General features: G+C 41.1%; 1 protein-coding gene across 4 annotated transcripts; it reads left to right on the forward strand.

Moving 5' to 3' along the window:
* The first annotated feature begins 22,928 nt into the window (after positions 1-22,928).
* On the forward strand, positions 22,929-55,252 carry im:7151449 (complement decay-accelerating factor). 4 transcript variants are annotated; one of them, XM_034165835.1, is made up of 13 exons: positions 22,929-23,129; positions 34,010-34,195; positions 34,277-34,376; positions 34,507-34,577; positions 35,984-36,166; positions 36,262-36,441; positions 43,524-43,631; positions 45,483-45,560; positions 52,279-52,317; positions 52,403-52,444; positions 52,535-52,586; positions 54,654-54,730; positions 54,932-55,252. In XM_034165835.1, the coding sequence occupies exons 1-12, from the start codon at positions 23,048-23,050 to the stop codon at positions 54,709-54,711; spliced, it is 1,179 nt and encodes a 392-aa protein (XP_034021726.1). In that variant the 5' UTR covers positions 22,929-23,047; the 3' UTR covers positions 54,712-54,730; positions 54,932-55,252. The 4 variants fall into 4 exon arrangements, with proteins under 4 accessions (XP_034021726.1, XP_034021727.1, XP_034021728.1 ...); XM_034165836.1 differs by lacking the exon at positions 54,654-54,730; XM_034165837.1 differs by lacking the exon at positions 43,524-43,631.
* Positions 55,253-72,089: the final 16,837 nt, after the last annotated feature.

A 72,089-nucleotide genomic window follows, 5' to 3' on the forward strand; every position in this document is an offset into this window, starting at 1 on the left:
GGCCGACTAGCCAGGTGTGGCCGGGTCTGGGGTTCCGGGGTTGTGGGGAGGGTGCCTCCTGGGGTTTGATGGTACGGTCCTCTGGGGGGCGCCGTTTGCTCCATGTATACCTGGGGACCTTTGTGGGATTCCGGTTCTGGCTATTCCTCCTGGAACCGGCGGTAAAGGCCTTCTGGGGGGGGTTGGGCTCTGCAGGTCGTTCTGGGGGGGTTGTTTGTTATTTTTCTTTTATGCATTTATGTTAGTATTGTGTTTGTGGGGCTGTGTTGGGTTTTTGCGTTTGGGAGTTTTTCTTTTCTTCCCGGGGTTGGATGGGACGGTCCCCTGCGGAGGTTTTGGGTGGGTTTTATGTTTTTCTTGTGTGTTGGATTGTACTGGGGACTGTTTTGGGGTTTTTGTTGATGCCAGCCGGCCTTCCAGCTACGGTGCCCTGTCCTGCTGTCTGTGGTGGACCTTGGGAGCGTTGTGCTGTCTGCTTCCTGACGAGGACCCCGGAGGGAGGTGCTGTTCTCGGGCCTGGTCTGTACAGTCGCCGGGAGGCTTCCCGTTAAAGGGGGGGGGTACTGTTGTGTGTTGGGGGGGTGTGGCTGGACATTTTGGTGTTCTTTTCTTTTCTTTGCTCTCCAGGTGGTATGAAAACTGATTTGTCTGTGGAGAAGGTGCTGGCTGAAGAGTCCTTCACCCTCATCAACATTATGTGTAGCACCTGTGAATGGTGCTCACGTGCAGCCTTAAAGACTTTCAGCTGAAGCAGATAATGAGATGGCGTTCTGCATTTAAGCCATGTGTGATTCAAGCAGAATTGCCGGGAACTCAACCTTGTGATGTTCGTTTGTGAGACGCTGAGGACCGCGCCTGGGTTTGACACATCGTGCCTGTGAAGCAGGAAGGGTGAGGGACACATGCTGTCAGCACACATCAGAGGTGATTAATTGTTTGACTACTTGTTGATAGTAACTTGGTATTTTGTTACGCAGTATATTTGAATTGTGATGAGAATTGTGCAGCTCGCTTCTCACTGCTGTGGTGTGCGGACAACTGATCCTCCACCTGTTGTGAGAAGCTGCTCATTTACATCAAGCTTAAATACAGACCTGAATGTGTTGCTGATAGTGTGTGCCTTTTGAAGGATATTGCTTGTAACTGCTGACTTACCTCACCTCTTCTATCCTTCGCAGAGAGTCGGTTTGTCATGTCCACCTGGGGGGTGTTTGGCGGTAAAGTGAGTCCAGAAGCGCCGGGCTTCGATCCTTTTAGGCGCTGGAGAGCGTGCCAGCCTTCACTCCACCAGACTGACGCATCTTTTGTTTATACACTTTGTTTTGCACCAGAGGTGAAAGAAATAAATTGTTTTGTTATTGGAACCGCTTTCTGGTTATTTTAGCGCTGGGTTCCGTCAGACGCAGGTTCGCTCCTCAACCCGCGTCGACACATAACATATATATATATATATATATATATATATATATATATATATATAGGGTGTCCCACTCGGTTTGACCCTTAAATGCTACAGACTTAATCACTTATGTTTCTTTTTTACTTGCAGAGACCCTGAAGTTTATGTTGATGCCAAGTAAAACTCAGGAAAATGCCAAGATTAACCAAACTACAGCGAACAAAAATTGAGTTTTGGCACCAGACCAAGAGTGTCAAACAGGTGCAGCGACTTTATGCTAGACTGACAAAACAGGGCCAGTATTGACATTGGTATGAAAAACTTCAACCTTTCAGCTTTCTGTCCAGCCATAAATTTATTTCCTAGACATATGCTTTGACCATTTTCTTTGCTGATAAAATGTTGCATATTTTTTGGGACACCCGATGACGTTGATGATTTGGCCAAACTTTTTGCCTTATCCCTGTGACCTTGACTTTTAACCTATTCTTCTCAAAACCAGATCACTTTGTCCTTGGCTGACCTTCAATCGTTCTACCAAGTTTGGCCCAAATGGAACCAAAAATGTATATGTTCCCATAGATGAGCAGACAAGAACAAAAACAATACCCCCGCATGCGCTGTCACTGTGCGCGGGTGTAATAAGCATGTTGCCATGGTCGTCTTAACAGCGAACAATCTGGCCAGTACATCCTGGAAATACAAATTTGAGACCCCTATGCTTGAGGACGTGCAGTCAATCGGAGAACAATATGTGCAATATTTTCTTGAGTTGACTTAAGAATTTCCTGAACATCTGGATCAGATCAAGCAGTTTGAATTGTTTGGCCCCTGATGTTCTCTTTCAAGCTTTACTTTTGTCTGTTTGGTGTCTCGTCTCTGCATCATTATGTGGCCTTGCATCGCTTCATTAGCATCTCCATCCTCGTGGTGTGGTCATTATAGGGCCAGTAGATGTAAATGTTTGTACATTGTACAGCACCTTTATAAATACTTGCTGAGTGCTCTTTTGGGTGACATAAAAAATAGAGGTATATTGAATTGCTCCATTATTTTTTTAATATAAAAAAAAAGATATTTAATAATGGATTGAAAAAGGATAGGCTATGACCTTGACATGGTGTTATGTTCATGCACTGAAAAATAAAGTTTTACTGAAAATATCTTGTGGATCACTTGCACTGAGGTAAATTGCACGACTGAAACCGTGTAATTACCACCTCCACACACACGCACACACACACACACAGTCTCTCTCTCTCTGCTCCAGAGTTGTTGACAGATTAATCAGTTATCTTAAAGGATTTGCCCACTGCACTCCCACACCGCTGTCCTTCCAGGTAACAAAGTGGCATATGACACCATGACGCCGAGGCAGATTTCCAGTTGTCATGGTAGCCGACTGCTTCGACAACAGGCCGAGCAACTGCTTTTTCACTGAAGAGAGGAAGCAGCGTCTTAGCCTGTGCATCCGTCTCACTCATCCATATTCATAAAGAAAGAGTACAGCTGCAAACTTACTACATTTTCCCCATCGGCCACTTTATCAAACAATAGGTCAGTTAGACGTCTACTTTATTTTCAGTTAAAATGATCTAAAAACAATAGTTATGAAGGTAGATTTTTTTTTCTGCAATATGTCAGACTTTCAGTAGGTTAAAGGTTTACATACAGGTGATTGCCTTTCATTGGCATAATTTTGGGTCAACTGGAGAACATTTGTCTGTAGTTAGGGTCTGAACTGAAGAATAGTACAGACCTTTGATTAAGAGCAGGAGAAAAATTCTAAAAATTAAGGGAAGGCTTCTGGAGCAACATTTTGGATCTCAACTCACAAGTCTGATTCCGTCTTGATGTGATTCGTGGTACCACAATTACACAAAAACACAAGAACCTTGGGACAAGCGGGGGTGGTGGCCAAGCAGTTAAATGTACTTGTTCTCAGTGCAGAAAGTTCTTGGTTCCACCCCTGCCCATTCTCTATTCAATGTGGGGTTACATCATGAAGGGCATCCGGTGTAAATTGTGTGCCATATCAACATGCAGATCCACCTCAGATCTGCTGTGGTGACCCAGAGTGAAAACAAGGAAGAAGCCAAAGGGACTTACTTACTTACAAGAACCTTGGGACCATGGAAAAGTTACATCTTTGAGGAAGGAGGCTCAAATGAACAATTAGGCTTTACTTTTGTTCTACAGCTCCAACAGAACCTCAGGATCAAACTGAAGAAGTGATGGAGGCATCAGATAGAAATGCGACATCACCCGCCTTTAAGGGAGCGCTCCATCACCAAAGCAGCCATTACTCGGATTGGTGTACCAACTTACCAACCTACAGACCAGGATTCAAATGCAGATGTGAGCTTCAAGGCTACTTGTCTGTGTCCTTGGACAAAAGATATCTGCATCATCAAAGTCCAACTACAACCCCTGGCAAAAATTATGGAATCACCGGCCTCAGAGGATGTTCATTCAGTTGTTTAATTTTGTAGAAAAAAAGCAGATCACAGACATGAGACAAAACTAAAGTCATTTCAAATGGCAACTTTCTGGCTTTAAGAAACACTATAAGAAATCAGGAAAAATAATTGTGGCAGTCAGTAATGGTTACTTTTTTAGACCAAGCAGAGGGAAAAAAAATATGGAATCACTCAATTCTGAGGAAAAAATTATGGAATCATGAAAACAAAAGAACGCTCCAACACATCACTAGTATTTTGTTGCACCACCTCTGGCTTTTATAACAGCTTGCAGTCTCTGAGGCATGGACTTAATGAGTGACAAACAGTACTCTTCATCAATCTGGCTCCAACTTTCTCTGATTGCTGTTGCCAGATCAGCTTTGCAGGTTGGAGCCTTGTCATGGACCATTTTCTTCAACTTCCACCAAAGATTTTCAATTGGATTAAGATCCGGACTATTTGCAGGCCATGACATTGACCCTATGTCTTTTTGCAAGGAATGTTTTCACAGTTTTTGCTCTATGGCAAGATGCATTATCATCTTGAAAAATGATTTCATCATCCCCAAACATCCTTTCAATTGATGGGATAAGAAAAGTGTCCAAAATATCAACGTAAACTTGTGCATTTATTGATGATGTAATGACAGCCATCTCCCCAGTGCCTTTACCTGACATGCAGCCCCATATAATCAATGACTGTGGAAATTTACATGTTCTCCTCAGGCAGTCATCTTTATAAATCTCACTGGAACGGCACCAAACAAAAGTTCCAGCATCATCACCTTGTCCAATGCAGATTTGAGATTCATCACTGAATATGACTTTCATCCAGTCATCCACAGTCCACGATTGCTTTTCCTTAGCCCATTGTAACCTTGTTTTTTTCTATTTAGGTGTTAATGATGGCTTTCGTTTAGCTTTTCTGTATGTAAATCCCATTTCCTTTAGGCGGTTTCTTACAGTTCGGTCACAGACGTTGACTCCAGTTTCCTCCCATTCGTTCCTCATTTGTTTTGTTGTGCATTTTTCGATTTTTGAGACTTATTGCTTTAAGTTTTCTGTCTTGACGCTTTGACGTCTTCCTTGGTCTACCAGTATGTTTGCCTTTAACAACCTTCCCATGTTGTTTGTATTTGGTCCAGAGTTTAGACACAGCTGACTGTGAACAACCAACATCTTTTGCAACATTGCGTGATGATTTACCCTCTTTTAAGAGTTTGATAATCCTCTCCTTTGTTTCAATTGACATCTCTCGTGTTGGAGCCATGATTCATGTCAGACCACTTGGTGCAACAGCTCTCCAAGGTGTGATCACTCCTTTTTAGATGCAGACTAACGAGCAGATCTGATGTGATGCAGGTGTTAGTTTTGGGGATGAAAATTTACAGGGTGATTCCATAATTTTTTTCCTCAGAATTGAGTGATTCCATATTTTTTTCCCTCTGCTTGGTCTAAAAAAGTAACTGTTACTGACTGCCACAATTTTTTTTCCTGATTTCTTATAGTGTTTCTTAAAGCCAGAAAGTTGCCATTTGAAATGACTTTAATTTTGTGTCATATCTGTGATCTGCTTTTTTTCTACAAAATTAAACAACTGAATGAACATCCTCCGAGGCCGGTGATTCCATAATTATTGCCAGGGGTTGTATATGAAAGTGAGTACCAGACGTAACCAGCCATAGAATGGCATCTTATTTGTTTAAAGCTGTAGGCTCTAGTTTTGTGTCATGATATGGTACCCAGGAAAAAGTACCATCACGATGGGCTTCAAGGCTGACAAAGGACCCAGTTATTCTTCTAACGCCCATCGCCATGCGCTAAAAGGCTGCTGAGCAAAAATAAACCCATTAATTCCAAACAGATATTGTGAAAAGTCTTGGCTCTTGTCCTGGTGGAAACTTCAGTGTAGGTTTTTAAGTTGATCTTCAAGTAATAGTTATGGAGTGGATTCTCGAAGGAAGACGAGCTCACATTTCTATCTGATGTGTCTATAACTCCATCAGTTCCTTTAGTGTGATCCTGATGTGCTGGTGGACATTTCAAATAAATCCAGTGATGTAAGTCTGTGTGATCCCAAGTACAGAAGGTACTGGTTCTTCAAGACATGGTCAAGATGAGTACATTGTCCAAGCAGAGTTATGAGCCGGTCTGCTGCCTGTGGGTATGACGGTGCTCGATGTGGCTCCTGAGATCTGTGGGCCGCCGTCGCATGGGAAGAAAGCAATTTTTTCATCTCTGTCTTGCCTCAGTCTTGGAGCATCGGTTCTCCAAGACAGTGGATGGTGTTGTGAAGCATCCAGATTGGAATATTTTTGATGAAGCTTAACCACAAGCTTGTGCACAGATTTACACATAGAATGCAAGAAACATCTGCAAGTGGATGAATGTTTTCCATCCGGAGCACTGGTTGTTTTAACCGTCACCTGTTTCGTCACACCTGCCAAACGCACCTGTGGATGTCAACAGCTGATCAATTCCATGTGAAAGATTGTTTGGATCGCTTTATTGAAGTCGGAGCACATTATGTGACCTCTGACCCCGACACTTGTCCTGTGGAGGAGCAGCAGCTATTAAGTGAAGAAGTGTGATGATGAGATAATGGTGAGGAACAGAAATGGACGTGTGTCACAAACAAGTAGGAAATTAAAGTGGTTTGTGCTGTTAGCATGTAATTGCTCTGACTCACGTTTCTTCTTTAACTGCAAGTGCAATTATTTTGGTTTTCCATCATTCTGGACAGCAGAGAACATTGTAGAAATATGGGTATGAATTTATTTCACTTTTCAACTGATTTCTACAAACACTTTATGATTTTGACCCATGAGGGTCAAAATACAGAAACAAGGCACCACTTTTTTTGTGGCAATTTTATGGATGATACGGGAGGGGTGTTTTTTTTTCAACACTTGAATGGCAAACATCATCAGCATCGGCATTATGAAGCTGAAGAAACACAGCAGACCCCAACTTTGGAAGTTCTAAGAATAAAATGTTTTAAAAAAGAGAGAATAACACAGACCACCAGAGATCCTGTAGGGAATTCTGGATAAAATCAAGATGAATTTCCCACAAACATTTTGCTGGATAGCTGCTGGACAGGTAGGACAACACACACACTGCTCTGCTCTGTCAGTTGTCAATACTGTTGTGAGTTACAGTTACATTTTTACTTAATTTGCCAAAATGAGTCAGTGTTTTAGCCTTATTACGTACACTCAACAAAAATATAAACGCAACACTTTTGGTTTTGCTCTCATTTTGTATGAGATGAACTCAAAGATCTAAAACTTTTTTCACATACACAATATCACCATTTCCCTCAAATATTGTTCACAAACCAGTCTAAATCTGTGATAGTGAGCACTTCTCCTTTGCTGAGATAATCCATCCCACCTCACAGGTGTGCCATATCAAGATGCTGATTAGACACCATGATTAGTGCACAGGTGTGCCTTAGACTGCCCACAATAAAAGGCCACTCTGAAAGGTGCAGTTTTATCACACAGCACAATGCCACAGATGTCGCAAGATTTGAGGGAGCGTGCAGTTGGCATGCTGACAGCAGGAATGTCAACTAGAGCTGTTGCTCGTGTATTGAATGTTCATTTCTCTACCATAAGTCGTCTCCAAAGGCGTTTCAGAGAATTTGGCAGTACATCCAACCAACCTCACAACCACAGACCACGTGTAACCACACCAGCCCAGGACCTCCACATCCAGCATGTTCACCTCCAAGATCGTCTGAGACCAGCTACTCGGACAGCTGCTGAAACAATCGGTTTGCATAACCAAAGAATTTCTGCACAAACTGTCAGAAACCGTCTCAGGGAAGCTCATCTGCATGTTCGTCGTCCTCATCGGGGTCTCGACCTGACTCCAGTTCGTCGTCGTAACCGACTTGAGTGGGCAAATGCTCACATTCGCTGGTGTTTGGCACGTTGGAGAGGTGTTCTCTTCATGGATGAATCCCGGTTCACACTGTCCAGGGCAGATGGCAGACAGCGTGTGTGGCGTCGTGTGGGTGAGCGGTTTTCTGATGTCAATGTTGTGGATCGAGTGGCCCATGGTGGCGGTGGGGTTATGGTATGGGCAGGCGTCGGTTATGGATGAAGAACACAGGTGCATTTTATTGATGGCATTTTGAATGCACAGAGATACCGTGACGAGATCCTGAGGCCCATTGTTGTGCCATACATCCAAGAACATCACCTCATGTTGCAGCAGGATAATGCACGGCCCCATGTTGCAAGGATCTGTACACAATTCTTGGAAGCTGAAAATGTCCCAGTTCCTGCATGCCCGGCATACTCACCGGACATGTCACCCATTGAGCTTTTTTGAGATGCTCTGGACCGGCGTATACGACAGCGTGTACTAGTTCCTGCCAATATCCAGCAACTTCGCACAGCCATTGAAGAGGAGTGGACCAACATTCCACAGGCCACAATTGACAACCTGATCAACTCTATGTGAAGGAGATGTGTTGCACTGCATGAGGCAAATGGTGGTCACACCAGATACTGACTGGTATCCCCCCCCAATAAAACAAAACTGCACCTTTCAGAGTGGCCTTTTATTGTGGGCAGTCTAAGGCACACCTGTGCACTAATCATGGTGTCTAATCAGCATCTTGGTATGGCACACCTGTGAGGTGGGATGGATTATCTCAGCAAAGGAGAAGTGCTCACTATCACAGATTTAGACTGGTTTGTGAACAATATTTGAGGGAAATGGTGATATTGTGTATGTGAAAAAAATTTTAGATCTTTGAGTTCATCTCATACAAAATGGGAGCAAAACCAAAAGTGTTGCGTTTATATTTTTGTTGAGTGTAGATATGATTAGATGTATTTTTTACTAGTTACAATTTTGTAAATTTATTAAAAAACTAAGTAATCACGTAAGAATTCACACCCTTTGCTCAATACGTTGTTGATGCACCTTTGGCAGCAATTACAGCCTCAGGTCTTCTTGAATATGATGCCAGAAGCTTGGTGCACCTAGCTTTGGTCAGTTTGGTCCATTCCTCTTTGCAGCACCTCTCAAGCTCCATCAGGTTGGATGGGGAGCGTCGGTGCACAGAAATTTTCAGATCTCTCCAGAGATGTTCAATCAGATTCAGGTCTGGGCTCTGGCTGGGCCACTCAAGGACATTCACAGAGTTGTCCTGAAGCTACTCCTTTGATATCTTGGCTGTGTGCTTAGGGTCACTGTCCTGCTGAAAGATGAACCGTCACCCCAGTCTGAGGTCAAGAGCGCTCTGGAGCAGGTTTTCATCCAGGATGTCTCTGTACATTGCTGCACTCATCTTTCCCTCAATCCTGACTAGTCTCCCAGTTTCTGCTGCTGAAAAACATCCCCACAGCATGATGCTGCCACCACCATGCTTCACTGTAGGGATGGTACCTGATTTCCTCCAAACATGACACCTGGCATTCATGCCAAAGAGTTCAATCTTTGTCTCATCAGACCAGAGAATTTTGTTTCTCATGGTCTGAGAGTCCTTCAGGTGTCTTTTGGCAAACTCCATGACTCCCTGACTAAGACCCTTTTCCCCCAGGTCCACCAGGAAGAGTCCTAGTGGATCCAAACTTATTCCATTTACAGATGACTGTGCTCACTGGGACCCTCAAAGCAGCAGAAATGTTTCTGTACCCTTCCCCAGATTTGTGCCTCGAGACAATCCTGTCTCGGAGGTCTACAGACAATTCCTTTGACTTCATGCTTGGTTTGTGCTCTGACTGTCAACTGTGGGACCTTATTTGTAGACAGGTGTGTGTCTTTCCAAATAATGTCCATTCAGCTGAATTTACCTCAGGTGGACTCCGATTAAGCTGTAGAAACATCTCAAGGATGACCAGTGGAAACAGGATGCACCTGAGCTCAGTTTTGACATTCATGGCTGAGAATATTTATGTGCATGTGATTTCTTGGATTTTATTTATTTATTTTTTTTAATTGTAAAAATCAAAAAAAAAAAAAAACCTTTTTCACATTGTCATTATGGGGTATTGTGTAGAATTTTGAGGACAAAAATGAATTTCATCCATTTGTGAATAAGGCTGTAACATAACAAAATGTGGAAAAAGTGAAGCGCTGTAAATACTTTCTGAATGGACTATATATATATATATATATATATATATATATATATATATATATATATATATATACACACACACACGTGCTGGTCATATAATTAGAATATCATGAAAAAGTCTATTTATTTCAGTAATTCCATTCAAAAAGTGAAACTTATATTCATTCATTACATACAGACTGATATATTTCAAATGTTTATTTCTTTTAATTTTGATGATTATAACTGACAACTAACAAAAATTCCAAATTCAGTATCTCAGAAAATTATTTTATTACTTCAGACCAATACAAAAAAAAAGATTTTTAGAAATGTTGGTCAACTGAAAAGTATGAACATTAAAAAGTATGAGCATGTACAGCACTCAATATGTAGTTGGGGCTCCTTTTGCCTGAATGACTGCAGCACTGCAGCGTGGCATGGAGTCGATCAGTCTGTGGCACTGCTCAGGTGGTATGACAGTCCAGGTTGCTCTGATAGTGACCTTCAGCTCTTCTGCATTGTTGGGTCTGGTGTGTCTCATCTTCCTCTTCACAATACCCCATAGATTTTCTACGGGGTTAAGGTCAGGTGAGTTTGCTGGCCAGTTAAGAACAGGGATACCATGGTCCTTAAACCAGGTACTGGTAGCTTTGGCACTGTGTGCAGGTGCCAAATCCTGTTGGAAGATGAAATCTGCATCTCCATAAAGCTGGTCAGCAGCATGAAGCATGAAGTGCTCCACAACTTCCTGGTAGACGGCTGTGTTGACCTTGGACCTCAGAAAACACAGTGGACCAACACCAGCAGATGACATGACCCCAAACCATCACTGACTGTGGAACCTTTACACTGGATCTCAAGCAATGTGGATTCTGTGCCTCTGCTCTCTTCCTCCAGACTCTGGGACCTTGATTTCCAAAGGAAATGCAAAATTTAATCATCAGAGAACATAACTTTGGAGCACTCTGCAGCAGTCCAGTCCTTTTTGTCTTTAGCCCAGACAAGACGTCAAGTCAGCAGTCTGTCCCGTGATTGTGTCGCCTACAGAACTCGACTGAGAGACCAGTTAAAGGTCTCTGCAGGTGTTTGGAGTTAATTAGCTGATTAGAGTCTGACACCAGGTGTCTTTAATATTCAACCTTTTCACAATATTCTAATTTTCTGAGAAACTGAATTTGGGATTTTCATTAGCTGTCAGTTATAATCATCAAAATTAAAATAAATAAACACTTGAAATATATCAGTCTGTGTGGAATGAATGAATATAATATACAAGTTTTAATTACTGAATGGAATTACTGAAATCAACTTTTTTCATGATATTCTAATTATATGACGAGCACGTGTATATATAACCCCAATTCCAATGACGTTGGGACGTTGTGTGAAATGTAAATAACAGAATACAATGATTTGCACATCCTCTTCAACCTATATTCAATTGAATACACCACAAAGACAAGATATTTAATGTTCAAACTGATAAACTTTATTGTTTTTGTGCAAATATTTGCTCATTTTGAAATGGGTGCCTGCAACATTTTACACAACGTCCCAACGTAATTGGGGTTGTGTGTGTGTGTGTGTGTGTGTGTGTGTGTGTGTGTGTGTGTGTGTGTGTGTGTGTGTGTGTATATATATATATGTGTGTGTGTGTGTATATATATATGTGTGTGTGTGTGTATATATATATATGTGTGTGTGTGTGTGTGTGTGTGTATATATATATGTGTGTGTGTGTGTGTGTGTGTGTGTGTATATATATATATGTGTGTGTGTGTGTGTGTGTGTGTGTGTGCGTGTGTGTGTGTGTGTATATATATATGTGTGTGTGTGTGTGTGTATATATATATATGTGTGTGTGTGTGTGTGTGTGTGTGTGTGTATATATATATATGTGTGTGTGTGTGTGTGTGTGTGTGTGTGTATATATATATGTGTGTGTGTGTGTGTGTGTGTGTGTGTGTGTGTGTGTGTATATATATATGTGTGTGTGTGTGTGTGTGTGTATATATATATATGTGTGTGTGTGTGTGTGTGTGTGTGTGTGTGTGTGTGTGTGTGTGTGTGTGTGTGTGTGTGTGTGTGTGTGTATATATATATATATGTGTGTGTGTGTGTGTGTGTGTGTATATATATATATATGTGTGTGTGTGTGTGTGTGTGTATAGCATGAGAGAGATTTGAAGAAAGTCAAAAGGGACAGTACTTTTGAATTTCAAGTGAATTTTGTTCGGACTTGTCGTATTAGGTGTGTTTAATGACTGTTTATCCACTGTTAATGTCATTGATGAAAATTTAAAGGAAAAATGTTTTTCCACAGAACTAAAATGATAATGAAAACTAAAACTAAATTAGTGGAAGCAACAAAATTTAAATCAAAATTCTTTTACAATTTTCATCAAGAATAGCAAAAACAAAATCGGCCATAATTTTTGTCATGGACTAAAAACAAACAGGCATTAAGCATGAAGAGACTGAATTTCTACTTATTCGCTGTGCATTAAAAAATTGTTTGCTTCTTATAATTCACATTGCTTCAGCGTATGCCAACATTTTTTTTTTAAGTTTACTAAATTTGGATTCAGTACCACAACATTTTCAAACAGAAATTTCGATTAAATTAAGATACAGCAATGATGAAACAAAAATTGATTGCCAAGGACGAAAACAAAACGCTGTTTTGACACATTAATAAGGTTGTTCAGTTACTTTTACTTCAGTCCCAGTAGTTCGTCTCCTCCGCCACTAGATGTCGCCCTGCTACAGGCTCAAAACAAAAACCCAATCTGTCACCATGGTGACAAAACTGCAACAATTATTGTGTACTTTGGCCATGACCGATTTTGGAATGTGAATACTGATTTTTAAAATAAAGTGCTTCATATGTTGCACTTGTTATCAGCAGAGCATTAATGCCGTCATGTTAACCATTAAAGGGGTCGTATTATGCATCTTTGCAGAACGCTAGTGTGTGTCAACAGATGCCTTGTTTCTAAGACCACCTATGTTTTAGGCCATGTTGTTGTCTTTTAACATAATTTTGAGTGATTGTTTCAGATATAGTATATGATCTAAATAAAAATGTTGATAACATGTCTGGGCTTGTTCAGGTAGGAACCCATGAAGTAAGACTTTTGTTTGTGATTTATGAAGCCTTGCTAGTAATCGCAGCATCTGGTTGGCCACTAGAGGCCACTGTTGCTTGTAGAAATAATGTGAAGCACAAAAAAAAAAAAAGGTGCAGCTAATGAAGGCCAGCTAATGGTGTGGCTAATGCAAACATCTAAAGCAGAAGTAAGTACAGCGCCACTGGAAGTTCTGCATCAAACAATGAGGTGTGCCTGACTGGAATAATTTGAACACACTTTCTACACGGTCATGTTGGGTTTTGGCTAAGTAAAAGGCAAATAAAATGTTTATTTTTTTCCCCAGCGCTGGTAATGCTAACATATAAATGAATGGGTGAGTTAGTCAAATACCAGCATGCTTGTCTATAGAATAAGTCCAAGACAATAAATGGTAACATTTTACACATCTAACCTAAAATGGCATATAAAGACGACCAACTGATTAAAATCTAGTTAACTTTGATGCACTGGGTCACTTGAAAAGTCAACTTTGTTTAGCCCAGTGGTGTCCAAAATATTCCTGAAAGGGCCAAGAGGATGCAGGGCTTTTTTTTGTTTGTTTTTGTTTGTTTTTTGTTTTCAGCCACTGACTGCAGCAGGTGATTTCACTGATGAGCTCATCCCATCTGCTCCTGCGGCAGCTGAAGAAGGCCAAGCTGCCTGTCCAGCTGATGGTGCAGTTCTACACGGCCATCATCGAGTCCATCCTCTGCTCCTCCATCACGGTGTGGTACGCCAGGACCACAGCCAGGGACAGACACAGACTGCAGCGCATTGTGGCCTCTGCTGAGAAGGTGATCGGCTGTAGCCTTCCATCTCTCCACGACCTGCACGTCTCCAGGACTCTGGGCCGAGCAGGTCGGATCACAGCTGACCCTTCTCACCCTGCACACGGTCTATTCAAACCACTCCCCTCGGGCAGGAGGCTACGGTCCATCCGGACCAGAACCTCCCGCCATAAGAACAGTTTCTTCCCCTCTGCTGTTAGACTCATGAACACCTCATAACTCAGTCACCTTAAGCTTAACTCTGTCACTTTATCATTTTATCACGGGTCACTTTAGACAATGTACTTTGGTTTTAATTGTACTCCTCCCACTGCACTGTTTTTTCTGTTTCTGTCTTTCTGTTGCACACAGCCTTTCATATTCCATATGTCATTTTTTTTTTATCTTATATTTTGTCTTATTTTGGCACATATTTTATATTTTATCTTAGCATTTTATATTGCTCTCTGTTTAATGTTGCACCATTATATCAAAGCAAATTCCTAGTCTGTGAATCCTGTTCATTGGCAATGGCAGTAAACTTCTGATTCTGATTCTGATTCAAAGTGATGTTAATCAGTGAAATCACCTGTTGCAGTCAGTGGCTGCAAAAAAAAAAAAAAAAAAACCTGCACTCTCTTAACCCTTTCAGGAATATTTTGGACACGACTGGTTTAGTCTATACACACTGGCCTGACATGCATCCATATATTCAGTGTGAGCCCTTTAATTTTAAAGCCATGTCTCCTCGCGGGCCCTAGTCACAGGGTGTGTATTCAGTGGAACATTCAGATGCCCAAGTGGGAGAAATAAGAATGTGAAGTATTTATCTCTGGACCCTTGGATGGTAACTGTTTGCCTCCGTTATCAGTTATGAAGAAGCAGAGCTACGCTTTGAGAAGGGTGGCGTCATAATCTTCATGTGCACATGCTGCTTGGACAGATAAGAATAGCAGACTGTGCCTCAGCTCATGAACCACGAATAGTTACTTGAAATGGACACCAGCTAATGAAGGGCATGATGTAAGTTGGTCACTTAAGTGTATTTACGCAGCCTTAGTGAGTACCAGGAGGCTGCAGTTAGTAACCAGGCTTCATAAAATGCATGCATAAAAAAAAGAAAGGTCGACTTTAAGTGTGGCTGTCTGAACAAGTCCATACATGTCCCACTGTGCCAGCATCTTTGAACTGGATTAAGAAACAAAACTGAAATACAGTGCATTGAGAAGTGTTGCAGCCTTATTCCAAAATGGATTAAATTTTTTTTTTTGTTTGTTTTCCCACAAAATTCTACACACAATACCCCATAATGACAATGTGAAAAAAGGTTGTTGTTTTTTAGATTTTTGCAAATTTATTAAAAATAAAAACTAAGAAATCACATGTCCATAAGTATTCACAGCCTTTGCCATGAAGCTCAAAATTGAGCTCAGGTGCATCCTGTTTCCACTGATCATTACCTCCACCACTGAAGCTGGGTGGAGGTTATGTTTTCTACCCTGTTTGTTTGTGAACAGCTTGTAACCCACAATTCTTCATATATCATCATGGCATTTTTTTTTTTTTTTAACAGAGGATTCATATCTTGACAGGAAAGAACTGATTCAATTTTCAATCCAGAAAAATCTTGGATAATTGGAAAAAATCCCCATCCCATCCACCCCACATTGAACAAATATTAAAAAACTCATATGTCTGTCAAAAAATAATTTATTTCATATTTAACAGCGTTAGATGCTATTTTTTATCAACTGACAAAGTTTAACACGGATCTGATCCAGATTACAGATTTTGTGGCAATTTAAATTTGTCAGAATATTACCATCTGCATCTTTTACCCACCTGCTGCACATCCTTTCCAGCTCTGTCCCTTTGTTTGGCCAATCAGTACAAGTCCTTTTCTCCTTCCTTACTGTTCAACTTCTTGTACAGCTCGCTATATGCCTTTTCCTTAGTTTTTTCCACTTCTCTTTTCACCCTACACTGCATTTCCTTGTATTCCCATTTACTATCCCAATTCCTTTTCGCCAACCTCTTTCTCCTTATGCTTTATTGAACATCTTTGTTCCACCACCAGCTCTCCTTGTCTTCCTTCCACTGTCAAGATGTCACACCCAGCACCTTCCTAGCTGTCTCCCTCACCACATCTGCAGTAGTTTTCCAGTTGTCCATATTTGCTTCACCTCCATCCAGTGCCTCTCATCTGCTCACTGAATTTCACACAACAGTCTTCCTCCTTCACCTTCCACTGTCTTCCGTGGTAATGTGCTGACAAAGAGAGTGTGTTGAGAAGGTGGAGGGAATATTTTGAGGAGCTGATGGATGAAGAAAATGAGAGAAAAGGCGGGATAATGTGGAGAGAGTAAATCAGGAAGTGCAAGACATTAGTAAGGATGAAGTGAGGGCAGCTATGAAGAGGATGAAGAGTGGAAAGGCAGTTGGTCCAGATGACATTCCAGTGAAGGCATGGAAATGTTTCGGAGAGATGGCAGTTGAAGTTTCTAACCAGATTGTTTATTAAAAGTGTGAGGATGCCTGAGGAGTGGAGACAAAGTGTACTGGTTCCTATTTTTAAGAACAAGGGTGATGTGCAGAGCTGCAGTAACTACAGAGGCATTACTCTGATCAACCACAGCATGAAGTTACGGGAAAGAGCAGTAGAAGCTAGGCTTAGAAAATAGGTGAAGCTCTGTACAGCAGTTTCATGCCGAGAAAGATCACCACTGATGCAATGTTTGCTCTGAGAATACTGATGGAGAAGTGTGGAGAAGGCCAGAAAGAGTTATATTGGTGTTTGTGGCTTTAAATAAAGCTTATGACAGGGTGCCAAGAGAAGAGTTGTGGTATTGTATGAGGACGTTTGGAGTCACAGAGAAGTATGGGAGGGTGGTGCAAGATATGTACAATGACAGTGTGACAGTGAGACAGTGTGACAGTGGTGAGATGCACAGTAGGAATTGCAGATTCATTCAAGGTGGAGGTGGGATTAAGGATCACCTCTGAGTCCTTTCTTGTTCGCAGTGGTGATGAACAGGTTGACTAATGAGATCAGACAGGAGTCTCCATGGACTATGATGTTTGCAGATGACATTGTGATCTGTAGTGAGAGTAGAGAGCAGGTTGAGTCTAGTCTGGAGAGGTGGAGATATGCTCTGGAGAGAAGAGGAATGAAAGTCAGTAGACGCAAGACTGAGTACATGTGTGTAAATGAGAGGGAGTCCAGTGGAATAGTGTGGTTACAAGGAGCAGAAGTGGAGAACATTTATGTGGTTAAATTCTTGGGGTCAACTGTCCAAAGTAATGGTGAGTTTGGTGAAGAAGATAGTACAGGCAGGGTGGAGTGGGTGGAGAAAGGTGGCAGGAATAATTTGTGACTGTAGAATATTTGCAAGAGTAAAGGGGAAAGTCTACAAAAAATTAGTGAGACCAGCTATGTTGTACAGCTTCAAGACGGTGGCACTAACAAAAGGACAGGAGGCAGAGCTGGAGGTGAGATGTTGCAATTGTCTTTGGGAGTGATGAGGATGGACAGGATTAGGAATGAACATATCAGAGGGACAGCTCAGGTGGGACGGATTGGAGACAAAGTCAGAGAAGAGAGATTGAGATGGTTTGAACATGTGCAGAGGAGGAACCCAGGGTATATAGGGAGAAGGATGCTGAGGACAGAGCCACCAGGCAGGAGGAGAAGAGGGAAGCCAAAGAGGAGCATTATTGGAGGCACTGAGGGAGGACATGCAGGCAGTTGGTGTGACAGAGGAAGATACAGAGGACAGGGTGAGATGGAAACGATTGATCTGCTGTGGCGACCCATAACGGGAGCAGCCGAAGGTAGATGAAGAAGTCTATTGGCATTTCCCAAAGCTAGCGTCCTTAAATGCCTTGTTTTGTTCACAATATAAACATTCAGGTTATTGACAGAGAGGAGGAAATAAACTTCTGAAGAGACCAGAAGGTTTTCACATGTAAGAAGGTGAAATCAAAGAATTTGGACTCCACCCACCCATCCCCAAAAAAAACCCACATGAAAATAGTTGGCATTGAGCGTAGTAGTGGATTAATCACCAGTTCATCGTAGCAGGTATCTTTTTGAAATCCTGATAAGGACACAAAGAGATACATGAACAGACACACATGAGCCCTTTGGACCAGTCCATGTTGTTGGCTCTTTGTTGCCGTTGGTTTCTGTGTGACGTCTCTCTGGTTTCTGAGCCAACACTGGGTGGAGGGAGGCGACGGCCCTTGTCTGCAGACTGATGTAGAAACGGGAGTGAACTCTTTGGAATTTATGCCAGAGTGCCTGTGAAGCGCTCTGCCTCAGTTTGCCCCTCGCTGAAATAAACTGTGGACTGTATCCATGACAATCACTCAAAACCACACAACGCGTCTCCCGCTCATGTCAACGCAACATCTTAAAGCCGCTTGACACACGGGCACACACCTCATCACTTTGTTTTTGCTCATTCTTTCAAAGGAAAGTATGGAAAAACTCTTTGTGTGCAACCCAACTCAAAAAATGACTTGATGATATGTTGAGGTGATTAGATTATGGAGTAGTTTGGTTGAAGGTCACAGTCAAGGACGAGACGGGCGGCTAAGAAGCCTTGATAGATGATGTAAAGCCTGTGTTAAACAAAATATGAATAACTTCATCATGAAATCACACAGAAGTCATAAGTCAAAAACACCATTCCAGACACGAGTTTATTTACTTGTAGTATTTGTGGCCTGCAGGGTATGCATCAGCCCTCTGATTCCTTTCATTTCAAATTAAAGTTATTGAGAAAGGGAGGCAGGCAGGTGTTCCAAACATATTTCCTGGTGCTGCATTCCAAGTGCTATGATGAAGAGCTGATAGCCAAGTTTCACATTCACCTGCCATCAATTTGGAAACCTGAATACTGAATAAAATCAGTTTCCTCAACATGGATTATGTTTAAAATAATAATTAAGTAAACAATATTGCCACAAAGAAACATTGTCACCTGATCCTTTTTCTCTGGAGTTTGCATGTTTTCCCCAAGTTCCGTGGGTTCCCTCCCAGTACTCCGGGTTCCTCCCACTTCCCACTAGCTGAATTGGGGATTAAATTGACTGTAGGTGCACATGCATGAGTTTGTCCATCTGTATGTGATCCAGCGATAGACTGATGTCCTGTCCCACCTCACACCCTATGACTGCTAGGAATATGATCCGCCTCACCCCCCCAACGACCCTTGATTGGATTAAATGGGTGTAGAAAATGTACCTTTTAAAGTCCAGTGACTAGTTATAGAAAGATCCACTCCAGGTGGCTAACATGATAACTCAAAGGCAATAAATGATAAATGGACTGCATTTATATAGCACTTTTCCATCTGATTGAGAAGCTCAAAGCACTTTACAATGATGCCTCACATTAACCCATTCATTGCATGTCAGGGTACTGCCATGCAAGGCGCTCACTTCACACTGGGAGCAAACTAGGGGAATAAGGATCTTGCATAAGAGTCCTTAGTGATTTTCTGTTCAGTCTGGGGATTGAACAGAGGATCCTCTGCTCTCAAACCCAACACTTAACCACTAGACCATCATCTCCCAAATGTTACCATCTTGTAACTCACTCTGTTAAAAGGTCGTATAATGAGAACACTCGTTAAAATTTAATGAAGTTGGATGCAAAAGATCAACTGGAAAAGCAGCTTTGTTTTGCCCATGTACGTAATACTCCATGTCTGCCACCTGGTGGAGGATTAATCAAGGCTGCATTGATGATGGATTAGGAGCAGGTGTGAAAATTATTGTCTTAAAATGATATTACATTGCCTGTAACCTTAAAATCCTTGACATTCAAAGAAAGATTAAATGTTTAAGAAACCATATTTGATGTTCCCTGCTGGGAAAAAGTAGATTAAATTCGAATTCTGTTGATTTTCATTAAGACGTTAAGATTGAAATTAGCTTTATATTTCTTAAGAATATTATCCACCCCATTTCTATACCTGCTTAATCCAATTAAGGGTCACGGGGTAGGGGTGGAGCCTATCCCAGCTACCCTGGGGCGTGAGGTGGGGTACACCCTGGACGGGATCTGTCTATTGCAGGGCATAAGAATATTATTTATATGCTAAATAAGAGTGGGAGTTTTTAAACAAGGCAGAACAAAAACCTGGTAACTCTGAAGTTAATTTTGAGTCTGAATTCCAGACCAGTGAAATGCCTCAGTTTGAGGTTTTGCAGAGGGAATACCCTCAGTGTGTTTTTTCCCCTCTCTCCAGGACACACCCATGATTTTCCACGTTGTGCTGTGACATCACTTCAGGAGACATCACCACTTCACACCAGTTCACGAACTCAAAACAGCGTTTAAGCGAACGAGTCCGAGTTGCGTTAACTTTTGTTTTTCGTACTTTACAAGGCGCTGAATGTCTTCCAGATTAAGTGATTCCATCCCCGTGTCAGGCACAAAGCACGTGTGTCAAGTCCGTCAAGTTTTTTAGAAGACAACCGAGCAGCATCCTTCAGAATAAAATACTTAATGAAACTGCTCAGTGCCACTTGAAGAGCTCATAATTTTCTGATATACGAGATCCGTCAATAAAGTATAGGTCCTTTTTATTTTTTTCAAAAACTATATGGATTTCATTCATATGTTTTTATGTCAGACATGCTTGAACCCTCGTACGCATGCGTGAGTTTTTCCACGCCTGTCGGTGACGTCATTCGCCTGTGAGCACTCCTTGTGGGAGGAGTCGTCCAGCCCCTCGTCGGAATTCCTTTGTCTGAGAAGTTGCTGAGAGACTGGCGCTTTGTTTGATCAAAATTTTTTCTAAACCTGTGAGACACATCGAAGTGGACATGGTTCGAAAAATTAAGCTGGTTTTCGGTGAAAATTTTAACGGCTGATGAGAGATTTTGAGGTGATACTGTCGCTTTAAGGACTTCCCACGGTGCGAGACGTCGCACAGCGCTCTCAGGCGCCGTCGTCAGCCTGTTTCAAGCTGAAAACCTCCACATTTCAGGCTCTATTGATCCAGGACGTCGTGAGAGAACAGAGAAGTTTCAGAAGAAGTCTGTTTCAGCATTTTATCTGGATATTCCACTGTTAAAGGAGATTTTTTTAATGAAAGACGTGCGGACGGATTGCAGCGTCGGCTCGCAGCCGCCGCGACGCTCCGCCACAGGAAAAACACCTCTGTTGGAAGCCTTAAGGACAAGTTGGAACATGTCCAGCTGTTAAACAATTTCTCATATACTCACTCCACTGAAAGCCATCAAAAACCGCCTGGATTTTTACAAATGGTTATCAACACGGAGGTGTTTTTCCTGTGCCGCCGCACCGCACCGGCTGCGTCCCGATGCGCGGACCCGTACGCACGTCTTTCATAAAAAAAAATCTCCTTTAACAGTGGAATATCCAGATAAAATGCTGAAACCGACTTCTTCTGAAACTTCTCTGTTCTCTCACGACGTCCTGGATCAATAGAGCCTGAAATGTGGAGGTTTTCAGCTTGAAACAGGCTGATGATGGCGCCTGGGAGCGCTGCGCGACGTCTCACACCGTGGGAAGTCCTTAAAGCGACAGTATCACCTCAAAATCTCTCATCAGCCGTTAAAATTTTCACCGAAAACCAGCTTAATTTTTCGAACCGTGTCCACTTCGATGTGTCTCACAGGTTTAGAAAAAATTTTGATCAAACAAAGCGCCAGTCTCTCAGCAACTTCTCAGACAAAGGAATTCCGACGAGGGGCTGGACGACTCCTCCCACAAGGAGTGCTCACAGGCGAATGACGTCACCGACAGGCGTGGAAAAACTCACGCATGCGCACGAGGGTTCAAGCATGTCTGACGTAAAAACATATGAATGAAATCCATATAGTTTTTGAAAAAAATAAAAAGGACCTATACTTTATTGACAGCCCTCATACTTTTCGATAATGATTTATGATGGTAATCTTCCTCATAACCACGAATTATCTATTATTAATAGAAATATCTGAAAAATCTTACTAGGATCAATCAATTCAATCAATGTTATTTATATAGCGCCAAATCACAACAAACAGTTGCCCCAAGGCGCTTTATATTGTAAGGCAAGGCCATACTATAATTACGTAAAAACCCCAACGGTCAAAACGACCCCCTGTGAGCAAGCACTTGGCGACAGTGGGAAGGAAAAACTCCCTTTTAACAGGAAGAAACCTCCAGCAGAACCAGGCTCAGGGAGGGGCAGTCTTCTGCTGGGACTGGTTGGGGCTGAGGGAAAGAACCAAGAAAAAGACATGCTGTGGAGGGGAGCAGAGATCAATCAAGTAGTGGACAGTTTTTATCATACAATAATGTGAACACTCTTAAAAATTGTTGTAGGGTGGGCACAAATGGGATATTAAACCCAGTAAATACTACAGTATCTCTATTTTCAAAGGCCAGCTCAACAATGACTGATTCTTTAGAAATCAATATATAGAATATAGGTTGAAGAGGATTTGCAGATCATTGTATTCTGTTTTTATTTTATTTTGTACATCAACCACTGCAGAACCATTGCAACCACAGGCTCCTAGAGAAGAACAGTGAGGCTTCCAGCTCAACCAACCAACAATCATGGCGACAGCGGGTAAGCTACCCAGGAATGTAACACTGCGTGATGTCAACTCAGTATTTTTACACAACTGCCAACCAGCATTTTTTATTACATACTGTACATATTTTAGAATGTCAGTAAATCAAATTTGAAGCTGCATCTAGTTTTATATGTGATCGTAGGATATTTTAACAATTTTAAATTTCTCAAAAATTACTATACTACACCATGATATTTAAATATTTATTTCTTTATTGCTCAAACCATAGAGTTCAAACGGCTTTTCCGGTTAATCCAATTAATTCAGCAGCGTCTGCTGAAGGGAAAAACATGAGAACTATCAGCCTGTTTTTTTTTTTTTCCATTTCATATTTTTATTCGAATACGCATACAAATTTTAACTTATTTATTGATTTATTTATATCGTCTGTTTTTGATTAAAAGTGGTCTCCAATAGTAAAGCACACTTCCTGTTTTGACTGCGTGTATTGTAGTTAGCTTGACGGCAGCATAAAGCTGTTGAGGTGCGTTTGGGGGTGAATCAGTTTCGACCGGTGGAGGAGCGGCGCTCGTCTGTTCGTACTTTTATGACTGATTTTGAGGCTGGATCCGTGTCATTGGCGTCTTCCTGAACCTCAGAATGAAAGTTTTACCGGGTACACGTGGACCACGGAAAGCCACATCTCTACTGTTAATGTGCCTGATTGTCGTGACAGCAGCAGGTCAGTAAAACATCAGCGTTAACATCATGTAGGATATTTATTATTATTATTGGTGTTACTGTTGACACTTTTTAAGTATGTCAGAATTCATAAGCATATTTTATGTATCTAATAATGTTGAAACAAGTCTGGAGAAGACTGGATGTAAAAGTGATGGTTTTGTATGTGTTATATTAAAGGGTGCACTTACATAGTCACACTATAATTTTAGCTGTGAGATTTTTTATTTCTTTTCATTCATGATGTATAGATTACTTTTCACTGTTTCTTTAAAGGGTATAATTTTAGAAATTTTAAGATGAAAAAGCCAGATTTTTTTTTTTTTTTTTTTAATGTCCTAAAATTTTTTCAAAGATGTAAAAGCTCAAGGGTGCACAAACTTTTTCACATCACTGTGCATTATGAAACAGGTCATAAAAGTTGTTTCACTGAACAGATAAATTTAACACAATGTCAAGAATCACAGTATATCATATTCAGTGTTGCCACAGTTACTTTGAAAAAGTAATCCAGTTACTGATTACTCCTTGAAAAAGTAACTTAGTTACTTTACTGATTACTCAATTGGAAAAGTAACTAAGTTAGATTACTAGTTACTTTTTTAGTTACTTTCCACAGCTGCCGACAACAACCCTCTGCCACCTCAACGTGACAATGATGCCTGTTTTGCCAAAACTCACTTTATAGTCACCCTTTCTTGGCTTCAATGAAAATAAATACTTGTTTTATACAAAGTAAAATAAAGACCTCTTTCTTGACCTCATATTTAACTGTTGACAGCACTGTAACAGTAAAACTTGCAATTTCTAACCTACATTGTTTATAAATGTAACTATTAAATTCTTCCTAACATTTTCTAACATTTAAATTCTCTCTAAACATTTTACTTATTGAAATTATTTTTATTATAAGTAGTATTAGTAGTTGTAGTAAAAAAAAAAAAAAAACGGCTTAAAAACTGGACCTTTAATCTAGGGGTGTTGTGGGGGGGCACATCCCTGCCCCACGCCCCCATTCCATCTGGATTCGCCCCTGCTTTGGTGTTGAGCACAAAGAATGGATAACATTTATTTATGCAGAAAACATGACCAGATTTACAGGTAAGAAAGTTTTATTGCGTTTTCACATCATGTGGTCCTCAGAAAGAGAGTTTAGGTGCATTTGAGTGGAAAATAGTGTTAGTTGTTGACGCGTCGCGGAGGATCAGCTGTTTTTAACGAGACGACACGGAGCGGCTCGGAGAAAAAAAGCATGAAAAATGTCTTTGTAAAGCTCAGTGCAGGTGTGCTGTTGTCACCGCGCGTTAAGAGGAGAGGACGAGTCGTAGCTGCTGCAGAAAACCACGGATGAAAAGCTCACAGCTCGCTTTAAGTGTGTAGTTCAGTTGAACCCCGACCTCCTGCCCACAGACCAAGTTTAATGCTGCTATCGACCCACAATGTAAAAATAATAGTAACACACAGTGACTCCTTCTAGTCCCCGTTAGTACTCTAGCTGCAGCATTGTGAATTAACTGAAGGCTTTTCAGGGAACTTTTAGGACAACCTGATAATAATGAATTACAATAGTCCAGCCTAGAGGAAATAAATGCATGAATTAGTTTTTCAGCATCACTCTGAGACAAGACCTTTCTAATTTTAGAGATATTGCGTAAATGCAAAAAAGCAGTCCTACATGTTTGTTTAATATGCGCTTTGAATGACATATCCTGATCAAAAGTGACTCCAAGATTTCTCACAGTATTACTAGAGGTCAGGGTAATGCCATCCAGAGTAAGAATCTGGTTAGACACCATATTTCTAAGATTTGTGGGGCCAAGTACAATAACTTCAGTTTTATCTGAGTTTAAAAGCAGGAAATTAGAGGTCATCCATGTCTTTATGTCTGTAAGACAATCCTGCAGTTTAGCTAATTGGTGTGTGTCCTCTGGCTTCATGGATAGATAAAGCTGGGTATCATCTGCGTAACAATGAAAATTTAAGCAATGCCGTCTAATAGTACTGCCTAAGGGAAGCATGTATAAAGTGAATAAAATTGGTCCTTGCACAGAACCTTGTGGAACTCCATAATTAACCTTAGTCTGTGAAGAAGATTCCCCATTTACATGAACAAATTGTAATCTATTGCATAAATATGATTCAAACCACCGCAGTTCCTTTAATACCTATGGCATGCTCTAATCTCTGTAATAAAAGTTTATGGTCAACAGTATCAAAAGCAGCACTGAGGTCTAACAGAACAAGCACAGAGATGAGTCCACTGTCCGAGGCCATAAGAAGATCATTTGTAACCTTCACTAATGCTGTTTCTGTACTATGATGAATTCTAAAACCTGACTGAAACTCTTCAAATAGACCATTCCTCTGCAGATGATCAGTTAGCTGTTTTACAACTACCCTTTCAAGAATTTTTGAGACAAAAGGAAGGTTGGAGATTGGCCTATAATTAGCTAAGATAGCTGGGTCAAGTGATGGCTTTTTAAGTAATGGTTTAATTACTGCCACCTTAAAAGCCTGTGGTACATAGCCAACTAATAAAGATAGATTGATCATATTTAAGATCGAAGCATTAAATAATGGTAGGGCTTCCTTGAGCAGCCTGGTAGGAATGGGGTCTAATAAACATGTTGATGGTTTGGATGAAGTAACTAATGAAAATAACTCAGACAGAACAATCTGAGAGAAAGAGTCTAACCAAATACTGGCATCAATGAAAGCAGCCAAAGAGAACGATACGTCTTTGGGATGGTTATGAGTAATTTTTTCTCTAATAGTTAAAATTTTATTAGCAAAGAAAGTCATGAAGTCATTACTAGTTAAAGTTAAAGGAATACTCGGCTCAATAGAGCTCTGACTCTGTCAGCCTGGCTACAGTGCTGAAAAGAAACCTGGGGTTGTTCTTATTTTCTTCAATTAGTGATGAGTAGTAAGATGTCCTAGCTTTACGGAGGGCTTTTTTATAGAGCAACAGACTCTTTTTCCAGGCTAAGTGAAGATCTTCTAAATTAGTGAGACGCCATTTCCTCTCCAACGTACGGGTTATCTGCTTTAAGCTGCGAGTTTGTGAGTTATACCACGGAGTCAGGCACTTCTGATTTAAAGCTCTCTTTTTCAGAGGAGCTACAGCATCCAAAGTTGTCTTCAATGAGGATGTAAAACTATTGACGAGATACTCTATCTCACTTACAGAGTTTAGGTAGCTACTCTGCACTGTGTTGGTATATGGCATTAGAGAACATAAAGAAGGAATCATATCCTTAAACCTAGTTACAGCGCTTTCTGAAAGACTTCTAGTGTAATGAAACTTATTCCCCACTGCTGGGTAGTCCATCAGAGTAAACGTAAGTGTTATTAAGAAATGATCAGACAGAAGGGGGTTTTCAGGGAATACTGTTAAGTCTTCAATTTTCATACCATAAGTCAGAACAACATCTAAGATATGATTAAAGTGGTGGGTGGACTCATTTACATTTTGAGCAAAGCCAATTGAGTCTAATAATACATTAAATGCAGTGTTGAGGCTGTCATTCTCAGCATCTGTGTGGCTGTTAAAATCGCCCACTATAATTATCTTATCTGAGCTAAGCACTAAGTCAGACAAAAGGTCTGAAAATTCACAGAGAAACTCACAGTAACGACCAGGTGGACGATAGATAATAACAAATAAAACTGGTTTTTGGGACTTCCAGTTTGGATGGACAAGACTAAGAGTCAAGCTTTCAAATGAATTAAAGCTCTGTCTGGGTTTTTGATTAATTAATAAGCTGGAATGGAAGATTGCTGCTAATCCTCTGCCTCGGCCCGTGCTACGAGCATTCTGGCAGTTAGTGTGACTCGGGGGAGTTGACTCATTTAAACTAACATATTCATCCTGCTTTAACCAGGTTTCTGTAAGGCAGAATAAATCAATATGTTGATCAATTATTGTATCATTTACTAACAGGGATTTAGACGAGAGAGATCTAATGTTTAATAGACCACATTTAACTGTTTTAGTCTGTGGTGCAGTTGAAGGTGCTATATTATTTTTTCTTTTTGAATTTTTATGCTTAAATAGATTTTTGCTGGTTTTTGGTGGTCTGGGAGCAGGCACAGTCTCTACGGGGATGGGGTAATGAGGGGATGGCAGGGGGAGAGAAGCTGCAGAGAGGCGTGTAAGACTACAACTCTGCTTCCTGGTCCCAACCCTGGACAGTCACGGTTTGGAGGATTTAAGAAAATTGGCCAGATTTCTAGAAATGAGAGCTGTTCCATCCAAAGTGGGATGGATGCTGTCTCTCCTAACAAGACCAGGTTTTCCCCAGAAGCTTTGCCAATTATCTATGAAGCCCACCTCATTTTTTGGACACCACTCAGACAGCCAGCAATTCAAGGAGAACATGCGGCTAAACATGTCACTCCCGGTCCGATTGGGAAGGGGCCCAGAGAAAACTACAGAGTCCGACATTGTTTTTGCAAAGTTACACACCGATTCAATGTTAATTTTAGTGACCTCCGACTGGCGTAACCGGGTGTCATTACTGCCGACGTGAATTACAATCTTACCAAATTTACGCTTAGCCTTAGCCAGCAGTTTCAAATTTCCTTCAATGTCGCCTGCTCTGGCCCCCGGAAGACAATTGACTATGGTTGCTGGTGTCGCTAACTTCACATTTCTCAAAACTGTGTCGCCAATAACCAGAGTTTGATCCTCGGCGGGTGTGTCATCGAGTGGGGAAAAACGGTTAGAGATGTGAACGGGTTGGCGGTGTACACGGGGCTTCTGTTTAGAACTACGCTTCCTCCTCAGAGTCACCCAGTCGGCCTGCTTTCCCGGCTGCTCGGGATCTGCCAGAGGGAAAATAACGGTGGCTAAGCTACCTTGGTCCGCACCGACTACAGGGGCCTGGCTAGCTGTAGAATTTTCCCTGGTGCGGAGCCGAGTCTCCAATTCGCCCAGCCTGGCCTCCAAAGCTACGAATAAGCTACACTTATTACAAGTACCATTACTGCTAAAGGAGGCCGAGGAATAACTAAACATTTCACATCCAGAGCAGAACAGTGCAGGAGAGACAGGAGAAGCCACCATGCTAAACCGGCTAAGAGCTAGTAGCTGCGTTAAGCTAGCAGATTCCTAAAAACACACAAAGTGAATAATGTGTAAATAATTTAGAGGTGATTCAGCAGAGGGAGTGCTTTAGTTAAGGCACGTGAAGATTACACTGTGAAACAAATCATTATCTAGTTAACTAAATCAATCTAACTGCGCAGATTAAACAGCTAACAGATACAGCAAAACACCGCTGTGCTCCGGAACAGGAAGTGATACAATACCGCAGTGAGAGCCAACCACCAGTAGAGGCTGATATGTTATGCCCATAAGATCTTCACCGAAAGCCATCTGAATTTTCCGAATGGTTTTCACCTGGCTGTCTCTCACAGTTTCTGAAAAAAGTTTGATGCAGCAAAGCGGCGGTCGCTCAGCCATTTTCCTGACAATGAAAATCCGCCGAGGGGGCTGGACCACTCCTCACACAAAGTGTGCTCACAGGCGAATGACGCAACCAGACCAGGTGGACGATAGCTAATAACAAATAAAACTGGTTTTTGGGACTTCCAATTTGGATGGACAAGACTAAGAGTCAAGCTTTCAAATGAATTAAAGCTCTGTCTGGGTTTTTGATTAGATAATAAGATGGAATGGAAGATTGCTGCTAATCCTCTGCCTCGGCCCGTGCTACGAGCATTCTGGCAGTTAGTGTGACTCGGGGGAGTTGACTCATTTAAACTAACATATTCATCCTGCTGTAACCAGGTTTCTGTAAGGCAGAATAAATCAATATGTTGATCAATTATTATATCATTTACTAACAGGGACTTAGACGAGAGAGACCTAATGTTTAATAGACCACATTTAACTGTTTTAGTCTGTGGTGCAGTTGAAGGTGCTATATTATTTTTTCTTTTTGAATTTTTATGCTTAAATAGATTTTTGCTGGTTATTGGTGGTCTGGGAGCAGGCACAGTCTCTACGGGGATGGGGTAATGAGGGGATGGCAGGGGGAGAGAAGCTGCAGAGAGGTGTGTAAGACTACAGCTCTGCTTCCTGGTCCCAACCCTGGATAGTCACGGTTTGGAGGATTTAAGAAAATTGGCCAGATTTCTAGAAATGAGAGCTGTTCCATCCAAAGTGGGATGGATGCCGTCTCTCCTAACAAGACCAGGTTTTCCCCAGAAGCTTTGCCAATTATCTATGAAGGTGGTGGAGAGTATGCCCAAACATGTAAGAGTGGTGATAGGAGCAGGCTTCATTGGGCATGTTGGTGAAGTGAACAGAGGTGATGAGGAAGTAATGGGAAGATATGGTGCCAAGGACAGGAATGTGGAAGGACAGATGGTAGTTGGTTTTGCAGAAAGAATGAAAATGGCTGTGGTGAATACCAACTTTAAAAGGGAGGAGCACAGGGTGACATATACAGTTATGCTCAAAAGTTTACATACCCTGGCAAAATTTTAGAATTTTTTTTGGAAGGGGCATTCGTCAGAGAATATGAATGATGACACAAACTTTTTTGTCACTCATGTCTAGTGGTTGTGTGAAGCCATTTATTGTCAAACAACTGTGTTTACTCTTTTAAATCATAATGACAACAGAAACTACCCAAATGACCCTGATCAAAAGTTTACATACCCCAGTTCTTAATACAGTTTATTGCCTCTTTTAACATCAAAGACAGCTTGGAGTCTTTTGTGGTAGTTGTGGATGAGGCTCTTTTGCTTCTCTGATGGTAAAGCTGCCCATTCTTCTTGGCAAAAGGCTTCCAGTTCCTGTAAATTCCTGGGCTGTCTTGCATGAACTGCACATTTGAGATCTCCCCAGAGTGGCTCAATGATATTGAGGTCAGGAGACTGAGATGGCCACTGCAGAACCTTCACTTTATTCTGCTGTAGCCAAAGACAGGTCTACTTGGCCTTGTGTTTTGGATAGTTGTCATGTTGGAACGTCCAAGTACGTCCCATGCGCAGCTTCCAGGCTGATGAGTGCACATTTTCCTCCAGTATTTTCTGAAAAAAAATGCTGCATTCATCCTGCCATTAATTTTGACCACATTTCCTGTGCCTTTGTATCTCACACATCCCCAAAACATCAGCGATCCACCGCCGTGCTTCACAGTAGAAAGGGTGTCCCTTTCATCATAGGCCTTGTTGACTCCTCTCCCAATGTAACATTTATGGTTGTGGCCAAAAGTTAAATTTTGGTCTCATCACTCCGAATGACTGTGTTTTCTGTGGTGTTTGGTGTATTGTAAGCAGGATACTGTGTGACATTTGCGTAGTAATGGCTGTCTTCTGGCAGCTCGACCATGCCCATTTTTCTTCAAGTGCCTCCTTATTGTGTATCTTGAAACAGCCACAACACTTCTTTCCAGAGAGTCCTGTATTTCAGCTGAAGTTATTTGTGGGTTTTTCTTTGCATCCCAAGCAATTTTCCTGGGAGTTGTTGCTGGGATTTGTAGTGGTCTACCTGACCGTGGATTGGTTACAACAGAATCACTTATTTTCCACTTCTTACTTATACCCCCGTCACACATAGCCGGAATCACACACAGTGGCGTCGGAATTATGAATCAGCGCACATTCGAAAAGTATCGTATTTCTGTTCCAAAACGTTCTGACAGCCATCTGCAGAAGTTGACACAGCTGGTCAAAATCGGCCAGCGGCCCCGAGTGTGATGAACATGTTCAAAACTCTCTGTGCGCCGTCGAGATGGGCCACCTATCTGACAGCGATCCATGTGTAATCTGATGACCATCTGACCGCAATTTACATATTCCGATGGCGGCAAAATGGGATCCGAAATTATTTGAGCGCATACGAGGGAACCTCGAGATAAATCTGGTACCGCAAAGCCTGCCAGTATGACCCCCCCAGTGCAAAGGAACTGTTGAAATGTATGTGGCACATTTCATCACAGTAACAATTATGAATTATCATGCACAGTGAATGTGAACAATTCTTTTACTTTCCTTATGACTCAAAAACCAAAAACGTCAGTGCAGCAATGGATGAAAGATGCAAGGGTGTGTCAGGAGTCCAGAAACTCACCGACCTTTTATATACACCCACTGATTACAAGCAAACAGATCACAGGTGAAGATGGTTACCTTTTGCAGCCAATCAAACCCATTTGTGTCAACTTATCTGCATGTTATCAGGCCAAAATCACCAGGGTATGTAAACCTTTGAGCAGGATCATTTGGGTAGTTTCTGTTGTCATTATGATTTAAAAGAGTAAACACAGTTGTTTCATAATAAATGTCTTCACACAACTACTAACCATGAATGAAAAAAACTGTTTTTATGATACCAATATTCTCTGAAAAATGGGTGCAAAAAAAAAAAAAAACATTCTGCCAGGGTATGTAAACTTTTGAGCACAACTGTAAAATTGGAGGAAGGTGCACCCATGTGGACTACATTCTTTGTAAGATATGCAAGCTAGAATAAATTGGAGACTGTAAGGTGGTGGAAGGGAGAGGGTAGCTAGACATCACAGGATGGTGGTTTGTAGGATGACCTTAGAGATGAAGAAGAAGAGGGTCAGAGCTCAACAAAGGATCAGGTGGTGGAAGCTGAAGGAGGAAGACTGTGTTAAATTCAGTGAGCAGGTGAGACAGGCAGTGGATGGAGGGGAAGAAATCTAGGAGGGTCCGAGGTGTGACATCTGGGCAGGGGAAGGAAGACAAGGAGACTTGGTGATGAAATAAAGATGTTCAGGAAAGAATAAGGAGAAAGAGGTTGGCGGAAAAAAAATGGGATAGTTGGAGAGATGAAGAAAGTAGACAGTGGTACAAGGAAATGTGGTGTAAGGCAAAAACAGAAGTGGCAAAAGCTAAGGAAAAGTATATAGTGACCTGTAAAAGAAGTTGAACAATAAGGAAGGAGAAAAGGACTTGTACCGATTGGCCAAACAAAGGGATAGAGCTGGGAAGGATGTGCACCAGGTTAGGGTGGTAAAAGATATAGATGGTAAAGTGCTGATAAGTGAGGACAGTGTGTTGAGAAGCTGGAGGGAGTATTTTGAGGAGCTGATGAATGAAGAAAATGAGAGAGAAAAAAATGCCGGATGATGCGGAGAGAGTAAATCAGGAAGTGCAAGAGATTAGTAAGGGTGAAGTAAGGGAAGCTATGAAGAGTGGAAAGGCAGTCAGTCCAGTTGACATTCCAGTGGAGACATGGAAATGTTTAGGAGAGATGGCAGTGAAGTTTATAACCAAATTTTTAAGAACAAGGGTGATGTGCAGGGCTGCACTAACTACAGAGACATTAAGCTGATGAGCCACAGCATGACGTTATGGGAAAGAGTAGTAGAAGGTAGGCTTTGAAAACAGGTGAAGATCTGCGAGCAGTAATATGGTTTCTTGCCGAGAAAGAACACTACAGATGCAATGTTTGCTCTGAGAGTACTGATGGAGAAGTACAGAGAAGGCCAGAAAGAGTTACATTGTGTGTTTGTGGATTTAGCAAAAAAAAAAAAGGTGCCAGTTGAAGAGTTGTGGCATTGTATGAGGAAGTCTGGAGTGGCAGAGAAATACAGGAGGCAGAGCTGGAGGTGAGATGTTGCAATTCTCTTTAGGAGTGACGAGGATGGACAGGATTAGGAATGAACATATCAGAGGGACAGCTCAGGTGGGACGGTTTGGAGACAAAGTCAGAGAGTAGAGATTGAGATGATTTGGACATGTGCAGAGGAGGAACCCAGGGTATATAGGGAGAAGGATGCTGAGGACAGAGCCACCAGGCAGGAGGAGAAGAGGGAAGCCAAAGAGGAGCATTATGGAGGCACTGAGGGAGGACATGCAGGTGGTTTGTGTGACAGAGGAAGATACAGAGGACAGGGTGAGATGGAAACGATTGATCTGCTGTGGTGACCCTAATAGGAGCAGCTGAAAGAAGAGGACACCAATATTTTCATAATTCTTTATGTATTTTGAATAGTCAATTAATTTTGACATGTCATTTTCCAGAGATATGCACTTTAAGCAGAGTAGATCCTGATTAGTACGTAGCTGACAGACTGCATAGGAAGATCAGAAACTGTCCAGATTTCTGCATATACAACTGGAGTTTTGTCAGGAAGGGTAGCCAGCATAAAACTTGTTCCAAATCCCAATGCAGATTTTTACTGCACCCGCTGTGTCGATCTTAAGGGTCCCTTCACACATAGTGCAGATTTGGTCGAAGTGCGCATGAAGCGCGCACGAAGCAGGAATCGTATGCAAAATATGTAAAATCGTAGCTGTTTCTAACACCTGTACACCTGTTGCTACAACTTTTTGCGCACACCAGCAGCTGAACGACAGAGTGTGCGCTGTGCGAGTCCATCGAACCCTCTCACGGCAGGTGTCGGCCAAATTCCAGGTGACACACACGAACATCTAACACCGCTTGTTTGGCACTTAGAAAATGTGTGGCCATTCACACTGTTAGCATGAAAACAATCAGCGGACAATCACTATCGAGCTGGATGTGAAATAAGTGCCCCACAAGTATGGCTTTGCAAACACACAGTGACACGTTGGTGTGTGCGCTGAAATGACGGGGTGTGGCCACTGACAGGAGGGGCTGTGGAGATCTGTGGATCTGGATGTCCCAGTGGATGGACATGAACTAACAACTGCCCACTGTGTGTGTCTGCTTGCTGTCAACATGTGGACATACATAAAAACATATATCGCTGTTCCAGTGGGCTGCAGCGAGCACACACACATTGACAGGCTACCCCAGGTGAAACGGACCGTCAGATCATAACGCTGCGGTGATCTTTACTGTTTATTGCTTTATATTGACTGATTTGGAGAATTCTGTGGCGAAACTTACTGGTATCTTTTTTGTCCCAGCTGACTGTCCCCCTCCTGAAAATAAGAATAATCTCATCTTAACCGAGGAAACAATTTTGATGAGTGACTTTCCTGATGGTTCCGTGGCCACTTATGAGTGCATTTCTGGTTATATTCGAGAAAGTGGATCTTCAACTGCAAGCTGCAATAATGGGAAATGGACTGAACCAGATCTCGTCTGTCAAAGTGAGTCCAGTCTGCTCTGTCATTGACACTATTCTGCTTTTTAAAGTAAAATGGTCCTTAATGTTTGCTTGTGTATTACAGAGAAAGACTGTGGTCTCCCCAGACCTCGACCACATATGAGGTTTGGGATCCGTGACGGTACTCTGTATGGTGCTGTTATTAACATAATATGTGATAAAGGGTGAGTGTAATGTGAAATGGATATTTTAAAATAGTTGTTGACTAAAATATGTATGAATAAGACACAGTTTGACTGTGGAAATGTATTACTTTACAAAAGCCATGCCTTGTATACTTTCTTCGTTCATCAGGTACAGCATTGTTGGGCCAGGCCATGCTCAGTGTTACCATTCAGGATGGAAGGTGATCACTCGGTGTCTCGGTAAATTTGATGGATTTTGTGTATTAACAACTATGATTACTAAAACATTCTTACTAAAAAGAAACTACAACAAAAGCTAAGAAAAGTACATCATTTACACATATTGTATGTGGCAGTTTGCTTGATGTTTAGTTATGAAATCTTTGGCCCAAATTTCTTTTTGTGTAAAGTCAAATGGTGGGCAGAGTTGTGCTAATCCACTAAGGGCTAATTACTGAAGCTAACATTTTCATTAGCAGACAGCTTTTTAGCTAACTTTGAAAACCATTAGTGGAGTGATTAGCTTTCACGAAATTTAGTTCTGCTAATTTTAAATAAAGTTTAACCCTCAAAAAGACTTGTAAACCCTAAAAATCATATGATGGAGCTTATATATCATTTGCGCTAACATCACAATAACATTTTACTCATGCTATTTTCTTATTTTTTGTAATGTTTATAAAGTCATTCTCTGACCTTAACGGAGTCCTTTCCTACTGTCAGTTACCTGCTCATCCTGCAGTGCTAGCTTGTTAGCTTTTCCCAACATTGTCTGGTTGAGTCACATTTTAATGCTGCGTTCAAAACCCTCTAAATGTCAAAGATTCTGACCTCTAGCTTTGAAAGCTCTGTTAGGCCAGAATTTACGCTCAGAAACTCATGAGGAAATTGAGCAACCCGAGATATCCAAGTTGACGTCACAGCCAAGTTAGCAGCGTTGGCGAGTGGTTAAACAGCATTGGTACTAATGTTGAAAATTCATCTTTAAAATGAAATTCAAACAAGACATTACTGCTATATTAAACATTCTATGTACAATTAGGTAAGTTAGCAGCACCACACATTAGCAAAAACATCTTTAACGATTTCATTTAGCCCTAAAGATAATGCTAGCCTAGTTCTACTGTGATAGGTTAGTTTATTAAACACAAAAAATGTTAAACTGACAGTGACTGATATCCGTGTGATTTGGTAACAGATTTATACAGGTGGCCACACCGAATGTGTTTGATTATGGAGCTATGCTTATATAAAATTAAGTTAATCTATCTATATGGTTAGCGGTAGCTTCAGCTAAAGTTTTTTCATTGTTTATCGGTTTTTGCTTTATTACAGTCAAGTTTTCAGTAACCAGATTTGCACTTATCAAAGCTAACTTTCCAGTTACCATTTCACAAAAATGTGTCACTTCTGTTGCATTAAATTAACACCGCAGCAAACTCACATGGCCCCATTGAAAACAGTGTTAAATCAACTCTATCGCACTGTAAATAAGCTCTGTTCATTTTGATCAGATTGAAGTAATTTGATTTTAACACTACAATAGAGTTGCGTCAACACTGTTTTCAGTGGGACCATGTCTACTCACTGCAGTGTTCATTTAATACCGCAAAATTCATTGTGTACCTGTTTGTTTAATTCCTTAGTGGAAACCTGTGACAAACCAGGTGAAGTGACCAATGGCAGAACGTCCTGGGATTCTCTCAATGACCCACAATACGGTGATGTCATAGAGTACTCCTGTAACAAAGGATACAACCTCACAGGGAACAGTTCTGTAATGTGCAGCGAAAACGGTCAATATGAACCTCAGCCTCCAGAATGTAAACGTAAATCCACTGCTTCACTTTGTGGATAGGCGGTTGAAGATGAGTCAGTGAGTGAGTGAGATTGTGTAAATAAATCTATTCATATCATTTGGCAGTGGTAACCTGTGAAACACTTAAAGTGACCAATGGCAGAACATCATGGGATTCTGAGAACCAGCCACAGTACGGAGACGTCATTCAGTACTTCTGTAATAAAGGATACAAACTCATGGGGAACAGTTCCATCACGTGCAATGAAAACGGTCACTACGAACCTCAGCCTCCTGAATGCACAAGTAAGTCCGTTGGTGCTCTGTTGTGTGTTGGCCTCGAACTCACATGAATTAAAGGTAAATTAGGTCTTAGGGGTTGCATAGATTATGTAGTCAGTGGACCACTTTACTGCTCTGGAATGACACTTTAAGCATAACGTACAGCAGTCAGTGAGTCGCTTGATTATGACACGCCGACTGCCGCACTGTACTACTAGCGGACCCCATGTCGTGAGACCGATTTCACTTCCTGCCACTGTGCACGTACACACAGTTGCCTTTTGGTATTCAACAATTCCACATGGGTGAAAAACAAAAACTGGGACTGTAAGGACCACAACTATAAAGGATAAGCTGAAAGTTGGCGTTACACAGGGGTGCATGCCAAAAAAAAAAAAAAAAAACAGTGTGCGTGCTCAGCAAGCATTAAAAATGCTAGCTGGATACAAGGCTGTGATCCTGTTAAGTGAAGGAAACGGCACAGAGAAGCAACTGCGATGCTTTGATTTTTTTTTTTTTTTTTTACAATGACAAAGGATTTAATGTAAAACAACATTATTATAAGTGGATAATACAAGAAAGTAATTACGAATAATTTTGGGACTTGTGGACATCTTTTGTTCTGCACACCGCCGGATCAAACCACGGTAACTACAAAGACAATAGGGTTTGAACATGAATTTAGATGCCCCCCCCCCAACTGGAAAAACATGAAATTCAAAGCTACAAAAACTTCACAAACTTTATAAAGTCTGCCTGGACGAGAAAGAGGTCAGATTAGCCGACTAGCTTGAATTCTGGAATTTAAACATTAATTTTCTCCAATACCAGCATTTCAGTCTTTCTTCTTTGTTCACATTTAAATAGAACTTGTAGCATACAAGTGATATTGTTGCTGCCAAGTTGCAACTGTCAAAGTTTGAATCGTCAGCATACACATTAATTTTTTGTTAACCGAATTATCGCTGGTGTGTCAGCTTTAAAAAAAAAAAAAAAAAAAAAAAAAAAAACTGAATCGATGGAATGCTTAACAGACAAACATCAACTGTTAAATTATTTAATGGCCGTATGTGTCTCCGTACATCACCTAATGTTCTTTACACACTGATAACCATTTCCAAATTCTATCATAATTTTATACTTTTATTTCACATATTTTTGTTATCCTTTTCTTAATAATACAGATAGTTTTCAACATTGGTGTGATTGTAAATCATCCAAAAACAAATTTGCGAACTTGTGTGTTGTATGTAAAAAGATCACGACCAGTGAGGAGCCTCTCAAGATTAAGATTTTAAATAAATGCCCCAACTTGGAACTGCATTTCTATCATTTCAAAAACTGACTTTCTGTTTTTGTTGTTTTAAAATGCTAATGAAATGCTGACTTTCATCGATCACCTACTTTGATCATTTTCAAGAATCTCTGAGTTGATTTTAACATTTGAACAGCAACTATATAGTAGCTGTGTGGGAGATCAACCTAAACACTGAGGTTTGTTGTCATTTCTTCCAGGACACATCCGGTTAAGTGAACGTTTGTAGCCTAATTTAGTGGTTGTGATGCATATCCATGACAGTAAAAACACGCCTTTAACCAGAGTCTTACTCATCAACCTCCCTCACATTTACACAGTTTGGTCCATGATGATTACAGACTGGAGCCGAGTTGCCAAAGATTGAAAATCCTGGCGCTATTCTGGTAATTATTGCTCACTGGGGTGATGTTACATAACTCTGACAACTTCACCATCACTCTTGCTGATGTCATGACAGTCTGGTGGTCACTCCTAACAACTCCTGCCTTACTCATAGCCAGGAAATTTCCAGCCTTAAAGAAGTATGAATCTGCATAGCAACGAACAGTTGATACATGTTGTCAGAATTTGTCATGACAGTGACGAATTTCAACATTTTACAGTTGTTCCTGGCTGCTTAAGGACACTCATGACATATGAAGACTGATAACTGCATGAATGGTCCTGACCTACCCCACAATTTGCATCAAGATTTACCAGAATTAAATTTGTGACCCCACTCATGGGTCAAATTGCAAAAATCTGACTGTCCTATTCGTTTCACTTTCAAGCAAAAATGAAGTTTCTCTTAAGTTTTGTATTCAGCTTCATATACCAGTCAGTCAGCACTGAGCATCTTTTTGCTGACACTTTGAGCTCTTTCTTGAAGCAGTATTCAAACCTAGGGCGTAATTTTGGGGAGGGACGCTAGGGTCATGTCCCTACCAATATTCAGCCCCCTACTGTGTAATCACGACCAATAAAACCGCTGTCCTCCATTATTATGGCACATAAAGGGTTAAATGTATGCCACTGCTCAAAGCCCCCCTCTTTAACGTAGATATCCTTGTCTGATTAGCAGTGATGCCGGTCTAATCTGACCACTTTTTTTAGTAACGAGTAACGCGTTAATCTTTCTAAATCAGTAATCAGATTAAAGTTACTTCTCCAAGTCACTGTGTGTTACTATTATTTTTGCATTGTGGGTCGATAGCAGCATTAAAGTTGGTCCGTGGGCAGGGGGTCGAGGTTTGTCTGCACTGCCCACATTAAGCGAGCTGTGAGCTTTTCATCTGCGTTTTTTTGCAACAGCTACGACTTGTCCTCACCTCTTAAAGCACGGTGACAACAGCACACCAGCACTGAGCTTTACAAAGACATTTTTTATGCTTTTTTTCTCTGAGCCGCTCCGTATCTGCTGCTAAAAACAGCTGATCCTCCGCAACGCGTCAACAACTAACACTATTTTCCACTCAAATGCACATAAACGCTCTTTCTGAGGACCACATGATGTGAAAACGCAATAAAACTTTCTTACCTGTAAATCTGGTCATGTTTTCTGCATAAATAAATGTTATCCATTCTTTGTGCTCAACACCAAAGCAGGGGCGAATCCAGATGGAATGGGGGCGTGGGGCAGGGATGTGCCCCCCCACAACACCCCTAGATTAAAGGTCCAGTTTTGAAGCCTTTTTTTACTACAACTACTAATACTACTTAAAATAATAATAATTTCGACAAGTAAAATGTTTAGAGATAATTTAAATGTTAGAAAAATGTTAGAATGAATTTAATAGTTACATTTATCAACAATGTAGGTTACAAATTGCAAGTTTTACTGTTACAGTGCTGTCAACAGTTAAATATGAGGTCAAGAAAGAGGTCTTTATTTTACTTTGTATAAAACAAGTATTTATTTTCATTGAAGCCAAGAAAGGGTGACTATAAAGTGAGTTTTGGCAAAACAGGTATCATTGTCATGTTGAGGTGGCAGAGGGTTGTTGTCGGCAGCTGGGGAAAGTAACTAAAAAAGTAACTAGTAATCTAACTTACTTACTTTTCCAATTGAGTAATCAGTAAAGTAACTAAGTTACTTTTTCAAGGAGGAATCAGTAATCAGTAATTGCATTACTTTTTCAAAGTAACTGTGGCAACACTGCAGATTAGCTACCCATTTCTCGCTAACTTGGTTGGCTATCCCACTTGTCACTCCAAGCAGCACACTTCCCACAGTGGCCGCGACCGCCCATCGACCACCCCCCCCCCCCCCCCCGCCCCTATCTCTCTCTCTTGAGCTAGACTTCGGTGAGATTTGGTAATGGATGACTGCCCCCCTCCCAAGAAACGAGATTCGTTCATTCTTCACACTCAGGAATGTAAGTGCAGGGTCTCTGTCAAGCTTTAAAAACTAAGCAAACTCCCTTTCATGAATGGAAACCCTTCTTAAAAGCATTAGGCTTCTTCTGCTCTTTAGGCACTAGGCAGGTTTTAGCGATGTGGCAGGACGCATCGTTAGAGCTAGGCTACTGCACAGTTGCAGGGAACTTATTAAAAGACTGCGCGGGTGGACACAATAACAGACAGACAAACGGGAATCGATTCATTCACGAATAGGGATGGGTATCGAGAACCGGTTCCTTTCAGGTATTGTTAAGAAATGATTCGATCCACCGACATCAATAAGCTTTTTGCTTAACGATTCTGTTATTGGTCCTTCAGAGTCACCGTTATTTTGGGGGGTGTTTGTCAGGAAAACGATCATTTCTCTACATTGATTACGGACCCTGCAGTGGGTCCGTAATCAACTTTTCTGCAGCGCGGCTTTGCTTTGAACCTTGAACCAATCGAAGCAGTGGTTCGTAGATTGAAACAGTGCTTCGATTGCTTTGTTTATTCTTTCTTTCTTTCGCTTAATTTTCTGCCGCTAAAACCCTAAAGAACATACGTCTGTGAGTATTATTTACCTTTTTTTTATGTTAAACCGACTTGTTATGGTCTTCTGAAACAGTTGATAGATGTATTTTATAACTTAAAAACGGGAGCGATGCTAACGCGTTAGCATGTCTGTGGCATTTTCAATGTTAAAAGTTAGCATTAAGCAGTTGCAGCTGTCATCACATTCGGGTGCATTTGTTTTCAAATTGTAATATTTTTTTTAATTCATTTTTGTTTATATATTATAATCTGATTATTATATACAATATATACTTATTATATACAGTTTTAGAGAAAGAGAAAAAAAGAACCTGAATAGAAACACAACAGAAAATATAAAACCAACTAACAATGAACATACATAAATACATACATATAGAAATAAATAAATGTTTCCTGTGAACACCTAGTGACTCTCACGCCTCCATTTCATCCCTGTCTTATTTAAGTTTAATGACAATTTGTTTCGGTCAAACCATATTTTCAGTTTGTTAATTTCTTCAGTGATTTCCTCCAGAACTATCTGCCAAACTAGAAAACTGCTGCATCCTAGTAAGAGCAGAATACTACTGGAATGAATTTGAATAAGGAAAGTTGGGTTTTTTTCTCACTAAATGGATGCTGCACTCACTGCAGTTTATTGTCTGGAATAGTCCCAGATTGCATTTTACAGCTTCTAGAATTCATTTTTGTGCAGGTGGTGTTGGGGGGTAATTTTGAGTTTCAGCTTTTTTTGTTTTTCGTCACTTTCATCCCTGAATATGTCAATCATGAGTCACTTTTGTGCGGATTAAAGTTACTAACTGGGACTCCTGTCTTGTTGCGAGAAAGAAACGAGAATCGTCCTCCGTTCTGTTCACACAGCTCCAAACGCTGCGCGGCTCTCTGCCAAGTCAAGTTAGAACGATAGAATCCAGTCGGAATTAATAACTTCAAAGTGAAACACCGTTTTGTTTATTTTTATTTATGTCCAGGGATCAAGGATACAGTAACAAATTTCATATTTATTTACTTTAACACTCAATGAAATACATAGAAAACCTGTAAAGCCTACTTTTAGTACAAAATTCATGAGGTATTGATAAGGAATTGGATCGATAAGCAGAATCAATAATGGCATCGATATCGATAAAATCTTATCAATACCCATCCCTTTTCACGAACGTCACAACACTAGCAGATAGGGTCATTGCACTACTTTGTGTTAAATATCCATCCTCGATGAATTCAATTTAAATGTATAGCTGGAGCAATGTTGGGTTAGTTGCTTTGCTCAAGGTCACTCCAGTCATGGATGGAGGTGTAAAGAGAGGTAAGGTTAGGATTTGAGCCTGCAACCCTGTGATTGAAAGACCAGCTCCCTAACCATTGGGATGGCTCGTTAACCTATAACATCTGCATGACATGAACTTATGATTGGTAATGCAAAAAAAAAAAAAAAAAAATCTTTGTCTTGGAGCACTTTTGTGTCCCCACCAATATCAAAATCAGAGTTACTCCCTTGATTCAAACGACTACTAAATGATTGTTTCTGGAAGCGTTAACAGTTTAACTTTGATTTCTTTTTGTAAAAGCATTTCTACATAGGTGGAAAATTAATTTCCCACTCTATGGCAAGTTACCAAAGGGTAGCTCCTGCATCATAGTTACACCAATGAACTGTGACAGTGTTAATGTGTGACATTTTTGGCACGAGACCATGATCACAGTTTATCACTCAGTGCTGAGACACCTCTGTGCTGGATCATGTTCAGAAAAGATGCTACCTGACTGCAGTGTTGTAGCTAATTCTCCCTTGTGATGCGTGTATACTGTAGTACACCTCACATCTTCTCTGTTGCACAGCGGCGATCAGGTTGCATCCAAAGGTGGCTCATACTGGCTGGCACATAGAATCACCTGAATCTTCAGAGTACTGTATTTTCAGGACTGTAAGTCACACTTAAGCCTGACCCTCATCTGTCCAAAAATTGCAAAATGAAGAGGAAAAGCAAAACGTACTGCATAAGTTGCACTAGTGTGAATTTCGCATGTATTTTGGAAGCGTGCCGCTTCATGAAAATACCACATTAACAATCAGAAGCTAACGAGCTAAGTAATGCTATTGTATCAGACACAATCTCAAGTAAACTGCTTCTTTTTGACATTAAACACATTATCATACGTGAGGTAAATGTGTAGTGCAATTAAATGTTTGAAAACTCAGCTGCATTAGCGAACAGAAGCTAACAAGCAAATTGTTATTGTATGAGACAAAAAAAAAAAAACCCTAACTAAACTGCTTCTTTGGGCACTGAACAGGTGAGGTAAATGTGTAGGAAAATCATATGTTTGAAAACCTTCATAAATATTTGTAAAACATAAGCCTTTTGTTTAGTTTGGCTTACTAACCTGCCATACCTGTTCTTGTTGTCTCACACTGAACACAAATAAATGTCAGGCTGAGCAGTATGAGTTATATTCTCTTTTAATCCCAGAGCATAGTCTTTCAGTTTGAGAGGATGATTTATTAAATTTGCTTCTTTTTTTATTAAGACACAAAGTCTCTCTCCTTCAGATCGTCTTCTAATTCTTGTTTTATGGTGGTTGACATACAGATTAATGGTGCATTACTGCCACCTTCTACTCCTGAGTGAATCACAGTACATCATTCAATATAAAGGAGTAGCTTGTCATACATGTAGGCAGTGCCATCTTCTGGCCATATATGATAATGCAGTATTTTTTCATATATCAGTTGCTTCGGTGTTTAAGTTGCAGGACCCCCCGAACAAGTTTAAAAAATAAAAGTTGACACCTTGTTGCGTCATGTTTGTTGTTTTTCAAGCTCCCTCATTACACCAAAGCAGGATATTAAGAGGACTTCTGTTTTTAGGTGACCAGAATAATTTCCTTGTGACACAGCCACAGGTCTCTACAGCCACACCCACAGTTCACAAAGATGAAAGTGTCACAACCAGTGCAATATCATCAGCACTACGAGGTACCAAAAAGAGAGTATTTATGACAGTACGGCAGTACATCACCATTTATTCTGTGCATGCTGCATGCATCTCTTGTCCTATGAATCCTTTTTCCCCGTCTTCATGAAATTTTTGCATTGCTTCAGCACACAAAAGACGAAGCTTGTCGGCTAATCTGAATCAGTTGCTTCATCCATGTTTGTCTAATATGAATGTTCCTGTTTAGCTGCAGGTGAGCTGACTCATCTAATCATATTGATACAGGTTATTAGGAAATACTCAATCAGTTGGACTCATGATCACATCTCAAGGTTTACCCAAAAGCAGGAGTTCGCGTATGGGTTTCTGTTTCACCAGTCATTCTCAGAGAGTTCTTCAGTTGCTGGTCCACATACTTTTTGGTACACATCTATTCATCTCGATGATTGAGAACCCTCATCGGGCTCTAGCTTGCCGATCTCGTATAATGTATTGTCCGAAGCACATAGTGCAAGTGCATTTGGGGTGTAGCCAATTCCGCTGCTGTTCACAAGGTGCTGTATTTAATCTTGACAATGGGAATACATATGCCATGCTCCACATTGCTCTTGTGTATGGGAACAGCCCCTAAAGCTCCCTGAGGTGAAGCAATGGGGTGCAGTTTTCTATTTTTACATTGTTTACTTTTATTCCATTTACAGTTTCCTTTTTAATTCAGTTTTACTTAATGCGTGTATAAGCAAGCATGTACAAGGCATCATGAACCTTGTAAATGTAATTTCCACCACACCATTGCCTTACAATATAAAGCGCCTTGGGGCAACTGTTTGTTGTGATTTGGCGCTTTATACATGTGCTCTGATGTCACTGTTTATCTCCATAGAAACTACCCAAACAATCTTTCATACAAACTGTTTAGGGACATTACAGTGTTGTGGTGGAAATTACGGCAATAGTGTGGAACAACTACATTTTGTTTAAAAAAAAAAAAAAATCACAATTGTATGACATTGAATACCCCAATTATGTTTTGATTATTTTACTGATATTTTATTCAGAGATATTTTAAAACATTAGAAAAAAATGTTTCTTTACCATTCATTTTTATCATTGAAGATCAAAAGTCTGGGTGTGGGACAAGCACAAAACGGCAATATTTGCATATAATGATGCTGAAAAAAGGTGAAAAAGTCATCATAGACTACTAGAACAAATTTCTTAACACACTTTCATTGTAAAGATAACTATGAAAGTGTGACATTTCCCCTTGTTTCTGTTTTTCATACAATATGATCAAAGGACATAAGTGCCCGTAGTCTAAGAATCACCCCTAAATATGGCATAGCTGAATACTGTGTCTTAAAAACTGGAGAAATACTCTGCACTTGACTTTAGATCAGGCTTTTAGTGGTCTATGACGTAGGGGAGGTGATGGTCTAGTGGCTAAACCGTTGGGCTTGAGACCAGAGGCTTGTTGGTTCAAATCCCAGCCTGGCCAGAAAATCACTAAGGGCCCTTGGGCAAGGTCCTTAATCCACTAGTTGCTCCCGTTGTGTAGTGGGCGCCTTGCATAGCAGCAGCCTCACATTGGGCTGAATGTGAGGCATTGATGTGTGAAGCACATTGAGCGTCTGATGCAGATGGAAAAGTGCTATATAAATGCAGTCCATTTATCATTTATGGCGCATTATATCCCATAAAAAGGACAACCACAATGGTTGGAAAATAACAATGGTACTTGCACTATGTTGCTTTGCACATTCACAGTTCATCATACCATAATCTGCTGCTACTGACAATCCATCCACCTCACCAACTGCCTCCTTATGTAATTCAAACTGTCCGTATTATTGCAAGATTGTATGTTCATGTGTGTGTCATTCTGTCCACAGGTAGCAGTGACATTCTGACAACTTGGGTTAAAATGACCACAAACAAATTACTATCAACTTCTGCTCCTTCACTTCAAGGTAAAGAAAAACTTCATGAAAATCATGAGAGATTGGGCCTACTTTGGCTTTTTATTATATTTCCCACAAGCAGGTGTTTCCCATCGGACTCCACTTTGAATAGCTTATATTTCTAAACATTAGAAAAGTGTTTCATGTGTTTCTTCTCTGGTTTGTTAGCTCATCTGTGTTTGTTGTCACTTTAGCAGAGTGCATTTATTCATCTTAAACATAATGTCAATAAAAGAACACAATAACTGTGAGTAGTGCTAACATGGTTGCATGTTAACAGTTAGCATTAGCATATGCGGCCATTTTTTTTAATAGATTGTAATTCATTCCGCAACAGCAATAAAATGTATAAATTAGTAATTGCTGTGGACAGCACAATAAAGCAAAAATATGAACTGTGGTCAAATCTAATGGTTAGAGGTTGGCATTAACTGTTGTTGAGGCTAACCATGTCCCTAATGGATCATATACGAGGTCTATTAGAAAAGTATCCGACCTTATTTTTTTCAAAAACCATATGGATTTGAAACACGTGTGATTGCGTCAGACAAGCTTGAACCCTCGTGCGCATGCGTGAGTTTGTGGAGCCGGGACCGCCGCGACGCGCGAAGCCTCCGCTCCTCTTTCCATGACAAAAACTCCTGTAACAGTGGAATGTGCCGTTCATTTCCAAACTGGACGCTGTGTTTTATCCGGGACGTCGTCTGACTAGCACAGGAATTGTGAAAAGACGTGGACATCAGCACTTTTTCGGCACATTGAGACAGATGTGCGGAGGAATTCCGCGCATCGCGGCGGTGCCGCATGGCGCAAAGCAACGCCGTGATGAAGCGTCACGGGACATGTTCTGGCATGTCCAGGCACATCCACAATTTCTCAGATAATCACTCGATGGAAAAACCACCGACAGCTGTCTGCACGCCATCTCAAAGCCGTCCTGTAAGACCAAAATGGAGGTGTTCCTTTGTCTCGCTCCATCAGCAAATCCATCGTGACGCGTGAAGCCTCCACTCGGAGGCTTTTCCATGACAAAATCGGTTGTTAAAAGTGAAATCTGCCGGAAAATGGTTGATGTCCAGCTCTTGTGATAACCAGAGAAAGTGCACACGACAGTCCCGGCTCCACAGAACCATCCGTTTATAAATGATCCGGTGGTTTGTGGCTCTCGATGGCGGCACGGAGCGCGGCGCGCCGAGCGTCCTTAAAGCCGTCCTTAAAGCTGTAGTAACAGTCCTTATTCTCTGTGAAGCCCGTAAAATTTTCACCGAAAGCCAGATAAATTTTTCGAATGGTTTCCAGCTGCCAGTCTCTAACAGTTTCTGAAAAAATTCTGATGGAAAAAAAGCCCAAATCATTCCGCCATTTCCTGACAATGAAAATCTGCTGAGGGGCTGGACCACTCCTCACTCAAAGCCTGCTCACAGGCGAATGACGCAACCGACAGGCATGGAAAAACTCACGCATGCGCACGAGGGTTCAAGCTTGTCTGACGCAATCACACGTGATTCAAATCCATATGGTTTTTGAAAAAAATAAGGTCGGATACTTTTCTAATAGACCTCGTACAGTAACATGTATCCGCACATGCTATTGCTAAACGCAGGTAGATGTTTTCTTTAATACAGCTGAGCTCAACAGTGGTGGTCAGTGCCCTTGCTTTCAGTGTGGAAGGTTCCCACTTCAAACTAGGGATGTGAATCGTTCAACAACTCACGATTCAATTTGATTCCGATTCTTGGGGTGACGATTCGATTCAAAGAGCTCTGAGAAATAGTTATACTACTTAAAAATGTTTATGTTTAAGAAAATGCAGCTTTACAAGGTTAATCAAGTGATTCTAGATGTAAATTTACTTATCTGCTTTGCTCGTTCTGAGTTGGCTGGCAGTTTAGCGAAGCGCTGGTCAGTAGTCAGCAGATACCGCTCTGGATCTGGATCATAGCGTAGCATGTGGGCTTGCGGAGTTGAAGTGTTTCTGAAGTACTTGACTTTAATTTTGCAGATTTTGCACACTGCATAAGTCATATCATATCATATATCAGTCCCAGCAGAAGACTGCCCCTCCCTGAGCCTGGTTCTGCTGGAGGTTTCTTCCTGTTAAAAGGGAGCTTTTCCTTCCCACTGTCGCCAAGTGCTTGCTCACAGGGGGTCGTTTTGACCGTTGGGGTTTTTCCGTAACTATTGTATGGCTTTGCCTTACAATATAAAGCGCCTTGGAGCAACTGTTTGTTGTGATTTGGCGCTATATAAATAAAATTGATTTGATTTGATATCAAGCTCCTTCTTATGCAGCAAATAATAAAATCCAAAATGCGCCCAAACATTTGCCTTCAGCAAAGACGGTGCTGGCTGAATTAGCTCTTCGTCCGCCATGCTAAGCCACAGCCACTGAACTCTGCAGCTCACGAGTGTTTGAAGCACGCCAGACTCACCCCCCCCCCCCCCCCCCCCTCGCGGGGACGCTGTAGTACGGAAGCCGTTGCCTGACTAACAGTACACGCAGTGAGTAAGCTAGAAAATGTTTAAAAAAATGCTTTTTAAAAATCGATTCTTGGACATTTTGGATTGATTCAGAATCGTAATAAATAAGAATCGCGATTCGGACGTGAATCGATTTTTTTTTTTTTCCGACACCCCTAGTTCAAACCCCACCCCTGCCACATTTCTCCATGTAATGTGGAGTTGCGTCAGGAAAGGCATCCGACGTAAAAGTTGAGCCAAACGAACATGCAGGTCCACCTTGGATCTGCTGTGGTGACCCTGAGTGAAAACGAAGGAGCAGCCGAAAGGACTTTTAGGGGTCAAACACACTGTCAGCGTAACAGTGGCTGGTATAAAGAGTGCTATTTTCAATTTTTTTCAATTTTTTTTTTCATTTATATAGCGCCAAATCATAATATAGTTCCCTCAAGGTTCTTCACACAAGTCAAGTCTAACCTTACTGACCCCCAGAGCAGCAGTGGTAAGAAAAAACTCCCTCTGAGGAAGAAACCTCAAGCAGACCAGACTCAAAGGGGTGACCCTCTGCTTGGTCCATGCTACAGACACAAATTACAGAACAATTCACAAAACGTAATACACACCACAACTGGAAATACGCTAATTCCTGAATACTTTTCCAGTCACTCACTGTTTGTGTCTTTGCCCATGACACTTCATCTGCATTGTCTCAGTCCACCCAACTGGAAATGGGTACCAGGCTTAGTTAGGGAAGTAGCCATCCTTGGACTGGTGTCAAGTTCCGGTGAGTTGTGGATAAGGAGCTGGCCTACCTATATGTAAACCTGAGTTGGAATCCCACTCATGCTATGTGTCTGTGTCTTTGGACAAGACACATATTATTAATCTACTGTCTCAGTCCACCCAGCTGTAAAAAAAAAACCAAAACAAAAAAAAACGTGGTTAATTATTGGTTGAATTAATCAGACTAATAAATGGAACAGACCCTGATAACATACCAGGACGGGTGCTCAGGGAATGCACTGACCAGCTGGCTCACGTCCTCGCTGACGTCTTTAACGCCGCCTTGTGTCAGTCTGTTGTACCACCCTGTTTCAAGTCTGCTTCCATCATACCAGTGCCAAAAAAAAACCTCAAGTCACCAGTCTTAACGATTCCCGCCCCGTAGCACTCACCCCCATCATGGTAAAGTGCTTTGACGGATTTGTAAAGGACCACATTGTCTCCAAACTCCCCCAACATTTGATCGCCTCCAGCTTCCTACTGCCCAAAACACTTCACAGAGGATACCATCTTCCCTGCACTCCACCTGAACCTGGCACATCTGGAGGGGAAGAACACCCTTGTGCGCATGCTGTTTATGGATTTTAGCTCAGCTGAACACCATCATCTCACAGCATGTGGTACACAAAGTGGGCCTTCTACTGGCAGCTTGACTTCCTCACAAACAGACGCTAATTTGTACGAGTGGGAAACAGTGTCTCCAGCATCGTCTCCATGAGCACCGGCTCCACTCACGACTGCATTCTGAGTCCATGGCTGTTTACTTTGATGGCCCACCACTGCTGCACCAAATCCACCTTCTCCCTCCCATCCTCACCACCTTCTACAGAGGCATGACAGAGAGCATAATGACCGGCTGCATCTCGGGTGCCTGTAATGCCTCAGACTGGAAAGCCCTGCAGAGAGTGGTGAGGAAAGTGGAGAAGATCATCAGAACCTCACTTCCATATTACCTGCCTGACCAGAGCACACATCATCAGAGACTCCACTCACCCTCACCATAAATGGACTGCATTTATATAGCGCTTTTCCCATCTGCATCAGACACTCAAAGCACTTTACAGTAATGCCTCACATTCACCCTGATGTCGGGCTGCTGCCATACAAGGCGCGCACTACACACCGGGAGCAACTAGGGGATTAAGGACCTTGCCCAAGGGCCCTTAGTGATTTTCTGGTCAGGCTGGAATTTGAACTGAGGATCCTCTGGTCTCAAGCCCAATGCTTTAACCACTAGACCACCACCTCCCCAAACCATGGTCTGTTCTGCCTGCTGGCCTCTGGAAACTGGTTCCATAGCATCCGAAGCAGAACAACCAGTTTCTGCAACCGGTACTATCCCCCAACCAGCAGGCTGCTGAACTCATAGTACAACCCCCCCGCACACACACACACACATTCTACACCGTACTTATACTGTAAACTTTGCTGTGCACTATATATCCTCAATGTGCATTTTACCTTTTATTTATCATTTTACCTATATATATATATATATATATATATATATATATATATATATATATATATATATATATATATATTTCAAGTTAACAGGGCAGCGCAGTCCTTACTTGATATTCACATCTGCGGACTTCCGCATGAAAATGGCAGCGAACCCCCGGGTGGAGTGTGGGAGTTTCAGCACAAACCATTCAGCCCGGCTCGGTAAACTTAAAAGCCTAGTGGACCTGCCGGTTTAAGATGATTTCCGCTGAAACCTCCATCCTCCGAATGGTTTGTGCTGACACTCCCACACTCCGCCCGGGGATTAGTCTCTTCCCACAAACAATGTCAATTCTAAAGGGAAAATGGTGCACTGTTTTGTTTTCGGTTGCAATCACCAAAGCAGTTGCGAAAAGTGCAGGTTTGTGTTTTTTTGGTTCCCAGTGGAGAAGGGAAGATGAGGTCATGTCGGTAAGTGTTAGCCTACAGAGCTAACCAGAGTAGCTGCGTTCTCTCAACTGCACAATTGCCTCGACATGTTTGAGCTCCTGGTCATAAACCACAACACATGTCCCCTTTCCAACGCATCGTCACTTTTTCTTTGCATTTTCACTTTGTTGCATGTAATTTGCCCTAAAACTTGGGGAAAGTGCAATGTTTCTGTCCCCGGAAGTAAAAGAAATTGTCATATACGTTATATTTGACCCCTTTAGTGCCTGCCCTCAAACAACACGGCGTTTCTCAATTACAATAAAATTTTGTTCTGATGTATGTGATATGGTTATAATCTGAATAGTAGAGAAGCTTGAATCTTCGACTGGACTGGGTTGCTTGACATGAGGACGTTTCGCTTCAAATCACAGAAGCTTCCTCAACTAAAATTCTTGCTGTGGTTGTCTGACTTCTGTCTTGACTCTTGTAGAGAAGAATAACAGAAGCCACAAAAGCTGGAGTATTAAACCTAACCAGACTCCTCCTACCTAAACAACAACAACAGGTCCGGAAAGCCCTCACAGTATGTGGGTACCCACGATGGTTCCTGGATAAAGTGCAGAAGTCCCAGAGAACAAAGAGACCAGACAGACAGGAGACAGAGCCAAGAAGAAGAGTGTCTCTCCCTTATTTAGCAGGAGTAGGGGAAAAACTACGGAGGATCTTCAGACAGCACAAAATCCCAGTTTACTTTAAACCTGAGACAGAAATTAATTCACCCTAAGGACAGGATCCCTAGTTACAAACAGAGCAATGTAGTGTATTCTATCAGATGTCAGGGAAAACTGTGACGAACACTACATAGGTGAGACTAAGTAGCCGTTACACAAAAGGCTATAACAGCACTGCAGAGAGGGCACCGGTCGACCTCAGTCTGCAGTTCATCTCCACCTTAAAGACACTAACCACATGTTTGAGGACAAGGAAGTTAAAATCTTAGCCAGAGAAAAGAAATGGTTTGAGAGAGGAGTGAAGGAGGCATTGTATGTGAAACAGTTGAAACCCAGCCTTAACTGGGGAGGGGGTCTGTGACACACTTTGTCCCCTGTTTACAATGGGGTACTCAGGTCTAAGCAGTTTCAGTCTTTTGTTCATGGTAATGAGTCATTCACGTCATCAGGAGAGTCGTCAGGAGAGGCGTCAGTCCCATCGTTAGGAGGGACAGCTACCCTGGCATTAGGAGGGTGCTAACTAGAGCACAATAGGTGCTGATTAGAGCAGTTGTTTAGTCATTAGCCAATAGCAGTCTGCCCCTCGGTAGGATGAGTCTGGTTAGGTTTAAAACTCCAGCTTTTGTGGTTTCTGTTATTCTTCTGTACAAGAGTCAAGACAGAAGTCAGACCACCAGAGCAAGAATTTTAGCTGAGGAAGCTTCTGCGATTTGAAGCGAAACGTCCTTGCATCAAGCAACCCAGTCCAGTTCAAGATTCAAGCTTCTCTACTATGGAAACCACCTAGACAACTGAGAGCCTACACAGAAACATTATAATCTGAATGACAATAAAGAAAGTCTAAGTCTAAATTTAATTACTTTTTAAATTTGCAGAGGTGCCTCCTAAAGATGTAGATAGTAACAAGGATACTGGTGAGTACTTGAAGTCCAAACCCGTCAGCACATGTGAATGAGTGAACCTGAACACTTTGTACTTGACTGTGAATCTGTTTTCCAGGATATGCACCCATCATAATCAGCGTGATAACAGTTTCAATAGGTAACATACAGGGTCTCTTTTGGGAACTCACAGTATAGTACATGCCCAACTGGAAAGTCCATTCATGTGCTTTTTTTTCCTAATTTACAGTTGTAGCTCTAATTGTGTTCAGTTTATACAAGTTTCTACTAAAGAGGAAAGGGTGAGTACCAACATTATACTCTGACTCTTATCGTGCTTTCCATCATACTGCATCTTTTTCTGTTTGCACTCTCAATAATTCAGGATTTAATTGTAAATTGCTACAGCTTCCAGTGGTGCTTTCAAACCTGTTGCATCTCATTGCATCTCACTAACCCTGCAGCTATTTCAGTTTCCACTGTGCTTGTGCTTTCTTCACTTTTGAACTGTTAAAGGAAATACAGATAAATGTGTTTCTGAGTTTCTGCTGAGGAAAACAAAAGGAAATTCATTAAAAGGACATTATGTGACATGACATCAGCATCAGGAAAAATATATATATATATATTATGTTTTAAACATCAAGTGCAATGAATATTCAAAAATATGTCTTCTGCAAAACTATGCAAACTGTCAAGTGTGGGATTTAGTTGAAAGTCTCTTTTTGGAAGCTGAGTTTCTCCAACAGTTCAATTTTTCAGAGGACACACGACACAGAAATGTCTGTTTCAGAAGATATAATGGGAAAGCTAAATTCACTGAGAAATTTTTAATATGTTCAAAGAAATATTATTTACGACCCTACAGACAGTTTGCAAACTGTTTTGCAACCTTTTACAAACCCAGACAAAACCCAGAATTCGCTACGTTCATCAGCCTTCGCTGCTCCATGTGATATGGGCCTTAATGAGTTGAGATAAAAAGACCCCTGAGAAACACACCTGCTCCAGGAGGGTTGGTGAGACAAACCGTACCATATCTAGAATCCGTTATATGTATAAAATGGGCAAAATCCGTTTTTTCTAAGTCCACTACAGAGTGGTACCTAAAAATCCTGAAGCCTGATTTATGCTTCTGAGCTCCTCACCCCGGGTATGACTATGGTTTGAAAAAAAATAAACGGCCGTTCTTTTAATCAAGGAAATACCGTACGTACCCACTTTCCTCGAATCGGCGAGTGTCACTGCTGAGCTTCATTTCATACCTCTGTTATTGGACAGGTCCAGACTGCTCTGTTGGTACATGAAAATTCAGTAAGGTATATCTTATATATTATATTCCAGTTCTAAGGTGGAACTATGCTAGTATACAAAGGTATATCTAAAAAGGAAGAGTAAAATAGGAGAGTAGAAAAGAGTAGAGTAGAGCCACTTAGGTCTCTGGTCTTGAGAACCAGGGATGGAAAAGCTTTTTTATCCCATGGGAAATCTCCCTACCCACCCAAGCAGCTCAAGGAAAAAAAAAAAAATATATATATATATATATTAAAATGTGAGGGATTTTTAAATGAAAATGCATTACAATTGGACAAGACGTTTTGTCCGATGTGAGCAAAAATCCATTATATAAAAGCCATTTTATACAGTGTTTATTACATGGAAAACCATACAAACACACTGGCACTTTTGCTTTTGTTCAGTGAGTGCGAGTATCCTGTTTATATGATGACGGTTTAGGCAAGTTTTACTTTACTTCAGTATTTATGTAGTGGCATTGAACACTGTATTCTTAAAAAAAAAAAAATCACTCTTTTCAAAATAGACGTCTTACGTTTCCCACTGATTCTGAAATACTCATTAAAAAATAATGTGGAAAAATAGCTCCAATCTTAGAAAAGTAAAGATAGCAGTGATAGAATTTTTTACACTTCTTTTTTATTAAGAATTAAATACTTCCCCTGGATTTGTTTTGTTTTGTTTTTTACAAATCTGAGATGGTAAAGTGGGATACATTTGATGAATTGGCATTGAATGACCATAATGAAATTCAGATGTGCGCCAAAGCCCTCCCCCCATCCCGAAAGCCACCCTCCACCACCCCCACCTCTCACATACAGCTTGAATTAATCTCGATCGTAAACACATGCTAGCTTTACATTTTGCACTGATCCAAAGCACAAAGCTTATTTTCCCTTTTCCAAAAAAAAAGGAAAAAAAAAGCAACTCTCAGTCTAAATGTTACTAACTTTTGCTGACTCTGCAGATTGGGAGGAAAAAAGCAATTAAAGATGAAACTGACATTTAAGGAACTAACATTAACACATTACTCAACAATTCTGACACAAATTCCTTATTTGATGACACTATAGCTCATATGACACCAGAGAAGACCTGAAGCCGGAGTTATTACGATTCCAAAATCTTTAGATTGCCTGCTTCCTTGAAGGTATCTATCAGTTCCTGCCTATATTATCTTTTAAATAGATTTTGCAACAGATCCACTATTACTCAAAGACTCTGTTTACACATGTATGAATGTAAAGTGGGGAGATGAAATTGATTTGTTCTTGCAGCACAAACAGCATCAGTGTCCCGTTTTGCAGACGCTAACTTGAGCTGTACTGTTGAAATTACTTCTCACCATTAGCTTTCCAAAGAGAACTGTGCCCATCTGCTGAAGAGCATCTGGAACCTGGAGACGCCGTGCCAGCAAACGGTGGCTTCACTGAAGGAATGGAAGGGGGGGAGACACACTTTAATTATTGCACTTCAGATGCCAGCGATACAAATCTTCTGTGTAAAAAGCATAATTCAAATGAAAGTATGAAAAAAATGCGGTGAAAACTTTTGTAATTATGTAATTTTTTTGTAATTGTTGCATTATTTTAACACAAGTGCAAATATTTTTCTGCCACGATGACTTTGTATGTTATTTATATTGGAAACTGGAATAAACAGTTTGATTTTTGCTTTGGCGTGTTATGAAACATTACGTTTATGGGATCTTGATGTGCTGTTCCATTGAAACAAATGCCCACACACACAAAGGCAGGTCAAACAGTGAACAACACCTTTATTCAGCTTCCAGTCCGACATGGCAACTGATAGCGATACAATTGACTGCATTCCTGCCTTCTGACTTCTTTCCACCATTGTCTGTTGTTCTGGCCCTCTGCTCAGCAATGCAAATTAATACGAACTCTTCATTCATGAAAAAATACCCAACAGATACGTCTGTGCACCTCCAACTCACAGAGACCTGACTTTTAGCCATATTTACAAGTTAATGACATTATAGGGGGGCTAGAGAATATTTACACAGGAATCCTTCAAATGGTGATACAAGAACCAAATTCTGCACAAATACTCCTTAGACATTACTTTGTTGAAAAAGCAGAATATCTACTTGCTTTTTCAATAGGCGGGCAGGTAGGGGTCAGTGGAGTATTACACAGGGATCAAAATGTACAAATGCTCCAATCATATTAAAAGCTATACCACATTATTTGTCTGATCATAAAGATGGCAAAAACGCATAGTTTGGACTACCTTTGATTGACTGTTATGGGGTAAAAACAGCAACAACGGTGACAAAATGTCAATTTCAGTTTGTACAGGGGAGCAAAGTTAAAGTTGCTCCAGTGTTGGTATAAAGTGATGCAAATTATTTGTTGAGCTCATAGAATTAATAAATGGAATAGTTTTACCATGTTGAATGCATATTGTCCAAAGTAAAGGTCAAATAATATCAACGTCCATTAGATTCTATGGCATATGACATATACTCAACAAAAATATAAACGCAACACTTTTGGTTTTGCTCCCATTTTGTATGAGATGAACTCAAAGATCTAAAACTTTTTCCACATACATAATATCACCATTTCCCTCAAATATTGTTCACAAACCAGTCTAAATCTGTGATAGTGAGCACTTCTTCTTTGCTGAGATAATCCATCCCACCTCACAGGTGTGGCATATCAAGATGCTGATTAGACACCATGATTAGTGCACAGGTGTGCCTTAGACTGCCCACAATAAAAGGCCACTCTGAAAGGTGCAGTTTTGTTTTATTGGGGGGGGGATACCAGTCAGTATCTGGTGTGACCACCATTTGCCTCATGCAGTGCAACACATCTCCTTTGCATCATCCGTGAAGAGAACACCTCTCCAACGTGCCAAATGCCAGCGAATGTGAGCATTTGCCCACTCAAGTCGGTTACGACGACGAACTGGAGTCAGGTCGAGACCCCGATGAGGACGACGAGCATGCAGATGAGCTTCCCTGAGACGGTTTCTGACAGTTTGTGCAGAAATTCTTTGGTTATGCAAACCGATTGTTTCAGCAGCTGTCCGAGTGGCTGGTCTCAGACGATCTTGGAGGTGAACATGCTGGATGTGGAGGTCCTGGGCTGGTGTGGTTACACGTGGTCTGCGGTTGTGAGGCTGGTTGGATGTACTGCCAAATTCTCTGAAACGACTTTGGAGACGGCTTATGGTTGAGAAATGAACATTCAATACACGAGCAACAGCTCTGGTTGACATTCCTGCTGTCAGCATGCCAACTGCACGCTCCCTCAAATCTTGCGACATCTGTGGCATTGTGCTGTGTGATAAAACTGCATCTTTCAGAGTGGCCTTTTATTGTGGGCAGTCTAAGGCACACCTGTGCACTAATCATGGTGTCTAATCAGCATCTTGATATGACACACCTGTGAGGTGGGATGGATTATCTCAGCAAAGGAGAAGTGCTCACTATCACAGATTTAGACTGGTTTGTGAACAATATTTGAGAGAAATGGTGATATTGTGTATGTGGAAAAAGTTTTAGATCTTTGAGTTCATCTCATACAAAATGGGAGCAAAACCAAAAGTGTTGCATTTATATTTTTGTTGAGTGTATGTTTCCCTGTAACATGATAACTAAGTTCCTTTTTAAAACTCTATTCACTCAACTCTTTACACGGAAAAATGTGGCAGGGATGGTGTTTGAACCAGGAACCTCCTACACCAAAACCAAGCGCACTAACCACTGCTGAAGTGTTCATTAAGTCAACTCAAATATTTTCATATATATACATATATATATATATATATAATTAATTCTTTTAAACAAACTTCATTTATATAGCACTTTTCCATCTGCATCAGATGCTCAAAGCGCTTTACAATAATGGCTCACATTCACCCCAATTTCAGGGTGCTGCCATACAAGATGCTCACTACACACCGGGAGCAACTAGGGGATTAAGGACCTTGCCCAAGGGCCCTTACTGATTTTACATTGTGCTTAAGTTATGCTTTTACATTTTGCTCATTTAATATATAATTAGTTCAAGTCAATCAAAATTTCTGAGTTTAATTTACTCAAAAAGCAGACCGTGTTACACAAACTTTAAATATTTAACATTTTCTTAAAACTTTGACTTTACACTACTTAATCTTTTTAATTAATTTGAACATTTTGGTTTACAGTGTGTGGCCCAGCCTATTTTAAGAAGTTTTATCCAGGTCTGTTTGGGCTTATTAACCTTACGTTACCTTCACCAACCTGCAGAAGAAGGTGGACCAGGTTATGTGATCAGTTATGTTTGTGTTTGATTGTAGACACTATGGCCCTACGTTGATCTACAGGTGTGAAGCGCATCGTGCAAGTGCATCTGGAACATGTTCAGTTTACACCATGCAGAATCTCAGTTAAAACTAAAGTGCAGGTGCAAAGACATTGTGTTTAGTCTCTTAATTAAGGTGCTATAAATGGCATTTTAAACACTAATATAACTACTTTCTGGTGAAATGGCAACCTGTGTAGAGAAGGATGTAACCCTCACTCCATGTGCTTTGTATTCCAAACGTTTCTGCTCTGTGTTTTCACAGTCAGGCTTGCTATGCGTGCACATTTACTGTATGTGAGTCCCACCCTGTGAAGACTGCACCCCGAGAAACCATGTTCAGAGGCGAAAATGCTAAAATGGCCTATTACCTAGAATGTGACTAGTCTAGAGCAGTGCTCTCAAACTCAAATTACCAGAGGGCCGCTGAGCATCCAATCTTTTTACAAGTGGGCCACTTCAGGTATTGCATAAAAAAGGAAAAAACATTCAACTGTTTGGAAAAAAAAAAAAAGTCCTTCGCAACATGAACTATTTTACATTCATATTTCGCTATTAGTTTTTGTCTCATGCAGTGGTGTCCAAAGTGATCAGTGATTTCACTGATTAACATCATTGTGAGCAGGTGGGATGAGTTAGTTCATCAGTGAAATCACCTGCTGGAGTGAGTCAGTGGCAGCAAAGAAAACCTGCAGCCGCTCAGCCCTTTTTGGAATACTTTGGACACCACTGGTCTAATGCTTGCTCCCAGACACCTGAGTGTGTTTTTTTCTCAGACAGCTTAGCCACATTTGCTCTGAGGGAGGGGGCAGTTGAACCCCTCAGTATGGCTTTAAGGTGGTCATCACTAAGTCTGGACCTACACTTTGATTTATTAAAGTTCATAGTGGAGAATAGTTTTTCACAGAGATATGTGCTTCCAAAAAGACACATGGTCCTCTTGAATATCCTGGAAAGCTCTGGGAAAGATGGGGGTAATTCTCTTAGACATTGTCCAAGCACTTCTGCTTTTCCATTGGCCTCTCAGAACTTGGCTTTGAGTCGAGAATTGAACTGCAGGTCAATGAGCTTCATCGAAGGAGACAACATTTAGAATGTGGCACTGTGAGTCTTGAAGTCTGCAAACCGCTGGTCAACTTCCTGCTGTAACTTCTCATTGGCAGAAACATGTTTTTTCACCTCTGAATGCTTTGCCCTCCTCCACAAGAGATCTGCATGCTGGGAAGTGGAAGAGTTTTTTTTTTTCTGAGAGATCTGGCATTTCCATAACATTTTGACATTTTCAAAAGATACAGTGACAAGCTGGCCTGGGCCCTGCAACTTCAGGTTGAGTGTATTCAGTTCCTCTGTGATGTCAACTAGGAACGCTAGGTCCATCAGCTACTTGGGATCATCAAGCTTAGAAAGGTCCAGCCTGCCCTCCTCCATGAACATCTTCACTTCTGTTCTCAGTTCAAAAAACCTCTTCAGGACATTTCCTCTGCTGAGCCACTGTCCCTCTGTGAAGCACAGCACATCTCCATATGACGCATCAATTTCCTCTAAAAATGCATGGAACTGGTGATGCAGTAAGGACCTGGATCTGATGAAATTGATGCATTTCACGACAACAGACATCACATTGTCAAACTTTAAGCACCTGCTGCACAGTGCCTGCTGGTGAATAATCCAGTGCAGTGAAATTGCAGAATCTGCATCTTCCTCCTCCAGTTTTTCTGAACATGCACTACGAGTCTGTTTTTCCTCCCCATCATTGATGGTGCACAGTCTGTCGTTATTCCTACCAGAGACTTCCAGGAGAGGCCGCCTGCTCAATTGTGTCACACAGCAGCTAAAATACATCCTTAGCTGTGGTACTTAGCGGAGCAGATATGTGGATGAATCGTGACTTTGACAATAAAAGTATGAAATTTGGCGCAGTGTTCGAGCATACCCTAAAGATCATTTTTGGCTATAGTGGCATCGTAGAGGCAGCCATTTTCCAAGATGGCCACCATGTGTTGTTTTCTTAGCAGCTCAGGTTCTAGACCAACAAGGGACTTGCTCCCAGTGCCTAATCCTATATTTTTAAGGATGAGGAATGCAGTGGTACTATTTATAGCCCCAAATGAGTCAGGGAGGGATATTATGGTTTATCGTGGACCGCCACTGTGTCCGCCACTGCAGAGGCACCACGTTGTGGCAGTGTGCAGAATGTTTTTTTTTTTTTTTTTTTGTCTTATTTGGGTTCACATGGTAAATATGCCGCGTTCAGGGTCACCTCAGAAATCAAAAATGTCTTTCTCAGTCCCGACAGCAGGCTGGATTTCACTATAAATTTGATATCAAATGGCAGGCAGGATGAAATGATCTTGTGGGCCATGAGTTTGAGACCAACAGCATAGCAACATAGGTCTGGTCTTTCCCAGATTGTACGTAAGCCCTTCAGCTGCCAAAGGGCTCAAACGTGACTCACAACTGGCATTAACGTTCTTCAGCGGAAGCCTGTGTTTTAGTCAGAAATGTTGGTGATTTTGTGTGACATCTAGTGGCACTAAATGGGATTTTGACAAAATGTTACAGATGATACTTGGGTCAATGAATGGTTGAGCAGATTTTATTGCCTGTTATCTGACTTCCACCTTATGACATCCCCTAAATGCAACCACTGTGACCTCTTTCTTTTTAATTACCGAATTTGGTGCTTGTGTCACCATTTGAAAGATTAGTTCAGTTACCCGCTGCACTAATAATGTTCACATGGTCACGACCTCAGTGGGGTTGGACACTTTCTGAACACTTTTCCAGTCTGATACAAGTATATTGTTTCCTTTGTAAAATTTAAATTGCTGGTGTGTGCTCTCATGCAGAACAACTACTTGTGGACCTCTTTTACATATTTGTTCTTTGGAACGCATCAAGAGAAGAAACTGAATGAGTACATTCACAGCCGTGGCAGCAGGGAGGGGGAAGTCATTATCCCAGCACGACTGTGGACCGCTACAAAGAAAAGAGCCACAACAAAATATGCTGGCTGTTGATTCATTGTATCCTGTTCCACTGTGGTGCCAGAGGTCTGAACTGTGACTCTGTCACGATACTTGTGTTGAAGCACTGATGCGTACCGTCGTGGTCTCAGTCAATGAGCGAGACTCAAATTTGGCACATTATTTCAGCATAGAGATTTTATGATTGACTTCTTAAGTGATTCTTTTTTTTAGGGGAGCCACGGTCAGCAGGGCATGGTTTAATCATCTCACATATCCATGTTTTAGTTCTGTGAATGTAGGTCCACGGGACTAATGCTGTCTAGATTCACGTGTGGGGTGATGCCGTGCACTGTCCAATGATTTTTAGAAAACTGTTTGATGAATTTTCCTGAAATTTGGTACAGACAATCCTTGGGAGACTGCCTGATAATGGTAAAGTGGATTTTCTGACTGAAGCCCTGTGGACCCCCCAGGGCCCCTGAGAAAGGGGGAACGAAAAGACATTTTTCAATCTTTGCAGAAAAACTTAATGACCTTAAATGACTTTTTCTGTAATTTTGCATGGAAAAATTCTTTGGGGGAGTTCCTACAATTAATAAATAAATCATATTATATGTTTCTACCCCCCCCCCCCCAAAAAAAAGAGAAAGAAGAAACTATTTTTAACAAATTTGTGTCTGTCCATTGAATATTTTGAATATTTGTCTGAAATTTGGTTCAGAAAGTCCTTGCAGGACAGTGCTCATAGTAAGTTGGACTTCCTGAATGAAGCCCTGTGGGCCCCCAAGAATGGCAAAAAAGAATCTTTTTTTTTCACACCGCTTCATTTATTGCAGAAAATCATTGCAATAACCTTTACTCTAATTTTAAGTAAAGATTCTTTCAAAGGCTGCTTATGGTCAAGAAAAAAAATGTCATTGTCTTTGAACATCCTAATGGGCCCCCACAACCCCACAAAAGGGCCAAAATGACGAAATGAGCTGTGCAATTTGTAAATATTGAATGCAGTATTTTTGTTAGGCCCTTCGAGTTAAAGTGAAAGTCAACACTATAGAAGCACATTTTAATTGTTTCAACTCCAGATTGTGCAGAGGCAAAATTCAACACACCAAAAAAGATCACTGTCCAAATACTTATGGACCTGACAGTACATGACAGTGTCTGTTCCAGGAATTCATCTTGAAAACCTTTTCAGGTATTTCCAGATATTTTCCAGTGTGTGTGTGTGTTTGTTTGTTTGTTTGTTTGTCTTGTTTCCTACAGACACAGGCGGAGTGGTGCAGGGTTTAGATTTCACAAAAACTGACTCAAGACCTTTAAAAGAATTTTGTGAACAGATAAGATGGTTAAATTTTGGAAGGGGCTGGGATCTGCATCTAAATGGACACTATCTATTTATTTCACCTAGCCAGGTTTTCTTTCTTTTATTTGTCCTTTTTGTTGTATGATGTCAAAGAGCAGAAAGTCAGATTTCAGACTCCCAACATCAGAGAACATACTGTGCAGATCATTTGTACAAATGGAATTTCCTGCATAAATTTCCTTTTCAGAGGAAAAAACAGTCATCATTCTGTTCCTGTCTTTGACAAGCAGGATAGCCATTCATGAAAGCTCAGGGAAACACAACGCTGCAATTTCCCTGTTTTATCCCTTAATTATTGTTTTTTTTTACTCAAAATATATTTTATTGAAATTACACGTACAAAACAGAACAGAACAGGGCACACCAACGTAATACAGAATAAATTTGTCAAACCAAAATAAAAAGTTGCCCAGACAGATCTGTATCAACTGATTATATATATATATATAATGTACGAGGTCTGTCCATAAAGTAACGGTCCTTTTTCATTTTTTTCAAAAACTATATGGATTTCATTCATATGTTTTTACATCAGACATGCTTGAACCCTCGTGCACATGCGTAAGTTTTTCCATGCCTGTCAGTGACGTCATTCGCCTGTGAGCACGACTTGTGGAAGGAGTGGTCCCGCCCCCTCGTCGGATTTTCATTGCCAGGAAATGGCGGAATGAAAAGGACTTTTTTTCCATCAGAATTTTTTCAGAAGCTGTTAGAGACTGGCACCTGGAAACCATTCGAAAAATTTATCTGGCTTTCGATGAAAATTTTACGGGCTTCACAGAGAATAAGGACTTTAACTACAGCTTTAAGGACCCCTTTAAGGACCCCTTTAAGGACGGTCGGTGCGCCGCGCTGCGAGCTACGACGTCGCGGCACAAACCACTGGATCATTTCTAAGCTGATGGCTCTGTGGATATGAGACCGTCATGTGCTCTTTCTCTGGTTATCACAAGAGCTGGACATCAGCCATTTTCCGGCAGATTTCACTTTTAACAAGAGATTTTGTCATGGAAAGCCGCGCGGAGGCTTCGCGCGTCACGACCGATTCGCTGATGAAGCGAGACAAAGGAACACCTCTGTTTCGGAGTGTTAGAGGACAAGTTGGGACATGTCCAGCTCTCCACAAGTTCTCTTATACTCACTCGACTGGTAAGCACTGAAAGCCGAGATAGGCATGCACCGACTGTCCTTAAAGGGGTCCTTAAAGCTGTAGTTAACGTCCTTGTTCTCTGTGAAGCCCGTAAAATTTTCATCGAAAGCCAGATAAATTTTTCGAATGGTTTCCAGGTGCCAGTCTCTAACAGCTTCTGAAAAAATTCTGATGGAAAAAAAGTCCTTTTCATTCCGCCATTTCCAGAAAATGAAAATCCGACGAGGGGGCGGGACCACTCCTTCCACAAGGTGTGCTCACAGGTGAATGACGTCACCGACAGGCGTGGAAAAACTCACGCATGCGCACAAGGGTTCAAGCATGTCTGACGTAAAAACATATGAATGAAATCCATATAGTTTAAAAAAAAAATAAAAAGGGCCGTTGCTTTATTGACAGACCACGTATATATATATATATATATATATATATATATATATATATATATATATATATATATCAATCAATCAATTTTTTTTATATAGCGCCAAATCACAACAAACAGTTGCCCCAAGGCGCTTTATATTGTAAGGCAAGGCCATACAATAATTATGTAAAACCCCAACGGTCAAAACGACCCCCTGTGAGCAAGCACTTGGCTACAGTGGGAAGGCTACAGTATATCTGATATATATACAAACAAACAAAACAAAAATCAACCCCTACACCAATTTCAACCTATCACTTCCAGTACTGTACCATCCCTCCACCACAGGACCTGCCTTGTGTAATATCCCAAGTATCGTCCATCCCTACAAGTCAAAGCTGCTAGAGAGCTGGAAATGTTCTCAAAAAAGGACCCCATATTTTATCGAAAGTATCCGGAGACTGTTTGAGCGAATACCTAATTTTTTCAAGTTTCAAACAAGACATTATATCTTGCAACCACTGTAAGTGAGATGGGGGGGAGGCGTCTTTCCATCTGAGTAGGATTGCACGTCATGCTATGAGTAAAGAGAAGGCGATAGAGTGTTTTTTAACCTTACTTAAATGTAGTTTGTCCTCAAGTACCTCAAAAATAGCTGCTAGGGGGTTAGGTTTCAGTTTGGTGTTAAATACATGAGATAATGTTTCAAATATTTCCTTCCAAAAATTACTCAAACTAACGCATGAAAAGAATATATGGCTAAGCGAGGCCTCTGCAAGATTACATCTGATACATAATGGGCTGACCATCGGGTACATAGAAGCCAGCTTAGCCCTTGAGAAATGGGCCCGATGTACCACCTTAAACTGGATCAACTGGTGCCGTATACAAAGCGAGGATGAGCTAACCAGCCCTAGATATGGGGAGGTCAATATCTTTTTCCCAAGCCATCTTGGATTTATCTTGTAATGGGGTTTTTACTGTAGATCCAGCATTAAATTATATAGCCTAGAAATGAGACCTTTCTTTGACGGGTTTAATGACATAATTCTGTCCATTGTTTCGGTCTCTTTGGTAGATGTAAAATTAGGCAATTGGGAAGTGAGAAAGTGACGTGCCTGAAGATAACGAAAGAAGTCAGAGTTTAAAAGATTGAATTTCTCTTTGATCTGACCAAATGATGCTACAGTCCCATCCATCAATAGATCCCTGAAAGGTATGGCTTAATTACTGTTTTAAAGGTCAAAAATCTCATCTTTGGTTTTGAGTTCTTTCTGAGCGTGAACATTTGACTTGGTATTGGGTGTGACACGGTATCTGTTTAAAGGAAGGATCAACACATCCAATGTGGAATTACCACTGAGCGCTCATTTTGCAACAAGCAGCATTCTGAGAATGTACACAATCCGACAATCTGTTTATCTGCAAACTGAAAGAGAACAACTGCTAAACTGCTTGTGAGTTTCTAAAGCCACCCTGACACTTGCAGGAATTTGATCCCCGCATGGACACGGAATTCATCATGCCAATGCATGTTATTAGATGGTACGATTGAAAAGCCACCTTGACACTTGCACAAATTTGATCCCCAACTGGCATGCAATCTTGCGTGCCAAGCCTGTCGTACGCAAACTGTCCTACGCGCAATGACACGCTTTGACACGCAATGTTTGCAAATAGGTTGTGCAATGTTCACCACTAGTTCACGCAAGTGGCATGAAAATCGCAAAGAAAATTGCATGTGATAATTCTTTGTTGTGCTCTGTTTTATTTGTTATGAAGTGCATGAAGAAAGTATTCACAGTGGTTCTTTTTTCCACATTATGTTACAGCCTTATTTCAAAATGGAGTAAATTCATTTTTCCCCCTCAAACGTCTACTCACAACACCCAAATTTATTAAATGTAAAAAAAATTAAGAAATCACATGTACATAAGTATTCACAGTCTTTGCTCAGGACTTTATTGATGCACCTTTGGAAGCGATTACAGCCTCAAGTCTTCTTCAATATGATGTCACAAGCTTGGTGCACCTATTTTTGATCAGTTTTGTCCATTCCTCTTTGCAGCACCTCTCAAGCTCCATCAGGTTGGATGGGGAGTGTCAGTGCACAGACATTTTCAGATCTCTCCAGAGATGTTCAATCAGATTCAGGTCTGGGCTCTGGCTGGGCCACTCAAAGACGTTCACAGAGTTGTCCTGAAGCCACTCCTTTGATATCTCGGCTGTGTTCTTAGGGTCATTGTCCTGCTGAAAGATGAACCGCCGCCCCAGTCTGAGGTCAAGAGAGCTCTGGAGCAGGTTTTCATCCTGGATGTCTCTGTACATTGCTGCATTCATCTTTCCCTCAATCCTGACTAGGCTCCCAGTTCCTGCTGCTGAAAAACATCCCCACAGCATGATGCTGCCACCACCATGCTTCACTGTAGGGATGGTGCCTGGTTTCTTCCTCAACTTTATCTATCTTTTAGTAAAGCTTCAAGCTAGTGGCCGGCGATGACCTTAGTATTTCTTCTGTTTTTCTTGTTGCTTAATGCTGACAAATTATACTGTATTTGTTGTCTTCCAATTCAGTTTTTTTCCCCTCTGTTTGAGGTGCGGCTCCATCCAGAGATGGGTGTGGTGTCTGCTTCTCCTGTCCTGTGCACCAGCAAAATTTCCTGTATATTCCTTTAGTAAATTGTTTTGTCAATTGTGTCAGTAGCATGGCCCAAGCAGAGGGTTGCCCCTTTGAGTCTGATCTGCTTGAGTTTTCTTCCTCAAATCACCAGAGGGAGTTTTTCTTTACCACTGTTGCCTGTGTGTTTGCCCTTGGGGTTGGTAAGGTTAGACTTTACTTGTATGAAACGCCTTGAGGCACCTTTGTTGTGATTTGGCGCTATATAAATTAAAATAAATTGAAAAATTGAAATTGAAATGTGACACCTGGCATTCACACCAAAGAGTTCAATCTTTGTCTCATCAGACCAGAGAATTTTGTTTCTCATGGTCTGAGTCCTTCAGGTGCCTTTTGGCAAACTCCAGGTGGGCTGCCATGTCTTTTATTAAGGAGTGGCTTCCGTCTGGCCACTCTACCATACAGACCTGATTGGTGGATTGCTGCAGAGATGGTTGTCCTTCTGGAAGGTTCTCGTCTCTCCACAGAGGAAAGCTGGAGCTCTGACAGAGTGATCATACGGTTCTTGGTCACCTTCCTGACTAAGGCCTTTCTGCACCGATTGCTCAGTTCAGATGGGCGGCCAGCTCTAAGAAGAGTCCTGGTGGATCTGAACTCCTTCTATTTATGAATGATGGAGGCCACTGTACTCACTGGGACCTTTAAAGCAGCAGAAATGTTTCTGTGCCCTTCTCCAGATTTGTTCTTTGAGACAGTCCTATCTTGGAGGTTTGTGCTCTGACTGTCAACTGTGGGACCTTATATGTAGACAGGTGTGTGACTTTCCAAATCATGTCCAATCAACTGAATTTACCCCAGGTGGACTGTAGTTAATCTGTAGAAACTTCTCAAGGATGATCAGTGGAAACAGGATGCACCTCAGCTCAATTCTGAGCTTCATGGCAAAGGGAGTGAATACTTATGTACTCTCCAGATGCACTGTAGATGTATTGTTATGATTAGAGGTCCAGACAGGACCAGACCGGTACAGGCTATGGATCCAAACACTGGGAGCAAGGAAACAGAGCTGGTTGTGAACAAAAACATATTTATTTACAATAAGGAAAATAATAATGCTGCGCTGGGGGTGCCTGCAGAGTAGAGAGTCAGCCCACTCGTAGCGGTGGAAAATAGGGAGCTGCAGGTTCCTGAGCCAGTCTTGAAAATGAACTGAGATTTTGGGAGTGTATGGATTCTGGAGCAGGGACCAGGTAGGAGGCACAGAGCCAAGAACAGGAACTCGGAGAACGGAGGAGAGAGATTGTGAGTGATTGCACTCATAACACTGGAAGCCTTTAACAAGTAACAGTTCACTGAAGACTTGAAACAGAAATGTTCAGAGTTCTGGGAATAATGTTCTCTATTTAGGAAATAAGGCTTGCTGTTCAGGAATCGTTCACAGTTCATGAATTGTCTTCCGAGGGCAAGTGCTGCATGCCTGTGACGCAGTTCCAATTTAAGCAGGACTTGACGTTAGAAACGTTGGAAAGTTCTTAGTAGTTCAATATCGGAATTCATAAAATTCTTAGAAAACAGCTCTTGATTATAGTTCTTGGAACAGTTCTTAGTCATGTACAGTCACATACAGGAGTTGGGTGAGAGCGGGATCTCACTGAACATGAAGGAACTTAACTGAAGCATGGAAGAGCTATGTGATCTGATAGGCAGCCAAAAGGCTGGCCACAACATGTATGGCCAAACCAGATGATCACCCAACTGAGTCTATTCTGCTTGAGGTTTCTTCCTATAATTAAAATACCTTAGGGAGTTTTTCCTGACCAATCTAGCCAAAGTGCTTGGGTGAGTAAGTTTAAATTTTATTCATGTGAAGTGCCTTGGGGCGACATATTATATGCTGTATAAATAAACTGAATTGAAATTGGAGCCATTCTGCCATTCATCCACTTGGATGAGTTAACTTTTAGGTATTAATTGGCTTTGTCAAACCTGCCTATTAAGTCATTGCGTTAATGTTATTTAAATTTCTTTGTTGCTTTCTTGAGATTGAGACATAATAAATTTTCCGTTTATTAGTATTCTGTTGTGTGTTGGGGGGTTTGGCTGGACATTTTGGTGTTCTTTTCTTTTCTTTGCTCTCCAGGTGGTATGCAAACTGATTTATTGTCTGTGGAGAAGGTGCTGGCAGAAGAGTCCTTCACCCTCATCAACGTGATATGCAGCACCTGTGGATGATGCTCACGTGCAACCTTAAAAACTTTCAGCTGAAGCAGATAATGAGATGGCGTTCTGCATTTAAGCCATGTATGATTCAAGCAAAATTGCCGGGAACTCGACCTTGTGATGTTCGTTTGTGAGACGCTGAGGACCGCGCCTGGGTTTGACACATCGTGCCTGTGAAGGAGGACGGGTGAGGGACACATGCTGTCAGCACACATCAGAGGTGATTTGATTGTCTGAATAATTGTTAACAGTAATTTGGTATTTTGTTATGCAGTATATGTGAATATTGATGAGAGTTGTGCAGCTTGCTTCTCACGGCCGTGGCATGCGGACAGATGATCCTCCACCTGTTGTGAGAAGCTGCTCATTTACATAAAGCTGAAATTCAGACCTGAATGTGTTGCTGATAGTGTGTGCCTTTGAAGGATATTAGTTGTAGCTGCTGACTTACCTCACCTTTTCTATCCTTCACAGAGTCGGTTTGTTGTGTCCACCTGGGGGGTGTTTGGCGGTGAACGTGGGTCCAGAGGCGCCGGGCTTCGATCCCTTTGGGCGCTGGAGAGCGCGCCGTCCTTCACTCCGCCAGACAGACGCGTTTTATGTTTGTACACCGAGTATTGCACAAAAGGGGGAAAATATTTTAGCGCTGGGTTCAGTCAGACGCAGGTCCGCTCCCCAACCCGCGTCGACACATAACAGTATTCATCTATATGTGCTTATTTAAAAACAACTGCAAGTATGACTTTTGCAGCTACTGGATCTAAAGTGAGAGCAGTGCCATATAATCCAACAATAAATCTTTTATGATGCTATTACTTGTACTTATATTGTCTTATATGGATGGATGAGATTTATTGTCATTGTCATTACAAGTGCAACAACGAGATTACGTCCACACTCACATTTCCACAGACAAACATCAATTTATCCACAATTATTACTTATTTACTGTAATAATGGCACACATCAGAATTAAGACAACACATATACATTTGACATTGTTTATGTGCACTAAACTTGAAACAGTCCGTTATCCAAATTGAGGCGATGTGAGTGTGTGGTAGCCGCTGCAACTGGAGTCACGACACTGCTAACTTGGGGGGAACAGGGACCTGCTGCAGCTAAAACTGCATAGCCCCCAGAGGGGAAAGGGGTGGCGTGAGCGGTGGCTGGGATCGGGTGTATGATGGGGGACAGGAGGTGAGGTAAAAGGGAAAAATGGTGCATGCTTCAGTCTTTTGTCCATGTGTGAGTCTGTCTGTCCTTGTGTACTGGAGTAAGAAAGATGAGGAGGCAGCCAATCTTCCCAAGGCCATAGAGGTTCTTCTGGAGGATAAACAATGGGCATTTTATCCTCTAGAGGTTGATAAGCCTGCCGTGTTTGTGGCTGAGCAGTGAAAACACTTTTCTAGCTTCACATGAACAAACCAAAACCCAATTATGAAAAATTCCCCTGCCTCTGAAATCTTCTCCTGCAAGGCACGCATTTACTCTGAGATGTTGTCCAATTTGCGTTTGAGTTCAAGGGTTAACGCAGTCTGAGAATGCATCACCTTGCCCCATTCATTAATTCATGATGGACAAACGAGGGGTCGTGGTTTTACAATAAGTACCAGCCCTCCTACTATGAATCCAAATATGAATAAATCCTCGATGTCCTCCACAGAGAAAGGCGGAAAGTGTGTGACCCGCCAAGCCTCCCAGGCGTCGAGAACATAGCCCGCAGGGTAAGTTCCATCCGGGCACACAGGATCCCCCAGCCCTGATCTTCTTGTAAAAAAAAAAAAAAAAAAATGGTGTCAATGGCGTTCAGAGACCTGCTGATCAATTCCATGATTAATCCAATGTAGTTTGAAGAATTCACAGCCCGGTGAAGTAGGGACTTTGAAGGTTGGAGCAGAGATAGAGGAGAGAGGAGGAGATGCGACTGCCCTCGTCGGAGTCCCAAGCTGACTATATTATATATATTATTATAATTACATTATATTATTATTAACACTTATTGGTGTTAAGAAGCATCATATAAGGTCTAATAAAGGCCTTATTACCAAGTAACTAACACCTATTACAAGTACCTTAACATAAAACGTTACTGGTAAATGTGTTACTGTTGCTTCCAATTCTAACGGGTTTTTGTTCGGCTGTCATGTCATAAATTGCCTTAATTTCATTTAAATTACATTATGTGCACTTTTAACAATCGTGGGCAAAACAAGGATTAAAGTAAGGTTTATTTATTCCATGGTTTATTGCATTACATGTGCGCTTAAACATGACTAGGAAGTGATGCAATTTTTACAAAGTACACACATCTGTGGACCTTTAAATGGGACTCAGTAGAAATTCATGAAAGTAGCATTGCAGAGTCGATCCAGCAGTTTTACTGGAGGACATGTCTTCCTTTGGCATGGCTGCATGATTAATGGGGTGGTGAAATGTGCTGGACTGTACATGGATGATGGTTATGGCACAGTTTTGCTGCAAGCAAACTGAATTACAAAGAAGCTGTTGTCTGTAAGATGGTGGTAACACAGTTGAAACTCTGAGTGCACTGTTGTTCTGAGTGCAGCAGAAAGAGATCTTCAAACCAATGACAAACAAGAGATAAATGCTTCCCACCGACGCCCCGACATGAGAGCACAAACGGACGTTTATCATGAACATCATCACTGAGGCAGTTATTTCAATGGATACTGTGAAAACAGGCTTCAAATTTACACACATTCAGCAATATGGATTATACGAGGGGTGATTGAGAAGTTTGGAGCCTGACCCACAAGAAGTAGGGCATTACTTTTAAAACCAAATTATTTGGGGTGTAGTAATGGTTCTCCTCGGGATACTATCTCAGTGGGCTGCAACAGCTTGCAAATGGCATAATTAATGACATCATAACTAAAAGTTAGTCATAATTATGAAAGAATAAATCATAACTGTAAAATGATAAGAAAGATTTATGATACACTAATTGATAATAATGAAAAAAGTTATGATTACAAGTTCCAGGAAGCTTAAAATATGAAACATTATTGTTCTGGGAGAATATTACATATACAATCAGAATTGTGTAATTTTTAAGTCATAATTATGAGATACTAAGTTATTGTTCAGAGATGGTATAAAATAACTGTGAGATACTACATCAGTATTGTTAGATGTTAATTTATACTCCTGTCATAATTATGAAAAAGAACACTGATTTGCTATTAATTCATAATTATGATACAATAACTCATAATTACAAAACTGTAAATCAGAAGACAGGATATGAGATATCATTTCATAATTTAACAAATTTTCCAATTCTTTTGACATAAAATGTACTAAATATTACTTATTAACTCATATTTATCAGAAAATAATCAGTGGATAATGACATAACCTCATGGAACATTAATTTGTTTGTTTGATCACTTAGTATTAATGGCTGACCATATGAAGTAGAGTGACACATTATCATGAAAATTAAATATGTGCTCGTTTATGTTCTGACTTTAAAACAAATTG

The sequence above is a fragment of the Thalassophryne amazonica genome, chromosome 3 (assembly GCF_902500255.1).
Source record: "Thalassophryne amazonica chromosome 3, fThaAma1.1, whole genome shotgun sequence".
Lineage (NCBI taxonomy): Eukaryota > Metazoa > Chordata > Actinopteri > Batrachoidiformes > Batrachoididae > Thalassophryne > Thalassophryne amazonica.

Coding starts and splice junctions, on each gene's coding strand:
- im:7151449 (XM_034165835.1), top strand. CDS start 23,048: ATGAAAGTTTTACCGGGTACACGTGGACCACGGAAAGCCACATCTCTA. Junction 23,130..34,009: donor GATTGTCGTGACAGCAGCAG/GTCAGTAAAACA, acceptor TTTTTGTCCCAG/CTGACTGTCCCCCTCCTGAA. Junction 52,445..52,534: donor CGTGATAACAGTTTCAATAG/GTAACATACAGG, acceptor CCTAATTTACAG/TTGTAGCTCTAATTGTGTTC.